Source organism: Sphaerodactylus townsendi, linkage group LG01, assembly GCF_021028975.2.
Source record: "Sphaerodactylus townsendi isolate TG3544 linkage group LG01, MPM_Stown_v2.3, whole genome shotgun sequence".
NCBI classification, from domain to species: domain Eukaryota; kingdom Metazoa; phylum Chordata; class Lepidosauria; order Squamata; family Sphaerodactylidae; genus Sphaerodactylus; species Sphaerodactylus townsendi.
This window is the reverse complement of record NC_059425.1, coordinates 134,891,288-134,963,376: the sequence shown is the minus strand read 5'-3', so window position 1 is coordinate 134,963,376 and position 72,089 is coordinate 134,891,288. Positions and strand designations below refer to the sequence as shown.

At 41.9% G+C, this 72,089-nt stretch overlaps 1 protein-coding gene across 2 annotated transcripts; it reads right to left on the bottom strand.

Moving 5' to 3' along the window:
- Positions 1 to 23,276: 23,276 nt before the first annotated feature.
- Positions 23,277 to 44,984, bottom strand: CNR1 (cannabinoid receptor 1). Of its 2 annotated transcripts, none has more exons than XM_048494672.1 (2): positions 44,394 to 44,984; positions 23,277 to 25,934 (listed from the first exon to the last, which is right to left on the bottom strand). In XM_048494672.1, the coding sequence occupies exon 2, from the start codon at positions 25,881 to 25,883 to the stop codon at positions 24,468 to 24,470; it is 1,416 nt and encodes a 471-aa protein (XP_048350629.1). In that variant the 5' UTR covers positions 25,884 to 25,934; positions 44,394 to 44,984; the 3' UTR covers positions 23,277 to 24,467. The 2 variants fall into 2 exon arrangements, with proteins under 2 accessions (XP_048350629.1, XP_048350639.1); XM_048494682.1 differs by lacking the exon at positions 44,394 to 44,984 and adding an exon at positions 43,561 to 43,678.
- Positions 44,985 to 72,089: the final 27,105 nt, after the last annotated feature.

Genomic DNA, 72,089 nt, shown 5'->3' with positions numbered 1-72,089 from the left:
CTGGAGGAAGGAAAGGGAGACTTGATGTTAGGGATGGCCGGAGGGGGAGGAACCGCTATTGTTTGTGATCAGGTGACAGCTAAAATCCCAGCTGGGAAGGAGGAGGGAAGTAAGAACGGTGCGTGGGACAATGTCTCGTGTGAGAAGTGTTCCCCTCCCCGGGGAGGCTGAAGACAGCGCATCCTAGCCAGTTTGTTGCTCTCTACCCAGGGAAAAGAAATGGACTGTAGAAAGAGAACCTGAGAGAAAATGTTAGAAATCGGCCCAACGTAATTGACTTTGGCAGAACTATTTTGGCCAGTGAATTATGGAACAGTGGCAGCTAGATTCTTGTGATCCGACCAAAGCTTGGAGAAAGGGTGCTTGGCTCCTTCTAGCCAATGGCGCCAAACCCTCAAAGAAACAGCTCTTGATAGTCAGCGGTCTCCCTTTATCCCCACAGTCCAAGTTCAGTTCCAGCCCCAGAAAACTTTTTTTGAACCCAAGTAAGCACCCAACTGGGCACCAATTTGTTATCTTTATTTTTTTCTGCAAAGAGGGCAGCAGCCTAGCGGCTTTATCTGAAACATCCACATGCCACGATGAAGAGGGAAGATCTGGGTTTGAGGTGACTTAAAATTGGATTCTGTGAAGTAAAAGCTGTTTTTAGCTGCTGGAATGCTGACTGGCATTCCTGAGACCAGAGGAGGGGAGCTCAGAGGTTTAGAAGCCTGCAAGTCTTTGCCGCTTTGGTACGTAGGAAGGAGGAGATCTGTGAGCTGATAAGGTGATCTCAGCAAATCGGGGAATAAAAGATCCACGATAAAGAAATTAGCAAAGCCTAGAAAGGAGTTGTAGTTCCTTCCTGTTGGTGGGGGCAGGCCATTCAATTCTGGCTGGCCCGGCCTATTTTAACTGGGTCCATTTCCAAACCCTCATGAGAGATCCGATACCCCAGATAATCTATGGAGAAGCGATGGAAACAACATTTTGACAACAACAAAGTTATGGGAGTTATCTGAAGTAGGCGCTTGTAAGACTTCTGCGTACTAGTTTCTCATGCTCCTCAATGTTTTGTGAATGAAAGATTAAAACATCTCATCTAAAATATACGACCACCCCTTTGCTATGAACAAGATCTTGTAAAGAACTTCGATTTGATAAGAGCCATGTGAGAAGTCCCTGGGGCTCCAGCTAATCCGAGATGGCATTTCATTAAATATTACTGTATTGTCCCAAACGTTGTATTAAAAGCTGGCAAGTGGTCATAGCCTTCCGCATATCTCTGAGGACTCTGTAATAAGCCTCTCTTAAGTCCAATTTAGTAAAGATCCGCCCTTTGCCCAAAGCATCCAAGAGGTCTTTAATTAAGGGCAAAGGATATTTGTTGGATACAGACACAGCATTCAATCCGCGATAATCAGTACAAAGTCTTAACGAACCATCCTTCTTTTTAACAAATAGAACAGGGGCGGCATGGGTATGTTTTGTGGCTCTTCGTATAAATCCACGAGCCAGGTTTTTATCTAAGAAAGCGCTGGAGCTCCTTCTCTTCGGTGGGACTCATGCGATAGATTCTACCTTTGGATAACTGAGCTCCGGGTTGCAGTAAAATTTTACAGTCAGTATCCCTATGGGGGGGCAATTGGTCGCACTCCTGTTCTTGAAACATTCTGGACAAGTCTCGATACGCCTGCGGGATTTCCGCAGGACCAGAGGCAGACAATACATTTAAAGCTTTGGGACTCATGAGCTCGTTCTCAGTGGGAGTTGGGTTTTCCCCCCCCCCGTTCATGTGATCCCCACAGGGAGGATCTGTGAATTGGAGGATCCGTTCTTTCCATATGATGGTTGGTTCGTGTAGGAGCAACCAAGGCATGCCTAACACAATAGAGTGTTTAGCAACAGGAGCAAGGATGAAACTTATTTTTTCCCAATGGTCGGCACAACGAAGAAATACTGGCTGGGTTTTAAAACGTGCCGGACCTTCGCCACCTAGAGGGCTACCATCCATTTGGGTGAAGGGAATGGGTTTCACCAAGGGGACTTGGTCTAAACCGAGTTCGTCAGCCACTTGTGGTCTCATGAGACAGTGGGAGCAGCCCGAGTCCACAAGTGCGGAGGCCAGAATGCGCGTATGTTTACTTGGGTTGGCTAGCGCAGTCAAAATGGTAATGTCGAGGAGCACTGCCTTCACTCAACGCATCCGGAGTAGGGTTAATATCTTCAGGTGCTGCTGACAGGCAGAGCGCTCCTTCTCCATCCTCGAAATCTTCCTCGATAGTAGCTTTAGACGACCCCTGAGGCGGCGGACCTGATTTCCGTGGAGGCTTGGCCGCCACGGTGCGTGTAGTCAGAGGTTGAGGTTTTTGCTTCTTTGGGCAGTTGGCAGCCAGGTGGCCAGGGCCCCCGCAGTAAAGGCACAATTCCAAGCGGCGGCGACGTTCCGATGTGGTTTCAGTTGCGACGGCAGGAGTTGACTTGCGAGTACTTGGTGCTGGTGTTGCGGCTGGTTTTGGGCGTGGACGGCCATCTGCGTGAAGCAGCGCGAAGACGAAAGCAGCGACTTGTGATCCCAGTTCGATCCATTCAGCTACTGTCCGCGGAATCCGGATGAGGATAACCGTTTCTCGCAGTTTGATGTCCATGCCTTCGAAAAAGTACTCACATTTCATGCGTTCCGGCCAGTCTGGAGGAAGTTTACTGGCCGCTGCACGAAATTCCCGGGCATATTCAGCGAAAGAGCGGTTACCTTGCTGGATGGTTTTTACTGTACGTATGGCAATGTTTTCTGCATCAGGATCCTGGAAACGAAGACGCAACGCCTGGAGGAACCCACTGTGCGAGTGTCGTCAGCCTGCAATTCGTAGAGAGTAACGAACCATTCAGCCGCTATGCCATCCAGCACTGATCCAATGTCTCGGACTTTTTCACGTTCAGAACGATATAGGTCATCATACTCTTGCATATGGGCATCGAGTTGTAGGATGAAGTAGGGAAGTTTCGATGCAGTCCTGTCAAAACGAGCCGGGATGGGCGGTCTGTAAAATCCTCTTTCAACAGCTCGAGGTGTGTGTTGAGGTTGTTGCTGCAAGGGGTAAGGTGGCGGGACTGGCGGAACCGGGAGTGGCTGAGGCGCCCCGGGTTGGGGAGCCACTGGAATCGGACCTCGAATTACCGTGCCTCCGGAGAGGAGAGGAGCTGTAGGTGCCCGGGAGACTCTATCTGGAGCCCTCGTCAGTGTAGCCCGCTGTCTTCGCAAATCCTGTTCCAGGTCGGCCAATTCTCTTTCTTTGCGCGTGTTAGAAGGCGTCCAGCGCATGCAAGGCCGCCCTTTCACGATCCAATTTGGCTCGTTCATCTCGTTGTATTGCTGTAGTCAGTTCATGCCGTGTTTGGATAGCCCTGATGCCTTCTCGCTGGCGTTGTAAATCCATTTTCGATTGATCCAGTACTTTGTCATGGATTGTCAGATTCTGCTGGAACTGTCGACGCAACGCTTCTCTTTCGCGATCCAACTCCATTTGGATTTCTGCGCGTTGCTTCTCACGGTCTCGTTGCAGAGTTTCGCGCTCCTCTTCCCAGAGTTCGCGTTAGCGCTCCCAGGCGAGTTTGGCTTCACGCAGCAGGGCCACTTCATCGTCCCAACTTTCCTTCGAGGGCATTGGGAACGGGTCAGGGTCGGGATTAAGTTCCACCTCAGACGGACTTTTTTCAATTCCTCCGACCGCTCCACGGAGCTCTTCCATCCGTTCACTTGCCCCCGGCTCTGGAGCCGGGGTTTTAGTGTGGAACCCTCTACCGATCATCGATCCGACGCGCGTCATTGTTGCAGCCTCAGCCGTAGTTTTGGGACGCGCCCCGGTTCTGTGCCACTGCTGCTCCTTGGGAATATCATCAAAGTACTTGTCTAGGAATCTTTCCATGGATTCCTGGGTGTCAGCATGGATGGTTGTCAGTCCCAGTTCCTCAGGGACTGGTTGCATTTGGGGTTTGTAATCCACTCGTTGTCGGAGGGAAACGAACCGATCGACAGGAGCCCGATCCATGGATAATGCACCAAACGTTTCGTGCATCTCCACGTAATCGGACCCACCTTGTTCATCCCAATGAAACAAGGGCAAACTTGTACTGTCTCTAGGTCTGGAGAGAGTCACCAGAGAAATCAGCCCATCTCCATCTCCTAGATCCTCGGAATCTGGAAGGGAAGGCTCGAAACCCTCTATGGGGGCTATCATGCCTTCCACATGGTCAAGAGTACTCAATCTCTGCATGTCGGAACACCAGAGATCCACTTCGATGTAACAGTAAAGGTTAAAATGTGATTCCTGTCATAATGTAAGGAATTCCAAAGAGCAGAAATAAAAGGCTTTTGAATATAAGTCCGTTTATTCAGACATCTTAGAAAGCACACACACACGATATGACAGGAATGAGACCTCCCGCCCAAACTACAGGTTATAACGTACCCGAGTCCTCCCCCCCTCCCTGGGCCATCCGGGCCCATCTCATGAGAACGGAATGCTCATCCTGGACAGCAAGATAAGCCGTCCACCAAGGTTGTTGCTGCCGAATCTGGCCTGTCGCCCGGCTGGAGGCATTCCGTCAGCTGGCTGGGAGAGAACCAGGCAGAATTGCCATCCTTACAATTCTACTGTCATCTTTCAGTGGAAAATAGTTTAGTCAGCTTGAGTTCCCATGCACCATTCAGTCTGAAAAGGAGAGATTTGTATGACATAACTGAAAACAGTTGATGCCATTGTTTGACACTTTTAACCAGAGCCTTCTTAAAAAAAAGATTTAAGGGCAGAAAATCACCCAGACAGAGATAGGCAAACTTTTTTGGCCAGGAAATACAGTGGGAACTGGGATGAGAGATGAGGTTGCATTTGGCCAGATACATCTGGGCAAGCCAAGCTCCTGTTGCACTGACAGAATCTCACAGATCTGCTTTGGACTTGGTTTGTGGTTGTACGGGTTTGGGAGGTGATTACAGGCATAAGCCGTGCCTCTTAGCTTCTCCTGCACTGCTGACCCTACTTGGGAAGCTAGTGGCTTAGTTGCTTTGGTAAAGATCTGGCCCTGGATGCCAAGCAAAACGGTTTGGTGTGCAAATTCTGTTCCACAGCATGACAGCTACCAGCACCATAACATCAGTCCTGGGCTTCAGATCAATGTGGGCATGTCCAGCCACAGACACTCCCTCAAAAATATAGAAAGGTAAACAATTGAGGAAAATATGAAAAATAATGAAGGTTAGAGCAGAAAAAAATATTGCATAATGGTACAGTTCCTGCTTTATGACAGGTTGTTTTTGCCATGTGGAAGATGTTCAGCTCACCTGAAAGAACAGCAGCCTGTATTCGTTTCCCATCAGAAAAACATATTAAATTGTTGGGACAAAGGAGGGGCAGAAAAACAATCTCGGGTTAATTGGGGAGAAAGAAGAAATGGGGGATTAAAAGATTATTGGTAATTGTTGGAAAAAAAGAAACTGACAGGCACTGATGGTAGTTGGGAAGAGGGATGAGATGAAGAACAGGAGGGAGAAGAGGTCAGTATTTGTATTTGTGTGTGCTTGTCTGCTTAATTTCACAGATCTTTACCTATACCTCCATATAAACTGTTTGGTATAAAAGCTTTTTCCCCTCTTGGTCTTGTAATCTTTCCTTTCCAGCGCTTTACTATTACAGTATATCTTCCATCACCATTAAATTTAATATAATCCATCAAGGAGCCCCACTGGGGATCTCCTTCATTCTGGATTTATTTGCTAATAGACTTGTGACAGCCGATGATGGCTCTCTATTTTGGCGAGATTCTTAATTGTTAATGCAGTTTTATCGCTACAATCACAGAGTTGCCAAACATGCATTCACTTCTTTTGAAAATTTTGAGTTTAAATTATGGCTTCATCATCCAAGTTTCTGTGGGAGTTGACAGTGCCAATATAATCTATGGGAAATAATTGAATGGAATACATTTAAGTATTGTGTCTCTCCTTGCTGAATGACTTCTAGCTCTTCATTTGACTCTATTCTCTTCTGAAAATTTACATTTTCATTCTTCTCCTTAGATTTATGCAGAACTAGGAGGAAGTTCTGACAGCGAATTCTTTCCTTAAATACAAAAGCCTGAGATCCATTAATAGAATGATCTAACTGGAGGATAGGATTCACCCCATGGTTCCTTTAGCTACAGGGAACTGTCCAGTGGAGATTTCTGATATCCCTGCCCCAAATGCAATTTGATGTACTGGCACCTAACTCCAAAGATTTTGTTTCCATATAAATGCTTTAGGACAGATATGTAAAATTTCTACACATGCATACTGCATATGGGTGGGAAGTGTGGAGAGCTGTGACCTTGCTGCTATAATGATGAAATTGTGGTTGTGGGTGTGACATGAAAGGGCAGCCTTTTGTTCATGACACTGTCCTTCATTTGTCAACAGTGTGAGTAGAGTTCCCAAACTCAGAACAGCTCAGTCTGTATCTCCCCAATCAGGGTTCCTTAAAAAAATCATCCTAAAATATATTTATCATAGATTTTATTGCAGTTGAATTGGTTTATAATGCCACTTATTTTAATTGGATAATTGACCATACATTTAATTTAAGTACATAAACAGCCCCACTGGGAATGATAAAAAAGTGTCTTATGGCTGACAAGGAGATTCTTCAAATTATCAGTACATACAGTTAACTTTCTTCTCATTTTCTTCACTCCTGAGTCCAACCCAGCTTTTCTTCTGTGCACTTCTTCAAGAATAAACACTGTCTTATTGCATGTAGATGGACCACTGTCAAATGGTTCCCCTCCTTTTTCCATTAAAAAGTCTCCATGCATGCATCCAAGGATAGCATTTGTGTTTTGCAACTGCATCCTACTGGCTGTTCACAGTAATTCTGTAAGCAATTGTGGTCTCACACTTCATTTGTCTTCTGTGGTTTCCAACTGATAAACACCCAACTAATACCACAACTGTTTATTATTCATTAGGAGCACAAATATACATTTCTTGCTACTAACATTTCATTCTGCTTCTATTATATTCTTAGAACTTGAAGAGGTCAGGAAAACTCCCACTCTTCTGGTTTTCTGCAAACTTCGCAAACTGAATTATTCAAGAGAGCTTTTTCTGCACAGGTAATACAAAATGGTTCACAAACTTACTTAGATAAACTATTATACTGCTAGGTCAAGCTCATTATAATTAGGATCCTGTCATGTAATTTCTGTACCACAATGTGTCAAGTGAATACTCTTGCTGTGCTTTAGTTCTTTCTGGTGGTTTCAGCCTTCTAAAATCCTAATGCATCGTTTACTGAATATCCCATTTTGTTGATGGTACTGACTCACTATGAGTAATCTGCCTTGGGTCCCTGTGAGAAAGTTGAACTCGAAATAAAGCAAATAAATAAATAAATGTTCTTTATCACGATAGCCTAACTAATCAGTTGATTAACTAACAGGCTGTCTTTCCCATTGTTGAAGTTTGTTTATATAAAATAATCGCAAAATGGCTAAAATCACTACAGCAGTAACATTCACACAAAATCAAAAAGATCCATATTTCAATAACATTTTGATATCTTCGGAAATTTCTCAAAGCTACTGACAAATTATTGTGGTTAATGGCTCAACGAGGGGGGGGGATCCTTTTGCAGAGGTGGTATGGAGCTGGGGCAATGCATTTGCCCACTCTTCTGCCACAAGGGGCACCCACTCCGATGGACGGGGCAGAGGCACAGTGGCTGACCACCTCTCAGCTCCATGGTGGCAAAAGCTGAAAGTCTGGGATGCCATGGAGCTGCGCTGGCATCCCAATCGAATACTTGAATGGGAGGGAACCGAGATGTTCCTGGGGGGGTGGGGTTGTGACTAGTTGTGCTGCAGCCTGGGTCCTGGATTTGCCCTATGGTGCGATGGGGTTTTTATTTTTATTTTTTGCTTTTTCTGCCTTCCCACGTCACCATAAAGTCCTCTAGAGGCTGCAGCATCACCATCCCTGGCTACAAGGGGCTGTGAATTGGGTTGTAAGTTGGCCAAAATAAAAGATCAATTGGTTGTAGTGGGTTTCCAGGCTGTGTGGCCGTGGTCTGGTGGATAGGAACAAGATCCACCAGACCATGGCCACACAGCCCGGAAAACCCACTACAACCAATTGAATCTGGCTGTGAAAGCCTTTGACAAAAAAGATCAATTGCTTATTTCTGATCAATTGGAAAATGGTATTTTTTCTGTCTTTGGTCTTCTCCTTTCTTGGAGACAGGTTACAGCTCTGTGAAAGAACACCAATGTTAAACATAGAAGGTCCTATAGGTTCAGTTTCTGCCATCTTCTGTATTGCAAATCCTGTGTTGAATCAGTTATTCTAATCAGAATGACTTATATGTGAATTCTTCACTTATACACATTTATATTGTTATATGCTAAACAGCACTGAACATGGAGATTCATTTAACATTGGAGGTGGTGGCTGAAAAACTACAAATATGCAGTTTTATGTATTTTATTCGTTCATGTCCTTTATATTTAGCAAAGCTAGCCCAGGGATTACTGTCACTCATTAGAGGTTGCCAGATGCTGCCACTAGATCTATTGTATATCCATCTGTGATGAACATCGATTTCACTGTGGTATAAGTTAAAAATGGACCACTCCAAGAGAATTAATTATGAGTTCAGTTCTTTGTATGGTGAATTTCTTTCCTTAGAGATAGGTAACTCTGGAAGAAAAAAGGTTGTCTATCATTAATCACAAATACCATATGCTTTTATAATGCACAGGCCAATTTTTCTTAACAAATCTTAAAGAAAAACAAAATGCTACACTAGTAGCTAAAGGAAAAAAGTGACCCATTGATTTCAGTGGATTAAAAAATGTATAATTATGCTTGAGATTCCAATGTGCAGTTTAAATAGCCTGTGTGTTTTGGCGCTGGAGCAGGAAGGAAAGGCCACAAAACCAAAAGAATAATCATCCCTACCCTCACCATTGCAGCCTTGGACGACTCCTGCAAGTGTTCTGTGTTTTAAAAAATAAATAAATATGGGGGTGCAAATGTCATCACTGGAAGAAGTATAAAGTTTTCAGGTCTTAGCATGGAGATGAGAGTATTTTTGTTAATGTTCCCAGAAATCAAGACAAACTATTGTGCCTCTTGTCCTATTCCTTCAGCAACGCCTGCACCCATCTTCCTTCTCTGCTTGTTCTGGGTCCAAGCAAGAGAGAAGGATGTAGGGCAGCAGCAGAAAAGGGGAAGAACAGAAAAGGAAGCACAGAGCTGCTTCAGTGCCCTAAAATGTTTCAGCTGATTTAAAATACGTTTATTCAGCAGCAGGTTCCTCTAATTTCTGTGGGACTTATTCAAAGTGAATCTGAATAGAATGTGCAATCTTATAGAGATAGGCATCACCTTTGATAAAGATCTGGCAACCAATGCAAGTTGTAAGCAAACTGAGGACTCTGTCTAAGTTTTGTTGATCAGAGCTGCCTGTTATATTTATATTCACATGGAACAATAATAATTTGTTGTGTAGCCAGTCCCTTATTACTGTGATCACTGCAGCACTTCTATGGCACTTTGTCATCTACAGAAAGTTGTACGGTTTCCATAATTGTTTGTCTGTTTCTGAGCGGCTGTTCAGGGAATTTTAGCAATACATGTCTTTATGCTAAGAATGTTTTGCTGGATGCTCAGTTATTATTATGGCTTTGGGCAGATGGAGTACTTCCTCCCGTTTCCGGGCCCGAGTTCCTAAGTCCTCCTACTCTAAAAGGTATCAGATTGTTTCATCAATAATATTAAAACACGCCATTAAAAGTTTCAGAAACACTTTGAGATAAAGGCAGCGGGGTCACAAAAAGGTGAAGCATTTAACCAATAGATAGGATGTCTGGCTATTTCTGAGTGTCTGTGAAGTCAATATCAAAACTGACTGTTGTACTTCAGCTATAGAAAGAATGATACACAGAGAAGCAAATGGAAAAAGAAGGGGGTAGGGAAAATTAGTGGGTATGGTCTGTCACTGGGAGACACAAGTTCTAGTACTAAACACAGTGGTCAGGGGTCAGTCCAAGGTGGGTTTATTTTGACATACATAACGCCCCATGTGGGCTCGCAGCTTCACTGATCTGTACATTCCCACTTCTATTTCTATTTTGCTGTTTTCTTGTGGTCCCGCTGGAGCAGATAAATTCTGTAGATTAATGTTTTTAAAGCAGTCCAGGGATATATACAAAATATATTTCTGACCAGTTAAATTCATATTCAATAATAAACAGCAAATTTTAGACAAAGGCCAGCTGATTTAGAGTCTAAGATTAGATATCACAAGTAACTATTTTAAAACCTCTCATGATCAGCAAGATGTGGACAGATTGGGAATTCGGCATGTGAAAACTGGCTTTGCCTCTCCTTTCACAGTATAAATCAGAGATTTAGCTTTTTTTTTCTGCACCAAGAAGGATGCTAGCCTGCTCGGTTGTTAGAGGAAGCTCTACAAAACTTAACATATGGTAATAGATAAAGGGCTTCCATCTGTGAAATGCTGATAGTTTGTACCTTCAGTTTCTGCTGAGAGGAACATAATCTTGAAGAATGAAAATTCTTGGAGCAAGTCAGTATGAAAACAACTTACCTCTCTTGCATCAGTAGTCACTAAGGAGGACAAGGGGTGGGTGGGACGATGTGACCTCTTCAATCTGTCCTCCTTTCCTTTCTTTTGTTGTCTTCTACTGGAAGAAATGGCCCCACCAATATATTCCATTTCTTCTACTGTTCTGAAGAGGGCAAACCAACTCTTTTTGCCCATTTGTTTCACCTTTCTCTATGGGACACTTGTTCGTCTGATTCTTAATTAGATTCCTAATTTTCTTTCAGGCACCGGCTTTTTACAGATGTCATTGCCCTGTGCTGGCATGCTGATTCTGAGAACCACTTATACTCTGTCTCACCAAAAGAAAAAAACCAAAATTGTAACTTCATTCACCACATGCCACATGCCAGACAGTCTGTGTTTTAGAATACTCCATTTGGGCCCTATTGCATACCGTGTTTCCCCAAAAATAAGACAGGGTCTTGTATTTATTTTTGCTCCAAAAGACGCATTAGGGCTTATTTTCAGGGGATGTCTTATATTTTGCTCCCCCAACATGACCAGACCAGATGCCGGGGAATCTGTAACAAGGGCTTATTTTTGGAGGAGGGCTTATATTTCAAGCATCCTCCAAAAATGCCGAAAAATCATGCTAGGGCTTAATTTCGGGGTAGGTGACTAGGTCTTATTTTCAGGGAAACAGGGTACCTAGTTCTGTTACGTAGGTACTAGGACCCAAACAAAGACAGTCTAGCATGTGGCAAATGAAGTCACAATGTTGTTGGGTTTTTTTTCTTTTGGTAAGATTAAATTGAATTAAATTAAATCTTTGGGCAGGGGAGGGGGAGAAGAGCAAGATCAGCTCAAAAGGGCTGCCCTCACACCTACAAGTCCTTGCAAGGAATCTTTAAAATAAAACACTTCCCGTTCTGAATGCTGTCTTCTCCCTTGAGGAAAAGTGGCAAGAAAGGCATTGTTCTTTCCAAGAAATAAATGGTAAATAGTACCCATGCTTAAGAAAATTATAATTTCAGCAAGCTAACTTCAGGTGATAAATACAATGAAGGCCAAGTATTGAGATTCTCGTGCACTGGCTGCACTTCATACTTTATGTGTTTAGTCCTGTGAATCTGTTGACTTTTGTGCCAAATCACATGTGAAAACAACTGTGATGGATCTCAGGAAAATAGTGTATAAAAACTATCTGTATAGTGCTACTTCAAAGCTAGGAGCATGCAGAGACAGGAAAAAAACTGGACTTTGAGGGTTAACTTCTCACAGACACTATGTGTGCGAGTGACAGGCTGGGAGTGGGTGGAGTTTAGAACTCAGTCAGAGCTGCTGATAGGAATATTGGGGGGATTCTTGGAACTGGATGGTTCAGATGTGATTAGATGTTGGCAGAGAAGGAGTTTTCGGGGAAAAGGACCGTATTCTAGCCAAAGAGGGGAATGAAGAATTCCTAGTCCAGGTTATAAAAACAGATCTAAGCAAGTTCATCTCCTGAACTGTTTCTGTAGAACAGAAGGAGTTGGCTGTGTGCAGTGGCACAGCGTCAAGGGGGCGGGGGGTGCGCGCTGGTGCGGGGGCATGATGGGGGCGTTCCAGGGCGGGTGGGGACATGGCAGGACCACAGGGCGCATGAATGTCTCGGGTGCAGTTCCCCCTTGCTCTGCCCCTGGCTGAGTGGCTGGGCTGTGGCACTTCTGCCCTCTCAGCTAGTGGGGTATCCCTTGCTATCCTCATTTTTAGCTTGAAAATAGGCAGTTTTCAGAGCCCCACTTTTAACTGTTCTTAAGCAGAAAGGATATTTTCATTAGTACTACCGCATACTGTTTATATGTTTCACAACATTTACAGTCCAATCCAGTTCCCAGAGGTGGCTGGGGACAGTGCTGCTGTTGCACTGCCACACCATCTCCAGAAAGCTCCCAGGCAGTACGTGGAGGCAGCTTGATGGCGGGAAAAAAGCCCTGCTACCTGGAAATTCTATATAGGGCTTAATGGAGCTACACCACCCAAATGGGTGGTGTAACTCCAAGTCCCGGGCTGCAGTGTTCATGGCCCAGGTGGAGGCTGACTAAAGTCAGCTTCACCTCCTGGAACACCCCAGCTCCCCCCCCCGCCCCAGCCAGTGTTAGAGAGGATGTTGGTGTTGCTCCACAGTGGCCCAGACTTCTGAGTTCTGCCAGCAGGAAGCTGAGGGGTGGCTGGGCTCCGGCACCTCTGCCTCCTCTTCTTGCGGAGTGCCTTTTAACCAATGATGAGGGCAAATATGTCATTGTGGCTCTCTGCCACTCCCTGTGACCATTCACACCCACACCCAAATCTGGACTGCACTGCCCATATACCAGTTTCTTTTCAGAGGTCAATATTTTTCCAACCTTCTCCATCCTTCTAGGGCAGTGTTTTCCAACCTTTTCAACGTCACGGTACCCTTGACCTCACTCTTCATATCTCACAGTACCCCCACCATCCTCCCCCCACCTTCCCCTCCCAGTTCCCCTGGCACCCCCACCTTCCCCTCTCAGGGTGAAGGAAAGCAGGGGGTGGGAAGTGGCTGCTGACCTTGTGGCAGGCCCTGCCCCGTGGGCCAGCTCCATATCCTTGCTGGTGCTGGTGGGAGACACCACAAAAATGATGGGGAGGGGGCGGTAGCATTGCCGCTGTACCCCTGGGACATGTTCACCATGGAACCCTGGTTGGGAATCGCTGTTCTAGGGGGTCTTTGTAAGAATAGTGTCAGAATAGTCTTTGTAAGAATAGTGTCAGTATGTAGTGATCTTATTACTTTTTTCTATGTACTATGTCTAGCAACATAACCTTTCAAGAAGTGTATTTACAAATACACTTAACTATTCAGTGGTGACATTTTGGAGGCAAACTGAAAAATTGGTTGCTCTAGAAACCATCTGCAACACTGTTAAGGGGAAATATTATTGTACTATCAGTATCAAAGAAGCCAGAAGTGCATTGTTTCTAAGGTACATCGAACACAAACATTTGCACATATACAAGAATATACTATCAGAACAGAAGAATGCATGAAGTACATATGTCTGAGAAATTATTTGGCTCAGTTTCTTCTTACATAATATTTTATTTGTGACATTTCCTGCATCTGCCAGCTCACGTTTTCTGCCACTTGGAGAGGCTCAGTTCTACAGCTTGTAAAAGTAATTTTCTTCATATGATTGACCAGTGAATTATAAAAATGTTGCTTTAATGTGGCAGTTCAGAATCTTGTTTCAACTCATGTGAGTACCAAGGTTCAGTTCCGCTATAATATTTAACACTCAAGGATAGCTCTTGTGTTCCAGCTACGCAAATTGCACAAAACTGGTCATGTTAAATGAAGTCAGCTGTTCAGGTCAGGGAACTGCCTTTCAGCAAATTACTCAACTGGCTCATCTTGCATTTTATCATGAGTCATGGCAACAATAATATAAAGATTACGTACTAGTGGATTTTGAGAGTCAAACAAATCATTAAGATGTAGGAATACTGTCCTGACCTTTTTTTAAAACTGAAAAGCAGCCATGGGCAAGCTCTGGTTTAAAACCAAGAGAAAGGGTGGGGCAAGATCAATCTTTAGGCCTTGGTTGGGAAGTCTTCCCTGTATGTATCTTATATAGTATGCTTTGTTGATTTTAGTGGGCCCACACATTAACTGATATCAAGTTGCACCCTCATTATTCTGGGAAGAAGCCACAATGGATGCCATGCAGCTGATTCACCACCCCCTTCTTCCTTCTAAAACACCCAGACTGATTAAGAGTTCTGGAGAACTGAGAATACTGTACAATGTTTTGTGCTAGTTGAGCAGTAAAAGCTGTTATCATTGTTAACCAATTACCATAGCTTCCCCACAATAAGAAAAAAAAATGTAGTGCAATGAAGCCAAATGCACAGAATGGTGAAGCAAAAACAAGCTGGCTGGCAATTGCACTGGGAACTATTTTAAAAACCATATACAGTTGCAAGCAAGGCAGGAAATAAGGAGCTATGAAGAACTTTAATGAGAATAGATGGTTAGCAGTGCAGTTGATTTTTAATTTGAATAGAAAACAGGTTGAGCACTACTTAGAACAGACAGATGCACAGCAGCTTGCCTATCTCTGTGAGCAGTTCAGTCGGGTTTTCATTCCTTTAAATGTAGAGCAATGTACATTGAAGCTAGTGGCCAAACTAACGTGTGAAATGATAGTTTAGAGAATCCAACTCTTGTGCAAATTATGTAACGGCTTTTGCAGACAAAGACCCTGCACGTGCAATGTCATTTTCAAGCAAGTTGAAAATATCTGAAACAAGAGCATAAGAGCCTACTGGATCACATCAGTAACTAGCTGCTCTGGAGGATGAATTAAACAGGGCATAGAGGCCAAGAACCTAGTGCTGCCTCCTAGTACTGAAATTCAGAAGTTTGTTTGCATATGGAGATATCCTAGTAGCCATTGATGGACCTCTATATATTGATGGATCTAAATAACAAAGAAACGTCCATAGATCCCAAAAACTAAGGTCGGCATTGTATACCAGTAGAATGTTCATTGTTGATTATTATGTTGCTTTCTGGAATTCATAATACTGAATATTTCCCATTCCCTTAAAGAAATGACAGTAGAATGAAAATTCAGAAAGGTTGGTAAAATTTTTAAAATATTCATTCTAAAGCAGAAAAATTAGATATGACATCTAAGAACAGGTGATTTATCAGGACCATTATGTGGCAATTTCCTAATGGTTGCACATCGAATCAAACAGAACACTGATATTTTGAATAAATAACAGTTTAATTACATTGGAGAAATAAAATATGGTATGGTAGCAATGCATTGGTAATATTACAGAAGTACTATTTCGCTATAGGTAGTTCAATGCAGAAGCTACTTTTAATGACAGACTTACTGATACTTTTGTACAAAGTAATATACAAGTTGCCAACAGAAACATATTGCAGCAGTTGCAAGGATATTACCAGCTCAAACAAACATCTAACGATAGTATACTTCAAAGAGAAAGTAATAATGTTAGATTTACAGACATTAAAAGAGATAGTCTCTTCACTTGGAAACAATGGAAATAAAAGCTACAGAAATTCAATTTTGCTATTTCATATTATCACAAGGAAAGACTTTCCTTTCTCTGACACTGCATCCCTTAAACCATTTCAGATGTCACAGCAACCTAATTGTTCTGTTCTACAATTACAGACTAATTTTAGGCCACTGCTTGTATAGCTGACATTTTAAACGCTTTTAAATTGTATTTACATACATTCAATCCTATATCACAACATGAGAGGTTTTGTTTATCATACAAGAGGCATTTTAATCAGTGCAAGAAAAAAAAGAAATCTATAGTGATTGCACAACACTGAGGAGGCAATATACAAATATACATTAAGACTGCTGAGAATCTAATTTTCACATAATACAGATGGTCTCTCATACTATACACGACATTTAAAGTTAATATATATACAGAACTGGTAACCACAGAGTTACTTGTTTTATGAGAGTGGGTGGATGGGTATGAAGCAGTATGTGAATAAGCTGCTAGGCTATTACCAAGGGAACATGGACAAATGGAAACAGCGTTATCTAAAGGAAGAGTTGTCATAGTAAGCCTACCAAAGTGAAGAAAATCACTTGCTGTTACTGCATGAGAACTGCCTTCATGAATCACATCAAAATCAGTTTAGCCGAATGCTCTCTCACCAGTTGACATTTGTTAAAAATGCAAGGTACTGGACTAGCTGCTCTGATTTCTGGCACACACTGGTCAGAGGGGAGCTCATGCTTCCCTTTTAGCAGAACTTTTAAAGGCTTTCTAAGGGTTTTTCCATAGTGTCTAGCTAGTTGCCTCTGGGCATCAAGCTGGTAATTACTTGTCCTCAGAATCTGATCACCAGAGGTGTAGAGATCATCCATTTAGAAAGCAGCAGCTGGTAAGTTAAGCAGTAAATTGTACAATCACAAGAGGGAAGAGTTCCCATCTGAGCTGCCTCTGACAGACTTTTTTTGCCATTAAGTCACAACCAACATGGTAACCCATAGAGTTTTCACGGCAAGAGGCCTCAAGAGATGTTCAGAGATATCCAGAGATGGTTTGCCATTGCTTGCAAACATACATGCTGGTAACATTTCTGAGTTCCCTACATGTACATAGCAGATTCATACATCACAGAGTACATAGGTTGAGTCTGGGTTTCCAACCCTGTATAACAATCAGAATTGTGAACTGCAGGTTCTCTTCTGTTTCCAAGAATTCTGTGACATATTTGGACTAGAAATGCATCATGTGAATAGATTTCAACTTCCCTCCACTTCAATTTCACTTTGCATCCAAGGATGTAAGGAATAACATACATATTTTAAATAATTAATTAAACCTGCAACTCATGTTTCACTGTTACAACAGGTATGGGCTCCAAACCCAACCTAAGTACTGTAACATGTGAAAAAAAATCATCAGCAGTTGTCACTGACTATTTTCATCTGCACTTCACTCATTATCACTGATAACCTGCTAAATGGGAGCTTCATACACAGACATTATACCTCTCAATGAAGACAAACATATTCCAGATGTCTTAGTTCAGCCATTCTTTGTGAGTGAGGGTGCCTCTGTGGAGCAAACGATGTCAAAATTGTATATACTTGGAGCAGCATCCTTCTTTTACTGGAACAAGAGAATTCTGTTTGCATAGGAGGTTTGTGTAGCGACTACCATTCATGAAGCTCTGGTTTGAGGCAGGCAATTTATCAGGCAATGCCTCTTGTCTCTCTTAGCCCAGAAAAGAGCAAGTACACAGATCATGGAATAAAAAGAGCATGTAGAGCACAGCGTGACTTAAGGCCCCAAAAATCAGAGGCAGAAAACTATGTTTACTTTAAAAACATGCAACACATAAAGAAAGGGGTGCCCCAGAAGTCCCTGGCATTGACAGCAAAAGCATATTTTAGGCACTATAGTTTATTGGTTGGCAATGGATGATTTCTAGCATCCTTTAGGATGGATCAGAAAGGAGCTAGAGCCTCCCTTCAGCAGAACTGCACATGTCTTTCTTCTAAGTGCTGTCATAGATTTGAGAACAACTGCTCTAAAGTATGGGTTTAAGTATAGTTGATGTAGCATAGCGTTTAAGAGTTTAGAATACATTTGTAGGGACTTCATAGCCAGCTTGGTTGCAAAATGGAGTTAGGACAACAAGCACAGTTAAAAGAGTTTTTAAAAAAAACTTGCATATGTAAATGAAATATATTGATGAATATACAATACTGTTTCACAGGACATTATTATATCAATAAGCACCATATTTAGTGCCAAGACAGCCCCATTGTCCCATAGTTTTTTCTATAAATTACATAAAACTGACTACATAAATAGAAACCTATACAATATGCATTAAAATCACAAAAAGACAATTTCATAAATGGCTCTTGAAAACCTTTCTGCTGTACTTTGAATTTTCTTTGCTCCAGAACTAGTTCAGGATCATATCAAATATTGTTAGAAGAAGTGTTAAATTGAATAAGATGAAACTCACTATGCGTACAATGTGCACAGAAGGTGCTCCAATAGGGCAAAGCGTAGCTTTATTTCTACTCCCATACTTCTTTGTGTGAGCACTAGAACTCAGCAGCTGACCCATGGTCACTGGGAAGAAGACAAGGAAGATGCACTCAGACCTCATCTTTGTTGTAGCATGGCACACTGGGTGCTTGCAAATGGAAGCTAAAGGGGAGGAGGCTCTGTTAGGTCTTAAGGGTCTTCCTCCATACTGTTTCCCCAAAAATAAGACCTACCCTGAAAATAAGCCCTAGCATGATTTTTCGGGATTTTTGGAGGATACTTGAAATATAAGCCCTACTCCAAAAATAAGTCCTAGTTACAAATTCTCCAGTGCAGCCAATCTGGTCACAGGGGGGGGGGGGGGGCAAAATCACGGGGTGGGGGTGGGGAGCCATCCCCTGAAAATAAGCCCTAACACATCTTTGGGAGCAAAAATTAATGTAAGACCCTGTCTTATTTTCTGGGAAACATGGTATATGGGTACTGTACATACAGTGGGATGGACCAAGGTCATAATATTCAGTAAATGTCTTCTGGAAACATCTAAATAGGAATTGGATTTAATAGGAAAAATTATAAAGGGCTTTCCATGCTTATTGAAGGGAATATACCTACAAGAGCTAGCAATCTGTTTCAGCTATGCATGTGTGTGTGTGGGGGGGGGGGATGCCTTTATTCATACAGAGGTAGCTTGCTTGCAAGGACCTCAATTCCCCACATCTGTATTTACATATGCAAAGTTGCTCTCTCAACTGAAGTCACAGGAAGGTCCTGTTGTGCTGGATTTAGGACAACAAACTGGTTCTTTCAGTTTCATCACCATGATCTTCCATGCTTATGATAAAATGACACCTCTTCCAATCTTGTCAAAAAGCTGCACGGATTATTGAAATTAATAACCAGCTAGGTAGTGAGAAGGCATGTCCATTTCCATCATTCGTGTTTATTCTTAGCAAAGTAAGCAGTGTGAGCAGAATAAACTCACTACAATTTTAGTCAGGGATGACAACCTTTTAGTCAAGGATGACATCGACTTTGCTGGATCTTACTTACTAACAGAATGTATGACACACATCCCCAAGAAAGAAGCAGCAAAATCAAAATAAATCACTCATCTGTCCTACACTTTTTTCTTTTTTGGAAGCTTCCCAGGATCATTAAACAAAATTAATGTTCAAAAACATCATACTGATATTTAAGATATATGTGAAGAGATTTTTATTTTAAATCCAATCTCCAAAGAGCACAGTTTGTGAGACTTATTCATTAGTTATCCCTTCCGTATCACTGGGGTTAGGGGCTCAATGCCCCACTCCCAACCTCGATCTGGAAATCCACAAAAAAAATTTGGCCCTCCCTCTGTACCAGAGAAAAAGTCTGAATCTTTTCTTTTTCTTTAGAAAATAAATAATGATGTTTTATGGCATTAAAAAATAAAATATGCTGATATTATACAATACTATACATATATTTTATGCATTTCTAAGTTTCTGAGTTTCTAAACTTTTTCGGTGTCGTTTGCTGGCCTTTGTGTATGGTCTGTGGCTTCTGAAAACTCCTCCCAAAATCCCATTTAGTTTCTTATACCAACCCATGATATATCAAAACTGCATTGGGGAAAGTCGCAATGTAGCAGGGATAACTGTATTCTTCTCCCTCCCATTTTCCAATCGGAAGCAACCCTGTGAGGTAGGAAAGACTGAAAAACAGAGTGACTGACTGAATGTTTCCTGTACATGACCTGAATGAAGATTTGGACATGGGCCTCCTCAGTCTTAGTCTGACACTTTAATCATTACATCACAATGGTGTTCCAGACTGACTTTTGTGACAGACATTTCCCAGCCCCATGGAATTGCATTCGGAAATAATATTTTTCAACTGCAGATTGAGGGACAACATTGTGTCTTCTTATAGAATTAGTCTTTGATTAAATTATTCAAAGAAACAAACACTGTTGAACCTACTATGCCTAGTTCCAACCAAAAAGTCGCCTTTCCTCTCTCCAGCTCTAAAGACTCATCAGTTCCTCGCCCCCTATCCCTTGTTCTGTGTTAGGTGCCACTCTAACTCTGTTTTTTATAGTGGAGTGTTGATACTGTATGCTGTTGTGATGCCTGGGCTCTGTTGGTGGGTTTTCAGTCAGGTCTGTGGAGAGGTGTATAGGAATGGCACTTTTGATGAGTCCATTTGGACTAAACTATTGATGAGACTCTGAATGGCTGCTGTAACTATCTGTCTTTTATGGACAATTGTTTTATTGTATTTATTGTTTTATCGTATTTATTGTATTTTGGAATGCCAATAAAGGCTATCATGACCTCATGACTCATCTGTAGCAGGGGCTGGTGGAAATTGTGGTCCATGAACATCTGAAGCGCCAGAGTTGGACACCTCTGTTCTAAACACACAGAGCTGCCCTAAAATCTTCTTTTTCACCTAGTTATAGCAATTCAGGAATGTCAGTTCTCAGTGTGCTACACTGCATTTACACCTTAGCTGGGCTGGATCCAGGGGGTGAAGGGGGCAGCAGCAGGAGGTGGAGGGCAGAAGACATGGCTGGCTTTGTAGTGAACATGTTCTTGTTCCCAAGATTAGGCTGCTGCTAGGAAGTGGGAAAGGCTCAATTGCCCAGCAGAGATGGTTCACCTGCAGTGTTTACAGTCAGTTCCCTCCAATCAGGCTGCTGCTAGGAAGTAGGGGAGCCACAGAGTAGTAAGGTGGTACAGAGTAGTAAGGTGGTACAGAGTAGTAAGGTGGTACAGAGCAGTAAGATGCAGTCCTGCAGCCCCAGCTCTGACCCAAGCTTGAGTTCAGTCCTGACGGAAGTCAGTTTCACCTTGAGCCAGCTCAAGGTTGACTCAGCCTTTCATCCTTGTGAGGTTGGAAAAACAAGTACCCAGCTCAATTGCCCAGCAGAGAAGACTCATTCGGCATCATGTGTGCCCTGCTCCCTCAATTAGGCTGCTGCTAGGAGGTGGGGAAAGGCTTCAGAAGGGAATCACAGCCCTGGGTAAGGCAGAAGCTGCAGACTGTTAGTTGAGCGAGACTATGATGGGTGAAGAGGAGGGGGAGATAAAAAGATTCCTGAGAAGATATTTAAAGTTATTTGAAGTGGGTGACTCAGACCTCCAGGTAACCTTCCTTAGATTCACTAATCTCCCACCTTCCCCCAGCTGTGGCACTCTCACTCTCCCACCTGCAGGACTGTCCAACAGATGGAAGAGGAGAGGTTGTTCTCATGTCCCCCATCGCTTAACTGCATGATGCTTCAATTTGCCAAAGGTCACAAGTAGACCTGTCCTCTTATCTGATAGGCCTGGCTTTCCCCAAAGAACTTGATTTTACACTCTGGGAAAGCAGTGAGATAAGAACAGAGGGCCTGTTCTTGTGCGTCATGTGCCATCAAGTTGTTTCTGACTCATTAATCAATGACCTCCAAAACATCCTTTCATTAACAGTCTTGCTCAGGTCATGCAAACTGCGGGGTGTGACTCCCTTTATAGAGTCAATCCATCTCATCGTGGGTCATCCTCTTTTACAACTGCCTTCAATATTTCCTAGCATTATTGTTTTTTCTAGTGAGTCATTTACAGTGACTAAAGTACAGTAGCTTTAGTGCAGAAAGTACAGCATAACTGCCAAATAAAGCTTTTCTTGGGCTGTACTTTTATTAGGCTGTGAAGGAGTATGAGGTTGGTGTTTCCCCATGTCAAAATTTTGTGTGCTGTATTAAAAAAAATATCCTGGAAAAGGATAGGCTGAAAAGCTTTCTCCTTGGATTGGGTTTTTGTGTGTGCAGAGTGGGCTGAGGGAAAATTCAAACATTATAAACAGATTAAATAATATAAAAAGATATTGCCTTCGACAATACATAAAAAGGTAACTTATTCATTAAGAGTTCATAGAGGTCAACATACTTTATCCTATCATTTAAAAGAGTTGTTGATTATATATGTTGAGTACATATATTATAAAGAAAAAATGTATATAATATATGGGGGACATCATTTTGTACTTTCACCTCCCTTAAAAAATGTAGATCTGGCTCTGTACCTTTGTCATGCTTTAAATTCTTCTACAACAATTAGTCACTTTTCTCAGTTTATGACAGATCCAGTTTCCATTTATGTATTGTCGGTCTAACCCACAGTTTACTCAAACATGACATTGAGGTGCCCTGCATATATGCTGCTGAATATGAGGATCTGTGTGCATATGCCTGCTTTCATCCTCCACACCAGACAAACTACCTGTCTAATTGAGATTGTGCAGAGGACTCCAACCACATAAACAGTTCTGGCATAAATTTTTTTCACTGACTTTTAGGTGAAGAAGCCAATTTATTATTATTAATATTCTGGAAATAGGCTAAAGAAGGGTAGATATATACCCAAGATAAAGGCTAATAGATAGATTAAGGAGAACGCTATTAGCTTTTTATGATAATTCATGTTTATTATGACACATCTGTTTTGTTTTGTTTACTATGTATTCATACTAATTGTAATTATACGGATTGTTGATTGTAAATGTATCATTCAAAATTTAATAAAAAATTAATTATTCAATAAAAACAGTTCTGGGCACAGGATGCAAGGATCCAGAAACTGAAATGGGCCACACACGCCAGTTTTCTTGTACATACCAATAATCTTTCCTAGACCAGGGGTGACTTTGCTTTAACTCTGAAAGCTCTGCTTTCAGAAAGAAAACTCATACTTTTTCCAGTTTCTTCATTTGTACATTCTGATGGAGAGTTTTGGGACAGTTTTTCATTGAGAGGCTTCGCCTGTCTGGCGCTTATAGCAGCTCACTCCTAACACTTATGGATGTCTCATGCTGAAACCATCATTCACTTGTCTATACTATTCACATATAAAGCCGAGCCTTGGGATGCTACAGTAATAGTAGAATGTGTGTGCAGGAGAGGGGAACTAGTCTCCACTTGTTTTAGGAGCATAGAACAATGAGCTCAGTTTTATAAAATTCATCTATATATAAGCAGTCCTGATTTTCATTTTTGACTGGTTGGAATGACTCACTTTTAAAAATGGAATTCATGTGCAAAATGTGCAACATGGAATATAAGGAAAAATAATTCAGTCACAAGTGTTAATCTTAGCAATATTAATACAACCCACACTTATTTAGGATACATACACAGCATAGACAAAATACACAGACATTATTTAACTATATACACACTCATACATTTTTTAAAGTATAGCACTAATTCTTTATCCTCTTGTTACTGAAGTCTGATATTTGACATCTCAGGCTTGAAATCTATTTGAACCTAGGATTTAGAAATGCAACACATTTCAAATATACATCACAGTGATAACGTACTGTACACTGAATTGACATATTCTGTCTTCAGAAATCCAGTAAAAATAGTTACCAGTTAAAGAAGTCACTACCTGATGCCTTCCTTTGGGGGTAGTGTTTGCATTCAAACAAGATCCCATAAAAAGCCAACCTGCTGTAATATAACAGAATGGTCTCTAAAATACAGCCTTTTGTTGGTCATAACCAGTGTATTACTTTCTTTTGCAATGATATTCTTTTGTTGCTGTTATTCCCATGTTTACATGAATTCAAACTTAATAGGGATTTCAAATGTTAGCAGAAGAAATACAAAGTCTTTCCTTTTCAATTCACTAAAAATCACTAAGAATGTAATATTTTCAAAATACCTTATAGGAGTCTTCAAAATATGGGAAGTGTTTTCATGGTGAGGGAAGGGTATTACATTATCACATACTTTACATTACTTCCACGCAAGTCTATCTAATCACTTTGGTTAGACAAATATCAGTAACATACAGTAAAACATTTCACAAGACATGATACAAAACATCTACAATCCAGTACTGCCGCATGAGGGGGATTCAAACCTCTATTAAATTACAGACAATACATTTCACACTGGAAATCAAACTAAGATTATAATTTTTAATTTTGATTTGATTACACATTTCAAATTTTCAGAAAGTTTACCTGTGTGTGTAGGTTTTTCTCACTGATTTATGTATTGTTTTGTACATAATAGGATCAAGTCATTATTATTCAATTAGAATTTTCCCAATGGAAAACCTGTGCTTTTTTTTGGGAAAAAAACCACAGTTTGGATTCTTATTTGCAGAACTTGGAGAAAGGCTGCTGTGTAATCACAACAACAATTACTTTTTCAAACAATGACAAGATACTTAAAAATACATTTGAGGAAACACATACTTTTGAAGTCATCAATTCATCTTCTTTTCTCTTAATTTTTTCTCTTTATGCTGAGAGGTCTTTGTTTTACAATGCCTCTGCAGTAGTGTCTGAGGAAACAGACATGGTCACTTTGGCAATCTTAACTGTATTTTTAATACACCTTTCAGCAGCCTTATGAACATTACCTGGGTTGTTAGCATGTCTTTGCTGGCAGTCAGATTCCAAACTGTTATCAAGAGGTTGTGCTGTCCCTTCACAAGTTGGGAACATGCTTCTGAAAGCATGTCTCAAGTCCTTGCTCCTGAGAGCATAGATAATGGGATTCACTGTGGAATTCAGCAGACAGAGCATGCTGCAGAAGGCAAAGATGGTCTTGATAAGCTTGTTCATCTTCCCAAAAACATCATAGAGCATAATTGCAAGAAGAGGACCCCAGCAGATAATCAAAACCACAAGGATGAGGACCAAGGTTTTGGCTAACCTGATGTCCATCCGTGTTTGTTCAGGCCTAGTTATTTGATGCACTTTACCATCTCCTGAAGTATGAATTATTATGCTCTTCTGAGTGCCACGTTGAAGCATTCTAACAGCATGGCTATGAGCCTTCCACAGTATATACATATAGGCATACACAATAAAAAGCAAGAGGACAGTGGTCACCCCAATCCAGAACAACAGATAGTTCTCATCAATTAGAGGAAATATATCTGAACACACTGAATTGAGTTTTTTGCAGTTCCAACCAAGCAGGGGAAGAACAGCTATCACTATAGCTATGGTCCACATCACACAGAATGCTACAACAGCCTTGGACCTGGTAACAATTCTTTTGTAGGACAGGGGCCTGTGTATAGATATGTACCTGTCTATTGCAGTAAGAAAAAGGCTACCAACCGAGGCAGTGAAGGAGGCTGTAACTCCGCCCAGTTTGAAGAGGAATACATTCGGACTATCTTTCCGATGAAAAACATGGAAGTCAACAAAACTGTAGACAAAGATTACACTACCCAGCAGATCAGCCACTGCTAGGCTGCTGATGAAATGGTAGGAAGGTCTGCAACGCAGGCTTCGGGAGTGCAAGATGACAACCAAGACCAGAAGGTTTTCCAGAACAGTGAAGGTACCCAGAGTAAGGGACAGTACGGCAATGGCCAGCTGCTGGCTACGGTTCAAAATCATAAAGCACTCCATGTCCATGAAGTTTTCCCCACATTGTATATTCTCATCATTCTCCTTGAACATAGTTTTATTGTAAAAATCTGTAAGATTGATTTGATCCGATGGATGGGCACTCAAAACAGCATTATCTCCAGCAGTCATTTTTGGTCGGAAATCACTTCGGAAAGAAGAAAAAGGAAATTTCTGTGGGTAGTATCCTAATTTGGAGGCCATGTCGTTTTTAAAATTTTCGTACTGGATGTCGTTAGAACCCATGTAAGAAAGATCGGTTGTAATTGTTCTGAAGGTCGTATCTGCGAGGCCATCCAGGATTGACTTCATAACCCCAGATTTCAATTATGCAGGGTTTGGGGGAAAGTGTATGAAGCAATTCTGGTAGAGAGAAGAGAAAAATCAAGGTTAATTAAATTTAAGCAAGGTTGAAAGAAAAGACAAAAAGGAGAAAGAAATCTACCAACTTAGCTGAGCAATATTAGTAATGTCCCTTTCTCCTCTGACCAAATGTTGCATCATTTTTACCTATGCACAGCAGATGAACAATCATTCAGCAATAGAATGTCTGAAATATAATACATGGCTATTTAATAAAATATACATTGCCTAAACTGGACTTTTTACAGCAATGAGATTGAGGTTATATTCCTTGATGAAGTTGGTCAACTTCTTCATACAGTCAGGCACTGGACAATATCCATTCTGGGCCATTAGACATACTTAGTGTCTCGTTTGATATAATAGTTAGGAGTCATGAAGTCACTTTGTCAAGCAGTGTAGCTGAAGAGAGCAAACGTTTTGAAAAGGTATATGGAAATTGCTCCCATGTTCATGTAACTCTTTCTAGGAATGAATCAGGAGAAGGTAGGTGAGGAGGTTTCACTTTTGTAGCTGCCTTTTTAAAACTTTCCTGCTGGTTTCTAACAGACCAGTGCTTCCTGAGACAAGGTTTTTCTCACTAAAAATGAGCAATGGAGCTGTGTGGGGGAGGGGGAGGGTTCTTCTCATGTAGCCTCACATCTTCAGCAGTGCTGTTTCCTGTCCCCCTCCTTCACTTCATTAGCACTGCAGTTGGAGGTTTTTAACCCCCCCCCCTTTTAATTAGAGGTTTAAGAATTTTCTGCAAACCTGGGTTTTTTGAAAATGTTGAAAAAGTCCTGTCATTTTTTCTTACTATACATTTTTATTGAGAAAAACTGTTCTTAAGAATCATTTCATTCCAAAGGAAAATATAGTTTACAGGGGGTTTTGTCCCAATTTTTCCACTGGGCAAACTGAAAAAGTCCTCATACTTCCATGCTATATATTTTTAGTGAGAAAAACCTTGTCTAACAAAGAATTTCCAAAAGAGAAGATGGTTTAATTGCTCCCACAAATTATCTAATTTTCTGTTAGAAAAACTGAAAACAGATTTTTTTTCATAGCGTCATTTTGATAAAACGTATTCAGAAGCATTCCACTCATTCTCAAAGAGAAAGCAGTTTACATGAAATTTGCTGTGTGTGTGTTTCCCCAGAACTGGGAAAAGTCCTCAGAATAATTGTTTTTCTGGGGGTTTGTTGGCCCTCACACTCCTAACCATAATTATATGGCACATACTTTGGTAGCCAAATGCAATTGTCATAGTAGTGGCAATAGAACTTTGAATATTTACAGAATATTTAGAGGGAATAACTCTGTGGTATTACATTTCTGCTGAGATCCCTCCTCTCCCCAAACTCAGTCCTCCCTAACATCCACCCCCAAATCTCCAGCAATTTCTCTAATCAGATTTGGCAACCTCATGGCTACCCAATATAAATATGTCAAATTCAGGCCTGCACGTCTACTTCAGAATGACTTGCCTCAGTTTATGGCCTGCTCTGTTTTGACAAGATACTTTGTCAAAGCTGCTAAAAGGCATTCCTGGTCAAAACTGCCAGCTTCTTATCCAGCAGCAGGCCTGGGGCCAAGAGCACTCCCATTCTACAGATCTGTAGCATCAATGGCAGTGCACTCCATCCGGAATGAGTAACACCTTACATCAGAACAGTAGCCCTTCTGTCTTGTTGGGATTAAGCTTCATTAGCTTCCTGGCACTGGTTCAGGGTTTCTACAGCCTCCCAGGGAAAGCTGGAAGTGTAAAACAGATCAATTACCCCAAAATCATTCTAACAGCTATGGCCAGTAATGTATTAATCACAGCTCCAGAAATAGTGTATGCATTCAAAGTTAGTGTTTGTCTTATAAATTGTAAAGTGCTACATTTGTGGATGAGATTTCTGTGATTAAACAAGACTTTTTCAAAGATAAATGAGAGCAAGCCCTGTTCATTCAGTGGTGTATTCCTTTATTTGAATACTAGAACCCAAACTTTCAGTCACAGACAGTTTTAACAGCCCAATCTCGAGCTATCCGATGAGGGTGGACAGCGACACTTTGGTGCTGCTCTGCCCACTCCAAAGGGTTTTCCTGTAGCGCAGGAAATCTGAAAATGTAGAAAAGAACAAAAACAAAAATAGGGGCTTATTGGGCTCTGGAGGTTGACTAAGGTCAGTCCTGACTCCAGAACACCCTTAGCTGGGGGCAGAGTAGGAGCACTGATGTGAGGCTGGGTGCCGTAGCAACTGGTCACCAGTGTAGTCCCCCCCCCCCAGGATAAGAAGAAGAAGAAGAAGAAGAAGAGTTTGGATTTATATCCTCCCTTTCTCTCCTGTAGGAGACTCAAAGGGGCTTACAATCTCCTTTCCCTTCCCCCCTCACAACAAACACCCTGTGAGGTAGGTGGGGCTGAGAGAGCTCCGAAAAGCTGTGACTAGCCCAAGGTCACCCAGCTGGTGCATGATAAGTGCCCCAAGGAGGGCATTTCTGTTGGTGTAAGCTTGCACCACCTCCAGTGGAGGATTTTCCCCCTCTGACTGGACGGTAAAATGTGTTAAATTGGATATAAGTTGCCGAACAATTTCTTTTTTTGTTTTCTTAAAGATTCTCAACCTTGAACTTTCTAATTTTATGTCTTTGTTCGGTTACGTTGTTAAACTTTTGAATTTTTGTAATAATATTATTAAAAGAATAGAAGAGCCTTGCTGGATCAGACCAATAGTTCGTCTGTCGTAGCATCTTGTCTCCCACAGGGCCAACCGGTTACTCTGGAGGGCCTACAACAGGGCATGGAGGCTGAAAGATTGTAACCTACATTTGAGTTGAGTAGGTTATAGTGAATTTGTTAAACTGCTACAATAAGAATCTAAGGCTGATTCCGCATGGGCCAAAAACAGCAGTGTGAAAACAGTGTGAAAATGGTGTAAAAGGGTTTAAAACGGTGTAAAAGGGTTTATACTGTTTTCACACCGTTTTCACACCGCTGTTTTTGGCCCATGAGGAATCAGCCTAAGAAAGCCCTGAGCCTTGGGGGGAAAGGGCGGGATACAAATAAAATAAATAAATAATATATTTTAAATAGTGTTGATTGTTATGATGAATTCCACCACTTTGATACATATATGCAAGTGTAATGATGAGCAGAAAAGGTTAATAGAGAACTCTGATTGGCTGGCTTGAACTGAAGAGAGTTCTGATAGGTGCTGTTGAAGTGAGAGGGAACTGAGGAGGAGTTCTGTTGAGTCAGAGCAGGTGATCAGATGTGTGTGAAAAAGCTCTGTTCTCTGGTAGTGATCAGTGAGGGACTGGATGGTCAAATGCGGAAAACTAAGTCCCTGGTACAAACAATACACTCACAATAAGCTGACACAGGGGTTGATAACTGAAGTTTGTGTCACAGAAATATCCACTCAGGAGAATAAGTGAAGATGCTTATTAGAGGGGTGATATTTGTATAGAGAAAAATAGATTATTTTTATTTTCTTAACAGGAGTCAAAATTAGGAGAAAAGTCCTTCTCTGGAAATCAACATGTGGGCAGGACATATCCAAGGAAAAAGGAGTGTCTGGGAGCACGTGAGAGAAAAAAAATTGTCAAGTCAAATGTATACTGAAGGGTAACTGAAAGTTCTTCTTAAGGAAAAGAAGCCAAACTGTATATTTATGGTTGAAACATTTTATATATTTAAACATCCACACAAGGATGCCTGAAATTGTATCCACAGAGAAGGGCTGAACCCCAGTGAATGAAGCACATCTGAGCTATAGCATCAACTTAACTTATATTAACTCCATACCTTACCTATTTCAGTTTTCCTGTTATATTTTTACCTTGTCAAACATGTATTGTTCTTATAAATAAATACTTCTTTTAGTTGTTCATCTTTTAAAGTACCAAAACTTTTGGTGCCTTTGGTTTTCATCAAAGTCCTCTGTCCACACTTAACAGAAGATTATCCCTGTTTCTGGGGGTTTATTATAGAGGTGGGAAAAACATATTTATGCTACTGAATTATTAAAGTCACTGGGGCAGCTGCTCAGTAAGCCCTGAAAGTGACTGTTAGAATACTGGAGGGAAAAGTTTCCTCAGGGCACTTGTGGACAGAGGGGAAAATCGTAGTAATTGTATTTAGCATTACCGTACATTACTGTACTGTACTTAATAAAATTATAAGAAAACATTCTAACATGTTTTCTTCCTTAACAGCTGGAATGTTCATGAACATTCCCATACCAACACACTTGCTCAGCCAATCTATGTCAGAGGCACAACTGCATTACATTATAGATTCATGTGATATTTAAACTCTGCTTTGTAATACAGGGTCATTGTTTTGTCTTTTCCTCTTCATCTAAATGGAAGCTGCAATAAAATCTTTATAGACCAGGTAACCTTCTTCAGGAGCAGATTCAAAATATATGAGAATGAATTTCAATTAATGCAGTAGTCATTTAAAATGTTCAGAACTGGTTTTATAACACAAAGAGACAATAAAATTAATTTCATGTTCACTAACCTATAGCCAACTTTGAGAAAAAATGCGCCAATTTTTTTTATTAAATACAGAACAAATGAAGGACACTGCAACTTTAATACCAGGGGAGCCTGATACAAGCCATTTTCAATTAAGCATTTAAAATATATAAAAGTAATGGTTTATTTAAGCTTATTCAACTTTGCTGTTTCTATAAATAGCATTCTTTTTCTATAATAGACTTTAATAGTTAAATTGTAGAGAAAGTTAAGAATATAGATTCTTAAAATTTTCATGCAAATAAGCAGTTCAACGACAAAATTGTATAATTTGCTAATTAACAGATGTTTAAGTACATATTTGTTCATCGTAGAAGGCAAAATGTTATTCAGATGGTATCTTTCATGAAGCACAAATAGAACATCCAAATTCTCTATATTTTGAGAACTTTCTATAGGGAGTTCAGAAAAAAACCCCTCTGTATGCACATAAACTTGGTTAATGGGATCACGACAAGCAATTCTCAGCCTGCATTTTCACAATTCTGGCTCCTGTATTTCTGCATTTAGATTAGTATAGTAATTTCCAAGTTATTGCATTTGCAAAGAAAAAAATGTGCTAGAGAATTCGTTAGTAATAGAATTTAGATTTGGGGGGATTTAGCTGAAAGGAATTTTGATTTATTTATTTATTTTGCAGGAAGAGCATAATTGTGAATCACTGGCTACATGTATGGATGCACCAATTAAAACAGTGGAATTTTAAAATTAAAGATAAGGAAAACAGTCATTCATTTGACAATAAAATCTTCTATACCAAGCACTCTATGTGCCCTGAAACAGTGATATCTGAAAACTGACTGATTGGACTATGTAGCACATGACTTGGGTCCCTTCCAGATAATAATAAAAAAGATTATTTTTTTTATAGTGCTATGTTCATGCTGGCTTGACCTAATACCAGTAGTGCTATATCATATTTCCAAATTGGATGATGAATGGAACATGGAAAAAAGCCAGAATCTTGATTGTTGCTTTAAAATAAATCAGGAGAGAAGTGTACGCCTGTACAGGAGAGAGAGCATGAGAAGCCTTTGAAGAATTAAATTAACCAAGAACTTTAAAAAATGGTGAGGCACTGATATATGTAGTGGGGCAGGATTTTTTTTTAAAAGGCTGGATGCTCTTTTCTGAGTGTGAATGGTTCAGTAGCAGAGCATACAAAAACAAAAAAGATTGAAAAAATAAACTTTAAAATGAAAATGCACTGTGTGTGTGGAGAGGCAAAGGCATACAGTACAGGGTCAGAGAGACAGAGACAACAACACAAACCAGTACAGTTCCCCTTCTGTGTCCACATATGCATTGGAGCATCCCATAGTTATACTTCAATGCTAGAAGTGAGAGTGAAAGATGTTTCTTTATGTGGATTTCAGTCTTGTTCTTATGTGTAATGAACCAGCAAGGACTGCAAGTGGACATAAGAGGGACTGTAGTCTGATTGAGCATCTAATGACACAGAACCTCTTCAAAGTCAGAAATATTAAGGGGAAAAGGATATGGGTGCAAAGTCAATGACAGAAAGACCTCAGGGAAGGCCAAACACATGAGAAACACAGGACTTTCCTCCACTGCTTTTGCCACAACCAGGTTCTTGAAGAGCTACAGATAATAAATAGGCATAGTAAAGATAGATCACAAAGGCCAGTTATGTACGCCGACCCAACCCCCATCGTGGCCGTGCGGAAGCGACTAGTGGGAGGATGGGGGCATGGTTTACTGTTTTGATCCAACTGCACTCAATGGAAATCTTTGCAGGGCTCCGTGGGAGGCCATTTTTCAGGGTAGAGGCACCAAATTTGCAATATAACTGCTAGCAATGCTCCTCAGAAGAATGTTCATGTTTGGTGAAGTTTGGGTCAAAAAGCTTCATTCTATGAGCACCCAAAGGGAAGAAAAACAGAATTCCCATAGAATTGGACACCCCACCCCCATCCTTCATTTTACTTGGTGGTTTTTCTGAGCAGAGTCACCAGCAGCTGTGCTGTAAATTTGACACCCCTACCCGGAGGCGTAGCAAGGAGGAAAAGCGCCCAGTGCGCCGGTGTGTCCTCCGCTCCTGCCCCACCCTGGAATACCCCCACTATGCCCCCAGTACGCCCCCAGAACGCCCCCGGAATGCCCTCACCACACCCCCACAGGGGCATGCACCCGGTGTGTCGTGCACCCCCCGTTCCCTTGGAGCTACGCCTCTGCCCCTACCTTGAAAACAGCCCCTCAGAGCCTTGCAAAGATCTTCTACTGGATACAATTGCAGCAAAACTGTTACCCAGGCCCTCCCATTGAAGTCACTGGTGGTAACTTTGCCTATGAGATGCTCAGCTGTCATACTGGCTCATTCAAATCCATGGAGATTTTTGGAGGCTCTGGGGGGCTGTTTTTCAAGGTAGAGAGACCAAATATGCAGCATAGTTGCAGGTGACACTCCTCAGAGAAGCCCCCAATGAAGCTTGAGTCTGGGGGGCAATTTTATGGTGCCTGCATCTTAAATTAGAAACAACTGAAAACTCATAAAATTGAACTCCCTTGGGGGTTCTTTTAAGGAGATTAATCTGCAGCTATGCTGTAAATTTTGTCCCTCTACCTTGAAAATCAGCCTCTGCCCCTCTAACAGCCTTGCTCAGATCTTGCAAACTGACTGCCATGCTAATTATACAAGGAACCAAAAAGCAACAAAAGCCCATTTATTTCTTTTTTTCATTCTGTTTGTTGTAGTCTTCCAGTGATTTACAAGTTTGCTAAATGTATTGTAAATTAAAGGTGAATTAGAGAAATCACATGTATGTTTAATATTCATGTAAATATTTTAATTATAAGCTGCCTTGAAGCATGAGGAAAGGCAGGATATAAACGTTTTAACAGTGGCAGAGTTACAAGGGGGTGGGGGCATGCGTTGCACTAGGCACGTACCTGGGGGTGCAAAAATTACCCCTGCCCTGCCTTGCCCCACCACCCTGGCCCCTTTTCAGCTGGCAGAAAGCTGTTTCTGCGGGTGTCCGCAGCTGCGGGTGTCCACAGGAGGAGGGGCTGGGGGCATGAGGGGACGCAGGAAACGCAGAGTATGCCCTGGGCGCACTCCTGCCCAGCTACACTTCTGCATTTTAATAAATAAAAAGTCAATATTTCCAATGTTCTCCATCTCCTTTTAACATTTTAGCTGTAAGTGTTGTTGCTCTGTAGACCTAAAATATGATAATGAAGAGATTATTGAAAAAGCTAGTGCTTTGGTAACTTCTGGTTCCAAATCAGCAAAGAGTTAAGCATGCTTAAACTCAGATTTTCAATGGCTTGGATTCAAAGAGGCCTGTCATATGCATGAAAGATACTTCCACTCATCTAGAGGGGTGCACCATTTCTATGAATTTCCCATCAAGGTTAAGTCTCCTGTGCCATGTCCTCCACAGCAAGCTTTCCAGGAGTTCAGTGGACTTCAGAACAAGCTTTCCAGGAGTTCCAGGGCAAGCTTTCCAGGAGTTCAGTGGACTTCAGGATAGAGTTGCCAGGACCCTCCTGGCCACTAGCAGGGGATGGGAGTAGAGTGCTAGATCATTGTTGAGAAACTCCTGGAGATTTGTGGATGGAGCCTGGCATGGACAGGACCTTAGTGGGGTACAATACCATAGACTTCACTCTCCAAAGTATCCATTTTCTCCAGTGGAAATGATCTCCACAGTCTGGACATGAGCTATAATGGTGGAGATCCCCAAATCCCCCCTGAAGGCTGACATCCCTACTAGTGGAGAAAGAAAAGGAGACAGGAGTGACATATTCCATGGGAAGAACTCCATTTGCAGTTTTTTAAAACCAACCTGATAGGATAGTTTAATGTTGGTTTGTAGTCTCTTCATCAATTAATATAGATGTCCAAAGTATCTCTGGAAGAGTACCATGGGCCACACCTTGGGTTGTTTGGCTATCTATAAGAAAGTAGCCATCCCCATGAGTTTCTTCAGTCTTCAATATTCCAGTACATTGACCGATACTGCAAGGTCTGCTATTCCTGTGTTAATTATCTTAGCTCAGTTATTAAATACACAGTCTTACTTAATCCTCCTAACAAGCTTCTTGTTTAGACACATTTCACTTAGTATGAAACTTCTTTCTTCTTGAGGGCAACCTGTACGCTTTTATCACATTTGCTGCTATTAAATGTGTCCTCGTAACATCAGTTGAAAGTAGTGCTAAATTTATTTTTCATTTAAAACACACAAAGCAATTACTCAGCTACATCAGCTATGTGTACCCATAAAACACTGACTGTGCAGTTGTATCCATACTGTTCACTGCAACACCCACATAACACTCAGCTGAAGTTAATGGTAGGGCCATGTGAGTGCAAAGAACCACTCACACACAATTATAAACATGTTCACAAGGAATGCTACAGAATTATCAAAATTCCAACCATTCATGATTACTGAAAACAAACTTTTTCAAAAAACCCAGTGCCAATGTCCAGATACAAGGTCAAGCCTTAGCTACCTTGGCATTATCAATGACTAAGTATGGCTCCCACTGACAAAAGTTATTATTATTATCTCCAGGTAGAAAAATATGAATAAAGAAATCATGTGAAGCAGGTTAGGCTGAGAGTGACTGACAGAAGTCATGCAGGAACTGTCATGACAGAACGGGGTTGTGAACTTGTGCAGACTTGTTTAATAGTGGCCACACCACAGCATATTTCAAAATTGGGGTCACCTCCCCATCTCTCAAGGAGGCATTAATAATCTCTGACACCCAGTCAGCCAGTACCCCTTCCTGGCAGATTTAAGCAACCAGGAAGGTCAAGAGTCAGGTGGTAGGCCTTAGACCCCCAAGGACTTTGTTTATATCCTTAAAACAGTATAAACTGAAAAGCATCCCAAACAGGTGGGCAAGTCAGCACTCTGGCAGAGAGGATAAAATGGAAAATTGAGAATGATAGAAGACATTTTGATTCCTCATTGGATAGAAAGGTGTGATATAAATATCTACGTAATTCACCTTTCTCACTAGGACTAAAGGTAGATTACATGGTGTAAAGCAATGAATATACATGAGACATCCTCAAAAAACTGTAATAGAACTGAGATTACAGAAATTAGAAATTGCACCTTCAGAAGGCTTTGTTCAGATGAGTGAAGCTGTTGTGGTTGAACATAGCAGAAAAAGTAATCCAGCAGATATGAAAATTCAAGATTATGAAGGGGGTTGTATGTGATCATTAGTATTTTGAATTGAACCCAATGACTAATAAGTCACCCCATATGAATGGGTGTACAGAATACATCCCATATGTACAGAATGGGTGTAATAGTCGTGCTCTGCCCAACAGTAACCAAGCTGCAACATTCTGTACCAAATAGAGCTTTTGAGTTAAATTCAAGGGTAGATACACACTGAATGCATTACAATAGTCTTAAGGTCACTGTGCCATGAGATCCATATGGCTGGACTGACTGAGTCAAGTAAGATGTCATTTTCTGGGCAGAATGATGATGGAAGAAAGCATCTTCAGCAGCTGCATTACTTTCTTTCTCCATCAATAATGCTGGATGCAGTACAATATCTTAACCAAGTACCAAGGGTCAACTGAATCCCATTAAAAGTGGTAAGGATAATATCCTTCAAGACCTCAGCTTTCCTAATTAGTATTAACTCAGTCTTGTCAAAATTCAATTTCAACTTGTTCACTCTTTGCCACCTAACTGCTGCATCACCAAGCGATATGAGTGAAGAAATATAGAGCCGGGTGTCATCAGCATATTGATGACAGCCAACTCCAAACCATGAGGGATGTCTCCTGAGGGCATTAGATAAAGACTGAATAGCACAGGTGGTAGCCTTGTGATATGCTAGGGCCAAATCCCACACTGATGACAACTTAAGCCAAACATCAACCCTCTGAGTCTGAGACATACATAACTATTTAAATCAACCCAAAGCACATTTCCTAATCCCTACTTTGGCCTTAAAATATCTCAGCAAAATGGAAAGGTCCACCATATCAAAGCCTGCTGTTAAATCCAGCAGGAACAACAAGGAAACACAACTCTGTGAATCAGTAAATATGTTTGCCTACATGGAGATCGTCAACTAAAGCTACCAATACTATTTCCATGCCATAAGTCATGAACCAGATTTAAAGAGTCAAGAGTAAATGAGTCATCCAGAAAAACCTGAAATAGTTCTGCTCTCAATCAGCTTATTCAGAAAGGCCTGATCAGAGAACAGGTGACAATTGCCACATCATTTTTCTACAGCAATGATTTATAAGTAATGTATAGATGACTGCCTTCTAGTGACCAAGGAGAGGCTCCCTGAGTAAGTGACTAATTTATGACTGACATCAAGGATGTATTAATGTGGTCCTTACATGATATCAACCAGGATGAACACCAATTCACACCACAATTAGTAGCCTTCACAGATCTCAAGATCCTGTCAACATTCATCACAGGTTCATCATCACAGATGAATGTTATGCAAACTGCAGATATAACTTTCTTGCAAAAATTAAACATGAAGTATTTCAGTAACAAAAAGAAATAGAGTTTGTTAAACGTAATCATGCACACTGGTGGAAGCAAGCCCATGTCTAGATGTTTCTTTTTGATAGATCTTTCTGTTCCTTGCAGATGTTTTGAAAGGTTTCATCCTTCAACTCAGTTAGCAAATCAACTAAAACTAGGGAGCCATGAAAAGATTATGGCAACTGCCCTATTAAAATTACATTAAAGAATAGACCCATATTTGTTCCTTACCCTTTAGTATTAGGATTCTAGTGACAATGCTCCTCTTTTAATCTCTGCAGATCTGTTCTGATCACAGAATTATTGCCACTCAGGGACTGTTAGAATGCAAGCACTGCTCCCTGGCATGAAATCTTAAAATCAAGTGGTGATTCAATGAATATGTTAAAAATACAAGTGTGCCATATGTTCTGTTCTATAATTTTGATGTTCCTGCTCAGGTTCAAGGTAACATGGAAATGGGAGATAGAGAGGTTTGAAAAATGAAGGAAAAGGATTTTTCTAAATTCACCTCCTGGCTGGGTAGATTGTAATCCAACAGTTACAGAAGTGGGTAAGAGAAGGGCAAGATCCCTGGAATGGTTTAAAGCAAACACCCAGAAGGCTTTTAAAAGGACATTTTCTAATCAGAGAGTATTGAGAACATTTGACTCTTTTTATGAATATGCCTCCTCCTCATTTATTTACTTAGATGTACCTTATCTGAAAGGCTTAAATGTGTTACAATATTTTTGCAGTTCTTAAAAAACGAACATAAAAAGAATCAGATATATTGTAAAAAGGCAAACCCCCCCCCCATAATAGGGATGGATAGTTATACATCTGACTTCACTTGCCACAGATTAGAGCTGGAGGCTTCAAAAGCCATAAACCATTGCATTTCATATGTATTATCATTCAGATACTATCATTGGGTTTGATAATAATGATGGAAATATAGGTAAGGATTTCATCACACAGGAGAAATGAGATGCTAAAGGCCTAAAGAAATGTTGATGAAAATGATGAATGGATTTATGGATCAACAGCTGTAGTAGTTATGGGAGGAAAGGGAAAATCTAAGTGAGGATGACTGTGGACAAGAAGGAGATCAGGGAAATAGGAGATGTGAATATCAACTAGAATAATATGTTGAAGAAATGTAGGTTACAAACCCTCTGCCCAGATTGAAACAAAATTAGGGTTAAAGGGATTGGATTAAAACTGTTTCTATTTTAAACTTTTTATTTATAAATTGTTTAGCAGAAAGATCAACATATTTTGTGTAAGCTAACAGCAAAACTGTTATGATTTATTACTGATTTTTCCAGCAGATTTGAGATTATCTATGTAAAAAGTGTGAGTAAAAGGTGTAAAGATTATCTGTGTAAAAGGTTTCTATTAAGGAACCAAAAGTATAAAGGCATATAAGCATGATTTAGGAATATAGAATGCAATAGAGGAACATAGGAACATAGAATGCAATAGAGGAACATAGGAACGTAGAATACAATAGAGTAAAGACGCTGGAAAATGATGGTCAAGTTTCTGAAAGGAACAGAGATTTAATTTTTTAAAATGAAGCCATTTGCTAGAGAAATTGTTAGTACTGAATGTATTTCTGGGGGTATTATTCAAACTATTAAATTAAATGTGATATCTAAAGTTTAAAAGTTATACGGTTATAGTTTAGAATTCTGGTCAGAATATTATAGAAGACACCCTGGAGGGGCGCTTTCTGAAAGGTGACTGTCCAGCATCAAAAGCTGTATCCCTTAACAGGAAGTAGTTGCCAAAGAAACCACATACACCATTTGCTTCTTTGCACTTTGCAACTGGATTTTATTGTGTGAAATGGCAAAATCCACTTGCAGACAATGGGTAAAGTGCACTAAAAGTGAATTGAAAGTGCATGCATGAAAGTGCTGAAGCTATATGGCAACTCAAGAAGTCAGATTTGGTCCAAAAACCTGCAGCTGCTGGTCCATTTTTTTTAAAGTACGGGATGTGATTTGCACAATTGTTACTTAAAGATTCTTAAAGGTACCCTGATTGGTGTGTTATCACTTTGGATACAACCTTAGGTTTTTAATGTTTCACCAAAGCTGACATCTATTATCACCACAAAGGCGGGCCCATTTTCAAGTAAATTGTATCTATCCCTTCAAAGATGAACTCAAATGTAAAAGATAGTCAGATGCAGGCCATAAGGAAAACAAATAACTGGAGCATATTAAACTACTATGCCATTCCTTCACAGTGATATGTATAAATTTACATATAGGTGACAAGTATTTAAGGGGTTTTTTTCTTCAATGAGGAAAAGTTTGCAAATGTTGCATTGGTTCCTGGAGTTAGCAAATCAAAATTCTTGATACTAAAGTGCTGATAATCAAGCTAACCAATATTTAACATGCTTCATAAACACCAAAGGTGTTTTGGTTGGAATACTGGTTGCATGTTAAACCCACATACAGCGTTGCTGAAACAGAATTATGAGAGAGGCTGGGGTGGAGGGGCTCCAATTAGATTGTGTAATATGTTCAGTTTGTTCTTGGGACCCTGTCATTTTTCCTGTAATTTCTTAGCACAGAGGATATAGCAAATATATCTCATTAGCACACTATGTTAAAAACAGGCAGACATGGCTAAAAATAATGATTCCTTTCTACAGCAGGCTAATGTCATGTAGTCATCAAGGGGAGAAAAACTTTGCAAGCTTTCCTAAAATGCAGGTGTGAAAATTTACTCCATCTGGACAAAAACAGATCTGTACAGTGTTTCTTAATCAGCATCTTCTGCTTACATCTTTCTAGTAAACATGATTAATTCAATAAGAATAAAAGCATGGCTGCTGGAGAGAAGGTTATCATTGGGTTATGCAAATCAAAATGCTATGTCTCCAGTAGATGCCTCTTTGCTCTCAAACCACTTAGCATGTTCAATCAATATATTGGACAATATAACAGAAAAGCTGTAATTTTTTATTACTATTATGTTGAGTGACCAGATGTACTCAAGGACAAGGTTCTTATATCTTCAGCTGTTGTGTAGGAAGTGGAATGTAGGTTGGTGCAGTTTCTCTCTCTCTCCCCTGTATCATTATAACACAATTATCTGCATGCCAAAGTTCCATACTGATCATCCTTGTTTCTGTTGTACTTAGATACATTGCTAATATGGCATCATATGGTTGGGTTCTAGTGACATTTGGGAACACAACACAATAAAGGCCACTTTTAGCATCCCCCCTCCCCTCAAAAAAGTGAAAATGAACTTAGCTGACTATTTCTAGATGGATTTTTGTTGTTGATGCAGAAAAAAAGGAAGCTTTAAGAAAAAAACTTATTCAGATATAAAATTCAGATTAGATGTTACCAGAATGATTTCATAGAAAGAGATGTAGTAATTTGTTGGGATAATACTATTGGTCATCTCATTTCATCTGTTCTTAGTGAACATGTCAAGAAACAAAACAATTATGATTACAAAGCTAAACACATATTTAGAGATGCATCGCTCATAGCAACTGGTCTGAAGAATAAGAAAATAAAGGGTTAAATTTTACCACATCTTATCTTCATATTGATAACACAATGCCATTCTAGGTCTGCTGTGGTACATTTGCAAGAACAAGGTTCTGGCATGGCGTACACTACAGATAGAGAAACAATAACAGTCTTGTTATGATTAAAATGGTCTATTTTTCTCCGCCTTCTGTGCCCATCTGTACAGTTGCTTTGAACCTGGCCAGATCCCAGTCTTAGGGTTGCTTGTAGTGTTTGGCTGTACTAAATCTGTTTTACCCCCCTCCCTGCCAAAAAGAAAACACAGGGAAAGTATCCAATTTTTAACTTCGGATGCATAGTTGATTACTTAGTTGTGTATAGAAACTGAATATGGGCGAATAGTACAAAAATGAATTCTTTTCCAATCTACTAAAGTCATGAACAGAAAAAAGAGGGGGGGGGGGACCTCACACCTAGGAGAAAAATGAACTTTGCAGATGCTTTGAAGTCTGAGATTGATTTGGTAGAGAAAATTCATAGAATCAGTCACTTTGAAACAGACATGAATCTTTTACATTGTTCCCCATAAGAAATTAGTGAGATGCGTGGGAGTGAGTGGATGAAATAAACCTGGACAGTCAGAAAAGAAGAGAAAAGATTTTGGGCAAAATTAAATAAGTACATATTCTGGGTTGTTGTTTTTTAAAATCACTTTACCAAGCTCTTCGGGAAACAGATGGTACACTAGTCCTCAAGGTTTCAGGATGCAAGCAACATGGACATTTCAGTTTTTTTCTCTCTCTCTGTTAGGTTTTTAAATCAAAGCTAAATCAAGACAGCAAAACTATAAAAAAAACCTTAAAAGCAATATTGTAAGAACTTTCAATTGATTTAATTAGAAAACTGAATTCACAAACAGAAAAACAAACTTTATATTGAATATGCCATGCTTTTAGTACAGAATTAGAACTCTTAAGAAAGTATTTTATGTAATTGGACCAACATAATTATCCAAAGAAGAACAACTCAGAAGATCAAATGTAACATATTCTTTATTACAAAACCCTGAAGCCTTTCCAATTTGGATTTTCCCCCAATACTTTCCAATACATTTGAGGTGTTAACTCAGTGTGAATTATACATTACCAGGGAAAAAAATTACACCTGGAAAACTCCTGTCTTCTTTTTAAATGCTTAAAAGCTCTGAAGCATAATTATTGGTTTTACTAATTACATGAGATAATTGTATTCAAATAGTGCTATCTCTTGTTAAAATATGTTTCAAAAGATAAGTCATTTTAGTTTCTGTTACAAAACTAATTTCAAATTAGTACAATTTTAAAGTACATATTGGGCTTCAGATTTATCAGCTGTTCAAGCTGTTTCTCCTGTACTTAATTCACACTTGCTGCATAATATAAGACACCACCGTGAGGGGTTTTCTTTGTTTTTGTTTCTTGAGAAGACAGTTTCTATTATGTGTAGGTTGTGAAAAAACAATTAATTATACTTAACCAATTATTGCAATGTTAACGATCTTGTTACTTCAGTGCTACTAAATGTCAAAAATGTTATTCCAGCCATATGCTTTAGACCAGACAACAATAGCAATAATATATATGGCACACAAAGGTGTTCCTTTATACCGAGAACATTCCTTTATACAGAGAAGGAACAATAACATTGGAGAACATACTAGTAGAGACAGAAAAATATAGTATGATATTTAAAAGTTAAAATACAGTATGACATTAAAAATCTCACAAATAAAAACTTTGCACAATTACTTCCAAACATGCACAGATAATTCCAAAAGAGAGATTTTTCCATATCTGACTCGTTGTCAAATATTTTCCTACATATTTTGGAATATCTACAGAATAGACAATTAAACCATAATATATGACCATGTAGTATTTTTTCATTAAACTGATACTCCCAGTGTTGTTCAAAGAAAAACAAGGATATCCTGACATCACTGATGTCAGTTCTGACCTAATTAATACTGTTGCATCTGATCTTTTCAGAAGAAATAAATCTGGATATTACAATATTATTAAAGTGGTGTCAGGGACCATTGTTCCAGCTAAGACTTTGTGCATATCTCACCCACATTTTTCATTGTTAATTAGCTTGTTTCTTTGAAAGAAACCCTCCTCCAGAAGTGTTTGCAAAACACCTGATACTTAACACTAAGGTTTGATCACTGCTTTTATGTCAGATACCAGTGTGAAAACAAAGGCCTCTGAAATATTTAGACTGTGTTAAATAATCACTTTTTCCCCTTTTGATACGTCACTTGATACCTTCCTGCATCTAAAATAACCAGTGTACAAATACATATAGTGGCTATTTTCCTCTATTAAAAACCTTAGCTGTTGGGTGTGTGGCAGGGGATGAGGATAATTCAGGAAAAATCAATAGGAATGTCTTCCATTATTAATCACCAAAAGGTTAGGATTAAAGATGAAACCCTCCATGTCAGGCAACATCCTATGCGAATCTAGTGGGTTGACTGCTCTGAGAGCTTCTACAAGGATTAAAATGAATGCATATCAACCATAAAGCAAGAACTCTTTAGTACCTGCAAAGCTCGTCTTATCTTGTATATTCCCCTTTCTACATATTCATTAATGGCAGCAATGAAAATGAGACAAAATAATTTTAATTACATCCACTCAGGTACAATACCTTGATCTCTTTGGAATAAAGCCAATGGTTTGTGGGTTTTTTTCAAAATAAAGGAAGACTACTACATAATTTGCCATATAGATGAAGAATATGCCGGCACCTGTAATGTCCTGGTATCTTTTCAAAATTCTTTGTATTTGCTGATGGCTTATTGCAGCAGATAGCTACCAGCAATGATGCTCACCCAAGCATACTAATATCAAACAGACATGATGAAGCCTCGCAAGACATCTAAAAGCCAGATAAACCTTTTTTGGTCATTTTAATGTCAAATGAGTGAACTGTGCCAGAAGTCCAGCCTTCAGTCTCACAGTCCACAAAGGGCTCTCCTTATAACCACTAATTAATGACTGTTCTTTGGAACAGTCTCCTGCCTATTTATGCTCCTGCATAATTCAAAACAGAGTATTTGTTTACCTTAACAAAGGAGCTCTGATTTAAATGCTGTTGTTGCAAAGAAACTTTCCTGGTTCATCAGGTGCAGTGGGGTTTCAGAGAAGGTCCAGTGCATCAATCTGGATTTCAGCAGCAGATAATCATTTGAGCAGATGTTTGCATTGACTCTATATAGTAAAACCGCCCAGTTTTAAACAAGGGATATTCACATGCATACTATACTTGAATTGCTTGTGGGTGTGCTTCGCAAAAGATCGGACAGTACAAGATAGACGTGTAATGTATAAGACAGTACAAGATAGACGTGTAAAAACGGCCAAGTGAGAGAACAGCATGTAAACACAAACGCAAACTCTCAGTGACACTCAGGCACAAACACACGCACATCTAGCACTCACAACACACAAGCCATCTGACTGAGCGCTCCTGAAGGAATGGATTACAAAAATCCGTCCTCTTAGGAAAATAGATCGTGCATCACCTCACAAGGCAAGCGCATTATTTGCTGGAAGTAACTTCCATTGATTAGTGCGCTTGTGATCGGAACCTAAGAGCGCAGCCCAAATGCAATGCCATCGACCAGCATTCTGCTCATTCAGTAGTATGGGGGCTGATTGACCTCTCAAGTTTCTGCGTCCGCTCAGAAGAACACGGACTCGCGCTTGATTAAAAGGCGCTCGCATCATTCACGACTATGAAGGAGGGCACTGCCCTATTGCAATCTGGGCTCTGCATCCCCAGAAGCAAAGTGGCTGGACAGAACAACCGTCAGGAGCGAGTCCCGGGCAAGCCCCGCTGACTGCCTGACCAAAGGAGAGCTGGAAGCGCGCCTCCCCAACGCGCCCCTTCCTTACCTTTCCCGACCTTCACATGGCCCCGTCCCTGGCGGCTCCTAAGCGCAAGAGAGGCAAGCGGCGGGCTTCTGCGCTTAGCTTCGCGCGCCTCGTGCTTTCTGCTCCGCAGACCCTCCCACCTGACTTGTTCCGGGAGCTGCTCAGAGGCGAACCCCCAGTGAGCGCGGAACCAGCGAGCCTCTCCGCCAGGCGGCACTGGGGGGAGGAGGAGGAAGATGTACCGGGGAGGGGGCGAGAGAAGGAGGTGCTGCCTGCAGCCGCGGAGCGAAGGTAGGACGGTAGGAAGAAAGCAGGCGGCCAGGAGGTAGAGGCGCGGTCTCCTTGTCTGTCAGCGGGCTAATGCGCGCGCCGACCTGTGCCGTCCGCGTTGCTCCTCGCCATGTGCTTCTCTCCTCTTGCCGGTCTGGGTGAAGAAAAAGCTGCGCCCACCGCTTTCAGTACACCCACCCCCCTTCGTCTTCCTCCGCGGCGGCGGCGGCGACGGCTGCTACTACTGTTGCTGTTTGCCCGGCGCCTCCCCTTCTTAACAGTCTGCCTCGTTGCAAACCGCTTCTTCCCGCCCTGGTCCCATTTATGAAGCTCAGTTGCCATCACGTGTTAATGTGCCTTTGTCCTGTCCCTGGCAGCAGCAGAGCCGCGGCAACAGCAACTGGCGCAGCGGGAGGGGAGGGGGCAAAGAAGAGCGCCAAACTTCACGCGCGCCAAGGGGTGGGATGAGGAGGGATGCGCTCCCGCTCCGGGTGTGTGTCGGGTGCGGATGGGAGTCGAACCCTTGGTATAAAAGGGAATGTCTCTGAATGGGAGAGGTTGTGGCTCTGCGTAGGGCGCTGAAAGGTCAGGAAAGGGGTGGCTTTGGGCGCTTTGAACCTGCGGGGGTAAGGAACGGCCAGCGGCCGCGCCGTCAACCCGTGTGGGCGGAGAGGCAGAGAGAGAGGGCAGACCACGCGAGCTTTGGGCTGCACCTGTTCTCTTGGGGGACAAGGCGCGCGCTGAGCACGCGCTCACACGCTTTGGAGGGGGTACACGATGTGCCCTGAGGGAGCCGGTGCGCTGCTGCACTTAATGGCTGGCACACGATGTGCGAGGGAGACCGAGTGTTGCAGGGAAAGTGGTGGATCATGAACAGCCGTAGGGGAAAGGTGCTAGCTAGTACAGAAGGAACAGTGCGTTGGGGCGCAGCAGGGCATCCATACAGGCGGGTTTCGGAGTGGGGATAATACGAGTCGAGCAATTCGGGCCACAGTGAAGGGGGTCGAAGGGAGTTACGCGGGATGCACCGGGATATTTGCCTTGGGCCATTCCGCTGCGGGGATCCGGGGGATGTTTTGTTTCTTTTCTTTTTCGAAAGGCAACCTGAGGCTGCCCGTGTTCCGTGCGAGACCTCTGCGCCTCCCCTCGCACCCCTTCCTCCTTGCCACGAGCAGCCTAGCAACGTCGCCCCCGCCCCCCGCTTCCCTTGGCAGATCCCCGGTTTGCACAGCAGAGTCTCCCCCCCGCCCCCATCCGTCTCGTTATGAGCGTTGAATTATTAATTATTACCATTGCTACCCTTGTAATCTGTGCGGTTTTCTCCCTGGGATTGCCGCTGTTTTAGTTGTTTTTCTCCCTGAGCGGCAACGAGATGACCAACTCTCTCCGGGGCCGCGCGCGCCGCACTTTCCCGCTCTTGGCCAGCCCGCTCAGTATTTTTTGGCACACGGAAGCATCGGAGCTCGGTGTGAACCTGCAAGAGCCCATATAGTTCTCCCAATTCTCTCCCCCCTCCCCCCTTTTCTTCCTAGAAGTGCGGGAGAGAACACAAGTGTGTTATGAGGCCAGCGAAGGCCACAAGGCGGGCTGTTGCACCAGCAGGTGGAATGAGAGGGGCGGGAGAGATGCTAATGAAAGCCGGTCACAATGCGGCCAGGCCTCTTTCCCTTATGCACTATCTATCCTTTCCTGGGCTCTGCATTGAGCAGGAACAAAGCCGCGTAGGGGCCTGTAACACGGAAGCTGACTAGGTTTTGTTTTCAGATTTCTCCGATTAGGGCTGTCAATTCAGTTTCGCAACAGGACTCTGGCTCCATTCCCTTATCTGTATTTTCCTACATTTGGGTGTATCCCAACTATATGAATGGTCTGAGAGTTTGTTACAAAGCTTTGCATTGTACTATACAAAACACTTCTCATATATTATTTTAGGAGCAAGGGCACTGTTAGGTAGGTCAATATGATTGCCTTCATATTTTGGGGGGAGATGGAAGAATGGTTTTCTTAAAGTCATCTTGATATTATGGCTCAGGCATCTTTCAGGCCAGCTTTCAAAATGTATGGCTCAGCTTCTTAGTTCCTACATTGCACTGCGTCTTGGTTCTGGGACACCGCTGACACTAAGCTTGTGAGAACCTGATCAATTCCTGGTTCAGTACGGGTAGGAGACCCAAGTACCCAAGCCACATTGAGCTTTCAGAAGGAAGGGTGTGGTGGAGGAACTGAAAATATTACTATACCATGGTGCCGTTCTTATGCCTGCCGTTCCCTAACCATAGTAATATTACACTGTGAACTAATGAATTATTCTAAATTATATGAGTGTAGCAGCTTTATCCCATGAACAGCCAGTGTGGACAGAGTTTTATACTAAGTCTGGGGAGACTTGAGTTCAACTTAGAAGCCCCTCCCCCTCCCTTGCATGCCACCCCTCCCTCCCTTCCGTTGCATACCTCCCCTCCTCCCTCCCGTTCCCTTGCATGCCACCCCTCCCCCTCCCTTCACTAGGGTGAATGGGTCATGTCCATATTCCGGGCCCCTCCCTTGCATGCCATCCCTCACTCCCTCCCCTCCCTCACTCCCTCCCCTCCCTCACTTAAACTTACTGGGTGGATTGGAGCTGCCTGTAGGGAGGAGGATAGAATAATACATGCAGTTATGAGCTCTTCAGGCAAAGGACAGAATGAAAATATACTCCATAGATAGATCAGTGATCTGTCAGTGAACTACCTTGCTCTGGATCATTGCTAATATAAAATGGAATTTTACAAGCACTTAGGCTCCAGATACATGTGGTGTGGGGAAGAAATGTCATCCACCGTAGCTTCTTAAAGACTTGTAACTGCCAGATGAAGGTAAGCCTGTGCAAGGGATGGTAAAAAGGGAAATGAAAGTTGGCACATTTCATCCTCTTCCCAAGCCCTGTTCTATGACCTTGCCTACAGAGGTGAAGGAAGTGTTGGACAGAGACAGTACTTTTTTGTGGTCACACCTTTTGTGCCCCTGCCCCCGAAGCTCACCTGGCACAAACTTTGTCATCCTGTAGATGCCAAACCAAAATATTTCTCTTGTAACTTATTTACTGAAAGGATTACTTCCCTCTCTCCATTTTTATTGCCTTCTTCATGCCTTTTATGGATATTTTAGGCTGCTTAATGTAGATTTTAATATAGATTTTATGTCATTTTTTCCCATCCCTTCCAAACTCTTTGATTGTTTCTATAGCTTTCTTTAATAGTGTGGAAATTAGTTTATTTTATTGTTTTTAGTTTGTTCAGGTCTCTGGAGAAGTGACATATGTCATTTTAAAATACATATAGGACTTAGTATGCAGTGTCACTCACTTCTGGCATTATGCCTTCAGTCAAAATATGTTTTGTTCTTATATGAAATAATTATGTTGCCCAAGGATATAAAGTTGAGTCTCAGTTTCATTTTGGTCATGGACTCACTGATGCTTTGTAAGTTCCTTTTTCCTGAGTTCCCCACACAAGTGGTTAGAGCAGTGGTGTCAAACTCGCGGCCCTCCAGATGTTATGGACTACAGTTCCCATCATGCTGGCAGGGGTGATGCGAACTGTAGTCCATAACATCTGGAGGGCCCCGAGTTTGACACCTGTGGGTTAGAGCGTCGGACTAGGATCTGGGATATCTAGGTTCAAATCCCCACTCTGCTGTGGACGCTTGCTTGAGTGATCTTGCCCTAACTACACATTCTCAGCTTAACCTACCTCAAAGGCTTGTTGTGAGGTTAAAATGGAGAAGAGAAGAACAATATATGCTGCTTTGGCTCCCAATATGGAAAGAGGTAGGGTATAAATGAAATGAAAAAAATGAATGGGAACACTGAAAAAAAATCCCATTTCTATTAGACTGTTGTAAAGTTGTAGAAGGAAATTGTATCCATTAAGAAGTGACACATTACTATACAAATACATTGGTAATAATCCAGTAAACAGCATTTCTTCAGAATTCAGGATTTAAAAGAAAGAACTAAGTATTTAGCTCAGATTCTTGGTTTGAACAAACAATAATGATTTGGCCCAAATCCAGGGAAAGTTAATAATCACTAATGACGCCTTTTATATCCACTTGCTTGAGAGAAAGCCCCACTGAATACAATACTACTAAGGATTGTAGGATTGGACTGCACATTCTGTTGCAACCAGTTGGATGCAATTAGACACAGCTTGAGCATTCCATTGGTTTTAATGGGATATGGAACATGGTCCTAAGCATGGTTATATAGAAGTAAACACCACTATGTTAATTGAATTTGCAGTCTTATAAATGCCTGTAAGATTGTATGATTGTAGTTGACCAGTGTTTGGAGGTGACCAAGACCATTGCCTACAAAGTCTCTTCCCTCAGTTCAGTAGATTATATGTATAGCAATTTCTGTTTCACTGTATATTTCAGTACCTTTGTCACATAAGCAGCTAGTTTGGGGAAAGGGCAAACTAAGGCAGAAAAATTATTTAAGATATAGTACCCTGAGTTCCAATTAATGGTGCAGAGTATATTATATTGAAGGCAATTAACTTCAATATTAACCTTTGTGCTAAATAGCTGCCCTTCGGACATCAAGTAAAGTTCACAAATGGTACTAAAATTATGGTACTTTATTCTTTGTGTGTATCTTTAATATTGACACAACAGTATCAGACAAGGTAATGAACTGAACTACACTTCTTAATGCTTAGTTTGACCCACTGGTCCATTACATCCTGACTTTTTGCAAAATGTTTCTTATCCACAAGCTTCACACTGATGATGGGAACACAAGTATTAAATTTGCAATGAAAAGAAAATATATTTTGGAAATAACATCATTACCTGAAGGAGGGAAAAGCTATTTCATTTGTTCCCCAAGATCACTATATGTATGTTTGCAAATTCAGAAAGGCTACTGTGCAAAAAAAGGAACGTTATTTAACACTGCAGCAAATCATAACAGATTTCTCTGGTTTTACATTTCTTATTCTCCTGAAGGGACTAGTCATTTTTATTTGATTCTTGTTCTAAAAGAGGATTGCCTGCAAGGTTTGTTGTTGTTGTTAATTTAATTTAAAACCCATCAAGCTCTCCTCGCTTCACAAGTATACCCAGGCTCACCTCTTCCCCTCCTAAGGTAAAACATGTTCAGTGAATATCAACAGACCAGAACCAGCCCACAGAGAGAGCTCAAGGGCATGCGCTATTTCAGTTTTATCCCTCCTCCATGTTCACAGCTTGTTGAAGAGCCTTAACCTGAACTGGGAAGATAGATTCCAACAAGATAATTCTTGTTTTCCTCTATCACTTTTAAATAGTGACAACACAAGGGCTTTTAACTGCAGAAATATATTATCTCACTGGTTCTTTCTTCTGTCAATCTTTTGCTATGGGGATAATCCTACATTACATTGCTGCTGTAAATACCTTTGTGGGTATTTTGAAAGGATATAGGTTATCACCTATCATGTCTATTCAAACGGGTATTTATTATCAGGCTAGGCTAATTTACATTCTGGCTTTCTATTTTCACAGGAAACACTCGAACATCTAACAATTGATTTTATACATACATACATACATACATACATACATACATACATACATACATAGATACATACAATAAAAGAGCTTGAAACAGTACAGAAAACAATAACCTTGAGACCTCAGGCAAAACAACCATTTCATTAGACAACTTCCAGAAAGAAAATCTTCAACTAATGCCAAAAAATGTGTAAAGATAATGCCAATTCTATTTCCCGAGGAAGGAGTTCTATAACTTTTTGGGCAGCAGTTTGAAAAGATCCTTCCCTACCTCCCAAGTCTTAGGAGCTGAGGGTTTCCCAGGAAAGCTTCACTCTCTGACTTCAGAACCCAGGTACAGGGGCTACGTTCCTTCAGGTACTTTGAATTCAAGCCATTTGAGACTTTAGGGTTAATTAACACCAGAATTCACACTACTACTGATGCTTTAATGGTAACAGTCATTTTGGTGTCTCTACAAAGAGCTGGTTTAGTTACAAAAGGATATTTCCAGTTCACTATACATAAAACGGAACACTGCCTCTGAAGCCAGAGATTAGCAGACATGAGCTCTGCTGAATTTAAGTGGAGATTGTCTTGCCGAATGATGAAAATGGCCAAGGATATATTTTTTTTCTTCATCAGACAATGAACTGTTAGCTTTGGTACCTGGGCTGAATACTGCAACTGTCATGGCAACAGACAGAAAAGGAGGCATTTTGTAATTTAACATATTCATTCTAGGAAGTGTACTTTTTTGTAGGGATCTGTACTTTTACATTTCTTTATCTGCTACAAACTTCAAGGATGAATTTATGCAAGTATGCTTTGCACCTCACCCCTTTTTGGGACAGGTGGGTACAGGAGAGTAGCTTGCTTCTTACAGGAAAAAAACAAAATAAAAAGACTACTACTGGCTATTCAAATGAATAGAAAATGCCCAACACCATACTGGTGATCTTTTAAACTTTCACACATTTCAGTTGTGCTTGCACCATAAAAGTTTCCAGGTAGCTGCTCAATGGGATCATGTCATCTTTGGCTGCAAATACTGTCTTCTGAATACTGTTTGTTGGATAATATGCTTTAGGGGCTGCAGTTCTAAGCATGTGTACTTGGAATCAATGTAGCATAAATAAGCTTTAGGATTAGAGGGCTGCTTTTGTTTTATAGCAGTAAATTGAGAATATTGTTGACATGCTGTTTGTTCCTTCAAGTCTTTTGTCTGTTAGCCTTTAAGCTCTTTGTCTCTCACTCCAATTTGGTATAGTATCTTGGGACTATATTCTTGGGTGATAACTTTAACTGCTGATGCAAAAGAAATAATCAGATCAACACAATACGAATGGTTTTGTTTAGAGATAATTTTACTGTCGTTTCGAAAGCATATCTACAAAATGAACTAGCAATGAAGGTGGCCTGTGAAAACCAGACTTGCTGATTAATTTAATTACATAAATTGTTGAACAATTAAGCTATTTATATTTTCTAACGTGTATTGTTATGCTGTTTCTTGTCTTTTACATGACTTTAATTTTTGTGAAAAAGGACTGAATTTACTGATTTATGTATTTACTGATTATGTAAAGGTAGGTGGGCGGGCCTAGTAGCTTTTAGTGGGAACTCTTATTTTGCTAGTTCCAATTTATTTAATTATAGTTTGTGTAAATTTATCCACTGTTGAAGACTGAAATGGAAAATGGAAAGGTCCCTAAATTTGCATATTTTGTAAATGTTAACTATTTATTGTTCTGGTTTAAACTGTTTACATTGCTTATTGTACTATGTATTATTTATAGATTATATTGATTATTATATTATTACTGTATTGATTATTGTATTATGTATTGATTATATATATTATATGTTGACTATGTGTATCCTTCCCTGAGCCTGGCCTTTGGCTGGGTTAGGGCAGGATAGAAATCCAATTAAAAATGAAGTAAATAAAGTGAAATCACCAAACCAGTGGTAAAGAGAGCCTTTTGCTTTAATCACAGTTTATCAACTCTCCCTAAACTGGGATGTAGGAGGGATGTAGTGTAGGTACACAATCCACAGAATTCTACTAGTAGTAACAAGCCTTTATTGGCATAAAATAAACATACAAAATAAGCATACAAAATTTGCCCATTATTGCTCACAATTATAGACACTGGTACTAAAATACTAAATACTAAAATATATACATGGTCCTTCTGTAACTATAGGACATTCCTTCAGCTAAGTTGACTCACTTAAACGTCCTCGGATGCTGACAGAAGCTAGAAAAATTACTGCTGGCTATATGTGGTCATAATACATAGACGTTGATTGGTATTCATCTAGAGCTTTACGTCTATTATCGATTAACCATGAAGAAATTTTGCTACATTCTCGCATACACTGTGGGATCCCATGTTGTTCAAAAAGCATAGGTATCTTAAGAGCATCGTGGTTAGATTGTTATACAGAAATGGGATAGAGGTGCAGATTAAGCGACATTCTGATTTTTTTGCAAACCTTACACAATGAAAGAGTGGTATGATCGAAAGTGTCTCCACTTCCAGCAGTCCATATTGCATGGACATAGCCTCCTCTGTTTTATCAATTTGTTTGATGATATCTGCCATAGAGCAGCATAGAAGGCGTTAGATTGAATCCTGGCCAGTGTTGAAAGCTCTTCTTAATTTAGGGTTGGTGATCCAATGTAAATAATTGGCCATGTGTCCTTGTTCAATTAAGGAATAAGCAGCGGTCAGGGAACACGTTTTCCACGCAGCTGTTATCATATCCTCGGATACTCTTTTGTTCCTGTAATAGCTTAGTTTTCAAGCAGCTATAATAGCCTTCTGATAGGGAAAGAGGGACTAACGACTCTAATGAAAAGCCAAGAGGTGTTGATTTTTCCCTCAACTAGTTTCAGCTTTCACCTAGAATTTTACGCGATAGTCGGAAAGCATGAGGTGTAGCAAACTGGAGTGATCCCTGCCAAATAGCCGTGGATGCACCGGTTAGCCAGTAATCTGACAGTTCTCCAGCCAGGCCATCGAAATTGGCATATGATATTTGCCCGGAAGTTCTAAACATAGGGCTGCATATGAGCACAATTTGGTAAGCCCATAATTCTTTTAAAGGAAGAAGCGGGGACTGGGCTGTGTTTATATTTTTATTTATAGCTCCGATCCAAATTGGTGCTCCCATAGAGGAGCTTGAAAGTCGCATTTAGCATTGAACACGCCTTCAATGCTTGGGATGGTATTCACTACTGGTGGCCCACGTGGAAAAAAGAAACGGCTTGAATTGCATAGGGCACTGTTGTTTAGCTGCAGCGAGTGCTAATTTCCTATGTACTGCCCAATTAAGGTTGCTGGTAAGAGTTATGCCCAAATATTTGAACTGGTTGACTTGTTCTATGGGTCTGTTATTGATGGTCCATGTATGACTAGGGGGTCTTCTAGCGAAGACCATTATTTTGGTTTTTTCATAGTTAATTACCAGTTCGTTCCTCTTACAATATTCAGCACAGCAATTTAAGAGACGAGTGAGACCAACTTTAGTGTGGGAAAGAAGAATTCTACTAGCATTCAAATCATATTCATTTCAGTAAAACTGGTACAGAAGCTATAGTTGATGTACTGCCTTCACTTCTCATGTGGCAGTACTACCACTGCCACAAAAGTACCAATTAGGCTGGTGACTTTTTTTTTGTAATGCAAATGTCAACTTATTAGGACAAAGGCTGAAATGTAAAATCATAGGGAAAAGGATAGCTATCATATGTTAATGATTTCCTGCTGCTACTGACCTGAAACAAATTAAAACCATTGATGCAAGCATTAAAGTCTCTTTCCCATCGTTAACTATACCCTGAAGGTATCCCATCGCCCCAATATTCTGCCTTCTCTTTCTGCTTTGTTCTTTTAAATTGGGCCTGAAAGCCATTTTTGCCACCCTTCTTAGTAATTTCAGTTGTCCTTTGACTGAAATCACGAAGATAAGCGAGACATGAAATATAGTTAAGGGGTTCTCTTATTCTTTTTTAAAGAAAAATTCAATTTGTTCTTGGCAGTATTGTTAATAGGTAGGCTGGTCTGAATTGCTTGAGAGTAATCAACTGTTTCACTATTAAACTACTGGTTACTAAAACAGATTTTTAACTGTTTTGATGAAACTTTTTTTCTTCTGCTATTATTTTTTCGCTTTTTGTAAGACAAAGTGATTCTCTTGGTAAATGGATGAGTTTGTAATAAGATAAGTCCCTCTTTTTTATAACAACAAAAAAAGATTACCTCTTGGAAATTTTTAACTAGTCTGTCACAAGCTGCTTAATACAGAGAAAACCTTTTGGGGTTATCGAATGTTCTATGGGGTCCTCATCTGTGCTCTTCTAATTTCTTATTCCCTTTCTGAGCCATACATCTCCAGTCACATGCACTGAAAAGAAAGTATAAAATTATGTCATTGCTGGCCAAAATTAGATTTTCAGTGCAAAAATTGCCATTTTGGAAGATAATAGCTGCAAAATTCCTCACTTTTCACTTGCATACATTTTTCATATTTGCACCCATTGTTTCTCCTAACTTTTCATAGCATGGTCTCAAAACTGAACAATGCACATACAGAGAACACAGTGACATAATGGTGCCATATAACCAATCCTATTTGGCTACTTGATTACAGCCAACTGGATCAATGTTTCCGGTTTTGCATGCTCACATTCTGAATTCAGTCACTACAGAAGTCAGTTTCAGACATAGCCTCCTCAAGGTTGACTTAGCCTTCTGTCTTTCTGAAGTTGGTATAATGAGAATCCAGCTTGCTGGGAGTAAAATGTAGATAGTGGGGGTGGACAATGGCAAACTACCCAATAAATATAGTCTGCCTGTAAACATTGTGATGTGATGTCACCCTCTCTGGGGCCCTTCCGCACATGCAAAATAATGCGTTTCAAACCACTTTCATAACTGTTTGCAAGTGGATTTTGCTATTCTGCACAGCTTCAAAGAGCACTGAAAACAGTTTGAAAGTGCATTATTCTGCATGTGCGGAATGAGCCTCGGTCAATAATGGCATACCGCTTGCCTAGAAGACTACCATTACTAAACTAATAATCAGTATAGCACTTTAATCTAGTTGTAGTCACACATGACTATACCCTTTTCATCATGAATAACTATACCCTTTTCAGCATAAAGAACTAAGGAGATTTGTGGCTAAATCTGCCTCATCTTCCTCATCTTCCTTTCTGTTCAAATACTCCACCGGTCCTAGTGCCTGCCTCCTCCTCCTTTTTTGATTCTCTTGCAGCATTTTAAAATGTTATTTCAGTGCCGCTTTTGACTAAGCCATTATTATCTGCACTGTTAAACTTAACACTTTGATAAAATAGCATGCATATCGCCCTGGACGACTGTTAGCAAGACTTGACTTTTTTTATAAAGTTCCACCCGCCATTTTATTTCCCGTGATTTCTGCTAAAGAGTGCAGGAACTCACTTATGCTGAAAGAGGTTTAGATGTAGCATGATGTGGCTGGTTAAGTGCACCCTGCTGAAATTAACAGAGTGTGAATATATGGTATTTGGGTGAGCAAGTAGCTATGCATGCCATGAATTGGTTATGCATTAGTTTTCAATAAACATACATTTGAATGAATATTCCCATATCAGTTGTATACTAGGAAGGAGGAATAAATAACCTAGCAACAGAGGAACTAGTGAGACCAAGGCTTCAAAACCCAGTGGGAACTGAGGGCTGTAAAGAAGAAGAAAAGAAGAAGAGTTTGGATTTATATCCCCCCTTTCTCACCTGTAAGGAGACTCAAAGGGGCTTACAATCTCCTTTCCCTTCCCCCCTGTGAGGTAAGTGGGGTTGAGAGAGCTCCAAAGAACCGTGACTAGCCCAAGGTCACCCAGCTGTATTGGAGTGCACAAGCTAATCTAGTTTACCACAGCTCAAGTGGCAGAGCGGGGAATCAAACCCGGTTCCCCAGATTAGAGTGCACCCGCTCTTAACCACTACACTACACTAGCAAATGTCAGTTGAATTTTGCTACTTGAGTTTTGACAGTTGGAAATTGTGATGTGGATGTGGTTTGTTGGAAATTGTGATGTGAATATGAGAGTCACTGAGTGACTGAGTGGAGTTCTATCCCTAAAACTTCATTTCCCCATGGGATGTCCAGTGTTTTGGCAGACGGAAAGTGGCAAAACCTGGGATGGTATCAAACAGAAATTTAGAAACAGATCTCTTCACTGAAAAGATTACACTAACAACTACACATGACTGCAATGGGATAAAGGCCAAACTGCCTCAGCAATGGGCTTTCTAAATCCAACAATATTCACACTGTTACACAAAATATTTTGTAAGGATCATTTGTGAAAAGTTTCATGAAGTACTGTTCCTGTTTATGCATAGCACTGATGATGACATCAGGAAGGAAATCCATTTTTCAGCATTCAGCAGTTCTAATTGGCTTTCTACTATGAAAGAAGCCTTTGGTATTGTGCACTTAAAACAGTGTCTGGATAACAATTAACCTTTTATCCTAAATCTAAGGGCAAATGACAGCTGTGGGTGCACAAGCTGAAAGCTTGCCAAATTGGAGTAATTCCTTACTCAGGAACATGAGAGGTGTAACTCCCCTTTCACTTGACTGCTAGTAAGAGCAGACTTTTGGGGAAGAAATGGCACAATATGTAAAACTAGTTGTCTGGAAGTCATGATGAAGTGATTGAGACAGGGATGGATGAAACTAAATCCACTAAAGATGGAGGTCCTGTGGCTGGGCTAGGGAGACCTGGGATTGGTGTGCCAGTTCATTCTTGACTGCGTGCAATTGACCCCAACCTCATGCATCAAGAGCTTGGGGGTAACTCTGGATGCCTCTTTATCAATGGAGGCATAGGCCACCAATGTAGCAAGTGATATTTTTCCACCTTCAGCAGATCCGGATGACCAGCCAGCCCCCTCCCTATCTTGCCCTGACCTATTCACTGTGATCCATATAAAGGTCACCTTCAGGTAAAACTACTGTAGCTCACTTTATGCAGTAGCCTTGAGACTGCTCTGGAGACTCCAACTGATCCGGAATGCGATGGTGCAGTTCCTTATGAAGATCCCATGGAGGGCACACATCCAACCAGTGTTTTGCCAGTTGCATTGGCTGTGTGGAGTAGTGAAACAGGTTTGAGGTTTGGGTGCTAACTTTTTAAGCTCAACTGTCTGGGATCCTCATAACTGCGAGACCATCTCTCTCTATATTCCCCTCCCAAAGAGCATTTCACTGATCAAGAAACAACTTACTGGTGGTCTCAGGCCCCAAAAACATCTGACTATCTTTCACCAGGGCCAGAGCCTTCCCTCTGACTCTGGCCTGGTGGAATTCTTTTTCAAGTGAGGCCCGGGCTCTGCAGGACCGGATTCAGTTCCTCAGGATCTCCAAAACAGCTACAGTTTTCATCTTGCTAGCCTCCCTTCCCCCTTCCCTTCCTTTCTCCTATTATCTATTGTTATATTATTATGTTTTTCACTTTATCAGAATTTTCATTGATCTGCCTTTTTCCTTCTGACTAGCTCTCCTTGTTCCATTAATATTTATTCTATTAATATTTATAATAAAGTTCCATTAATATTTATTAATTGAGGTTTAATGTTATGTATATATTTTAATTGTTATGAATTTTTATTGGAAGCTGCCCTGAATTGTCAGGAAAGGGTGAGATAAAACCAGACAGACAGACAGACAGACAGACAGACAGATAGACAGATAGACAGATAGATAGATAGATAGATAGATAGATAGATAGATAGATAGATAGATAGATAGATAGATAGATAGATAGATAGATAGATAGATAGATAGATAGATAGATAGATAGATAGATAGATAGATAGATATGAGGCAGTGAAGGGACTGTGGTGCACAGAGTGGGCATCTATGACCTTGGAAGTGCTGGTTTCAGATCTAATTTGTGCATACTTCTAATACAAAGGAAGTTGGTATAACACCTATGTGATCACTCAATGCAGAAGAACACCCTCATTAGTTTTTTTTCACCTTCTCACCTGCTTTCATTAAGGCACACTCTTTACAGTCCCAGTTGAACAGCGGGGAACATTATGAGCTGGCTGAGAAGCATTTCTCTTTGTTATTTTCCCCCCATCATTTAATACAGGAATTGTAATGGATGTATATCATCTGTTCATCATGAATTTGTACATCAAAACAGCTTCTTTAAAAATGTTGTTTTAAAAAATAAATACGAACCTAAGACGTGACAAAAATAAGGTGGCAAAGCTGTTTCCAGAAAGTATATAAACTATGTATAGAAGCATCAAAGGCAGAAAATTCTCCAACTGATTCTGAAAGCAGTGAATACTTCATTTTCAAAAGCAAGAAAAAGACTGCACCTCACGTATCAACTGATATATAGAAATATAGATCACCCAACAACACTGAAAAAATAAAAATACTCTCTTGCAAAGAAGATACTAATACATTGATTTTTAAAGAAATTCATATATTTGTTTTCTTTCTGTTGATTATTCTTTACATTTACTCCCTTCCCCCGCTTGCTATGCATAAAAAGAACAATATTTTCAAGTAGGAATAATATATATCCATCTCTTTCTTGCATATCTCTGCTAAAGTTGCAAATGGAACTGTTGCAGTTTGGATTAAGATTACCTGGTTTATGTCAAGCGCAAGTGACATAAATACATTAATTCAGAGCCAGACTGACTCCTTGATTATATTATTATAGATTATAATATTATTGTAAGTTATTAATGTCACTGCCATAATCAGTGACTTAAAAGAGTAAATAAAGAAAAAGTAGACACTAAACAAATGGTTCAGAAGTAGACAATTAGACAATAGAACTAGTACACGTTTCGTGTACCCACTGTATACATTATGTCAATTGAAGGACAATTGTTCACAAATGAATTCTAATGCATGTCCAGAAATACATGTATTGGATTTTTTTATTGGGTTGATCTCTAATTCGTAACCCAGTATTATTGCCTTGTCTGCTGTTTGTATTACACTGTTTTTAAAGCTTTTTAAAAATGCTGTAATCTACCTGGTGTCTCAGCAGTAAATGAAATAAACAAATAAATAAAAATGGCTCCTTCAGTTTTATACAGGAAGAAAAGATATAAAAGAAAGAAAGAAATAGCAAAAGTCAATGAGCCAAAAGGCAGTTGCATGCTGCTTCAACTCAGGCGCGGGAAAAGGCACCCTTACTCTGTAAGCTACAGCAAATTGAGTGGGAATACCACTTGCTGTTAATGCCACCCCACCTCTTCCCCTTTCTTCCCATCATGTCCCAGGTAAGTACTTGTATTCCACAGATAAAGCCAAGTGTTTGTCTTTAGTCAATTTATGAAGGTGTGTGGCAGGACAGGTTCCACAAGCATCTGCATTCTGTGAAGAATAGAGCTTACCCAAGTGGCCCAGGTCTCTATCCACTTGACTATTGTGAGTAATTCACCTGTCTAACTTTATTGTCCCTTACTCAATTAAAATAATAATCTTCAATCACTGCCATCAGTGGAGGCAAGTAAAGATCTATTCTTTACAGTTCTGGTAGTTGAAAATATCTTTTGATGGTAGAACGTGCTATCAAGTCACAGCCAATTTATAGCAGTCCTGTATTGTTTTCAAGGGAAGAGATGAAAGTGTTTTGCTATTGGTTGTCTCAGCATAGCAACCCTGGATTTCTTTTCCATCCATGTACTAACCAAGGCTGACCCTACTTACCTTCTGAGCTCTGATAAGATCAGGCTAGTCTGGGCCATCCAGGTCTGGGCAAAAGTATCCCTTACAGTGGATGGAAGTTGTGGTGAGCTGGTTCCTTCCCTTAAAGCACGCCCACTTCATTGTGGGGAGTGACGGGAAAGGCCAGGGTCACTTTTGCCTCCCAAATTCATCCCCTTTAATCTGGGATTGTGTTAGAATACAATCTTGGGCCCTGGGGTGAGTTTATTTGTGTTGTTAAAAGCAACACAAAGAAGAAGTCGATTTTTATTTATTTGATTTTTCCAAACAAGTGAAACAATGCTACAACTAAGGGCCACTCCCCACTCACCATAAGCCGCGGGGTCACCTCTTTAAAAGACACGAGGAGGATGGACGTTCCCCACGTCACCAGCGCCCACTGCGCAGCTGCCCTTAATTTGCCGCTCTCCCACCTCCTTGTCGCGCGGCAAATTAGGTCCTCTGCAAAGAGCAACATTTTCAAAAACTCCGCAGCTGCTGCTGGGGGGTGGGGAGATTTCAGCTGTTTGCAGCGTGGCTGATTAAGCTCTGGCGTGCGCAGCTTCCGGTAATCAGGGAAACAGGAACCACCATTTTTTGTTTAGAGATTGTCCCTGTCAGAAAGCGCTCGGAAATTGAGACGTGTGCACAACAAGACGTGCCAACATTGCTCTTTTTTGCTCTTTTTTGCTCGAGCTCCACGGTTTTGCAGCTTGGCAAAGTGCCGCTGAGCACAGAAGTTGTTGGCGGTGTAAACCAAAGCCGATTTTTGCTTTAGTTTTTCTGCCCAAGCAATTTTACAGCGAGGTAGTGACGTCAGCATGTGCAGACGTCTCAAAACAATGCGTTCAGCTTATCCAAACCAACTTTTGGGGTCAGCCAATCAAAATGGAGCCCCGCCTTCGGCTGGCTGCAACTCCCACATGTAAATGACGCACACGCGTGCCAGCCAATCAGAACGCTCGATTGCCTCTTTGACTCTTGATATGGAACCCCGCGCTATTTCCTGAATGGAAAATGAGTGGGGAACAAATGTCTCCGTGGTCAAAAGCCACGGAGGCTTTTCTACGAGGGGTCGCTGCGGGGTTGCACTCAGAAGAGGTAAGTGGGGAGTGGCCCTAACTGGTCTTTTATTCTGTGAAGGTCCAGAATGAGAAATGAAAGTAGTAAAAACATTCCTGGAAATTTCTTTCTAGAATTAAAGGATTTCAGCCCAGAAGAAAATGAAGCCCCTGGGAGTGCTATGGAGCCACAGCATGTAAAAAGACAAACTGAGGCAAAAATTTTACTGGCCAAGGCAAGTGATTAGTGAGAATAATAAGTGACAACTGTCTATTCTATATTACAGCTGGCAACCTTGCCTAGAGGATTCTCTGTTGAATAAGCCTAGCAATAGGAAGTGGCTATTTCATTTTCCAATCCTACCTCTCATCTGCAAATAAAATGAGAAGTTCATATACCAGTAATCCTGAGCTCCTGAAAGAGGGAAAGATGAACAGAGAGACCAAAGAGGAAGAAGATTATTGCTACAGATCTGGGAGTTAGAGATGGGGGAGGAGTATTTTGTTTTCATACTAAAAAGTGTGGCTGCTGCAGGATCTACTAGTAGGACACTCCTAATCTCTTAGCGGGGTGTCAACTTGGCTGTTCAGGAAAGGGCATGAGGAAAGGCTGCAGCAGCACAGGAGCAGCAGGAGAGCGGGAGAGAGACACCTGGGATGACGTAAAACTGAATGAGGCAGCCGGTGAAGAGCAGGAGCTGCTGGCAGTGGCAGCTGTTAAATCAGGACCAAGTAGCTCTGCAGTGAGCCAGCCTGGAGATCCCAAAAAGCTGAAGTCAAGTGACCTCAGTGCTGCAGGCAAGGCAGAGCTGGGCCTGAGTCAGAGGTGGCAGGTTGAGGTCGACACAACAAACCCATAGCAGACACAACTAGGCTCATTCAGCAGAGGCCAAGGTTGGACTTTGTGCTGAGGAACTCTGAGGGAGCAGTACTGAAGGGGAGAGACGCCAGGAAAGTATAGGAACAGAAGGGCTAAGGTGGAATTGTTGGGACCTAAGCCTGTGAGCGGTCTGAAGACCTGGAAATTGTCACAAGTGGAAGTTTGTCCAGGATCAGGCCTGGGCTGAGTAAGCATGTTAAACCCAGGGCCTAGGGCGCCAGACTTGTCACAGTCTGGGGAGTGGCTAGTCTACACCAGCAGAACTTGTAGGGTGGCTGATGGACAAACTACAGGCTGCTCAAGACTGGTGGGTACCAGTGGCTTAATAAAACCCTTGAGGATATATTATGAAAGTGAACTGGAGAAAGACCACAAGAGTGAGGCCATCTAATAGAATCCTGAATGTTAGCCAGACCTTCATCCAACACTGGGTCAAAACTCCATCACAATATTTCACTTTGTTAGTTACTCCCTTGCATAGACGTGCCTTCACGATGGCCAGATTTAATATTTTTCTCTCCCATGTTACCATGGGGAGATATCAAAAGATTCCCTTCTAGCAATGGTTACCGTATATACTCGCATATAAGCTGAGTTTTTCAGCCCCGTTTTAAGGCTGAAAAATGCCCCCTCGGCTTATACACGAGTCCTGCTTACCAGCTGGCTCTTCAGGCCTTTGCCGAGGCTGGGAGCGTGGCCGGGAAGACCTCCCTGTGGCTGCACAAACCACTTGTTGCTGCCCTCCTGGGAGGGTGAAGGAGAACCCTGGCTGGCTGGGCTTCCTCAAACCCTGGAGGCAGAGGGAGCTCCTTATTTGGACAGTGACTCCCCCTGATGTCATTGCCCAAATAAGGAGCTCCCTCCACCACCGGGCTGGGTTTGAGGAAGCCCAGGCAGCCAGGAGGTGGAGGGAGGTCCTTATTTGGGCAATGACATCAGGGGAGTCACTGCCCAAATAAGGAGCTCACTCCACCTCCCAGCAGGCTGGGCTTCCTCAAACCCAGCTGGAGGTAGAGGGAGCTCCTTATTTGGGCAGTGACATCAGGGGGAGTCACTGCCCAAATAAGAAGCTCCCTCTGCCTCCCGGCTTCCCACCTTAGGCTTATACGCGAGTCAATACGTTTCCCCAGGTTTTGGTAGTAAAATTAGATTATAGAGGAAGCTTATACACGAGTCAGCTTATACACGAGTTTATACAGTATGTTACTTTGGTTGTGACACTCCAGACTCTCTTACGCACCTCTTACTAAACTGTAACCATTTTACTTACCAACGTGCTCCACTAACAGAGTATTTACAAAAGTCGGGTCTTAACAAGTATAATGAAGATATTCAAACTAAGGCCCTCTTGGCTGATAAGAACTTCAATGCAACTGACATAGTAGCAAGATATTTTGGCAGCTATTTATCTACACCTTATAGGGAAATGCAAAAAAAATTAAATTTTATTTTGTGAGTTTTATTTATGTATATTGTGCCATGCCAATAAAGGTTTGACCAACTGACTGATTTATTAAGAATGTAAAATATATTAAATTCATAAATCAACTTTTTGTTTTTACTGCTATTAACCTTTCTCATGTCTTTTTAATAAACTATTTGGCTGTTTTCTTGCTGGTTCTCCAAATCAGCTTACATTTACCCCTGATTCTCTCTTTTCACTGTTTTTAAGTGATAGGAAAAAGTTGATAGTCTTGGTATTTGGAAATTTGATCTTAAGAAGGCAGAAGATGCCCAAGAGTTTTTTCTGATTGTTGTGGGCATGCACTCATAAGTCTGGCTTGCAAAGGCGCAGCATTATATGAATATTTTGTACTGTCCACCATGGAAACAGAGCTGCAAGGGGGGAGAGGTATATTTTTCTAAATGCCTAAACTGTGGGAGGACCTGAACTGTAAGGGATGAGGGAGTGGAGTTTATAGCTTGCCCTCCATAATTTAAATGCTACTTTGTTCTCTTTAAAAACACTTATAATTAAATACTTTTTCTGGCCAACTGATGAGGGTGAAATCTGTGTCTGCTCTGGGGCTTTCATCCCACCCCCATTTCCCATCCTGGCCTCTGCTGTGCTGGCTGAAGGAAGCCTTCTTCTCTGGCTTCCTGTGAGAAGCCCTCTTCTTTGGCTTCCCCTCATCTGTCACCTCCCTCCACCCTCAGCCAGTCTCCAACACCAGCTCTGCAGCATCCTCATGAACTCTAGTCCTGTACACTTAAGCACTTAAGTCCCGGGGTGTCGATGGACTGTGCTCCCCAGGAGCGGCATTTCACCACCCGTCAACATGTGGATTACAAACCGGTGATGCGAACGGTGAGGGAGGAAATCAGGGCCCATCACGACCATCCGTAGGGATACCGGGAATCCCCTGGAAAGATTTCACCGGACCAGTACCTCGAGGACCCTCCTCCCGAAGACCACTGGCAGAGCACCGGAGCGCGCCCGAAAGGCTCGCATCCTCCACCACCCCGGGACTCTGGGGAGGATGTTTCGGATTTACCTAAAGGTTCCAGAGTCAGACTTACCTTCGTGGAAGATGCCCGCGCCCGCGACCCTCCGGACTTAAGAGAACTCGAGGGGGCGACTGCCATGCCTATTGAGGGTGCCCGCACCCGGGATTCTCCAGACCTGCATGAACTTGAGGGGGTGACTGCCCTGCCTACCCTGGATGTGTGGCGCCCCCCCCATTTTGGAGCCGGACCTTTGGGAACAGCTTGAATCCCTTGAGAGGGCCAAACGTGACTGGGAACAGGAACGGGAAGCCCTCGAAAGAGAGCACGAAGCCCTAGAACTGGAACGGGAGCAGGAGCGAGAAGCCCTCGAAAGTGAGCGACTAGCTTTTGAACTGGAACGTGAACAGCAGCGCCGAGCCATGGAAGCGGAGTTGTCCTGTGAGAAGGGTGTTTTTAGGGACCAATTTCTCAAAGACCTCACTTCCCGTGATCATGTTTTGGAACACTCCAGGCAGAGCTCAAGCGTCAGCATAAGTGCCACAAAGCAATGGAGAAAATCAAGGAGGAGTCGAGAGGCGACAATTACTAGCGGGGAGCGCCGATAGACTGCAAGCATTGACGGGGAAGCTCTCCTGCGGCTGGGAGAGAGAGTTGGTGACAAGAGAAGCGTTGGTCCGGAGGGATGTTGGAGTGCCTCAGGTGACCCTACCCAGCACCGGTGGCGCAGCTCGCCCGCACTCGCCCATTGCCCCTATTCGCACCGTTCCGTGAATGGAGGCTCCCTTGCAGCAACGTAGAGTCCTACTCCCGGTGCAACCTCCGCCGCCTATGGCACAACCACCGCCTGGACAGGTCCCTGCCCCGGCTCCACGAGTGGCACCGATAGCCGGTGGGGGCTATCCTCGCCCTCACATCCCCACGCAATTTGATGGAACTGCTTCCAGGTTGCCATATTTTATCCTACAACTGGACGCACACATGCTCGAATTCCGGGTGATGATCTCTATCGATCCGAAGCCGAGAAAGTTAAGTTATCGGATCCATGTTGGATGGAGATGCCTGCCGGAGATGGTTTGTGGAATTGCATGACCTAGGAGGGGCCCCTGGGCTTCGACGCGTGGTGGCCTTACTCCAAGGTCTTCGACTGCGCTTTCAGGATCCGGAGGAGGTGAACAAGGCCATTAAGACTATCAAAACCCTCAAGCAAGGTAACAAAACCTTTGCAGAATTTGCTCGAGAATTCCGTTTAGCCGCGAGCAAACTCCCAGACCCCAGCGAGCAGCATGAAGTGCGAATACTTCCACGATGCTATCGACCCGGAAATCTGCACCTGGGCAGATATGGTGCGTGAACCACAAACCATTGTGGAGTGGATTACAACTGGCAACCTTATCGCGGCCCGACTTACCCGTTCCAAGATGGGGAAAACCGCCGCCAGCAAACCTCCTGCCAAGCCTGCAGTGGCTGCCGCCGCCCCACCGAAGAAGGCGGGTGCAGGACCTCCTGCAGCCGAGTCCACCTCCGATCGTCGCCGCCGCCTCGGATTATGCTTATATTGCGGGGGTCCGGGCCACATGGCGGCCAATTGCCCGAAAAAACAAAAGGCGCCCGTTCCCGCTCCTCGCAAATCGACGGCACGAACCCCACGCAAACCAGGACCTAGGGGACCCCAAGGAGCTGCACAAGCCGCCTGTGAGGATGAGCCCGGAGATGTCGATGACACCGAACATGAAGGGGTGAGCCTTTTGTCTGGCCCCGCGGAAGAGATCCCAGCGCCAGATCGCGGTGAGTGAAGAGGCCCCATAACTATTATGACCACTTTGACCAATAAGTTAAAGCACACTTTCGTATTCTGCCACGAGCACTTTCGTGGATTCAAGGTTAACTCCACTGCCTTATGAGGCCTCAGGTAGCAGAGCAATTAGGGCTTGAATGTATAGTATTGGCCAAACCCATCCCCTTCACCCAAATGGATGGCAGCCCATTAGGCACTTCAACGGCCCGGCCGTTTCAAAACCCAACCAGTGCTCCCTACGATCGCGCTGAACACTGGGAAGCCCGGCGTAGCTTCATCCCTGGCTCCAGTTGCCAAACCATCCCATAGTGTTGGGGATGCCCTGGCTTCTCTCCATGGACCCACCATCTTCTGGGGACGCGCGCCAGTCCGGCTTCACCGATCCTCCTTGTGGGGATCCACATGTACGAGAGAGCCAGTGAGTCAAAAGAAAACCCGATGAACCCCAGCCAATGGCCCTCAACATCACCCCAGGCACGGAGTTGGCCAGAGTTCCCAAACAGTACTGGGGATTTAGCCAAAGGTCTTTGAAAGAAGAACAAGAGTGCGATCAACTCCCCCGAATAGGGAGCACAGACTGTAAGATCCTCTTTGGTCCCAGAGGCGCAACTTCCTAGGGTAGGAGAATATACCGGATGAGCCCCACCGAGGAGAGAGGAGCTTCGTGCCTTTCTTGATAAGAACCTGGCTCAGCGAGGTTTATTGGCCGGGCCACCAAGAACGCCTCATGTAGCAACCCCGTTCTGTTTGTGAAAAAAAGAAGGAGATGGGACCCTGCTGGAGCTTTGCGCACTGATTATCGAGGTTTTAGCAGCTGTTTCTCTTTTCGAATAAGTACCCCTTGCCCTGATCAAGGACCTGCACCGATGCGTTAGGGGAAGGCGCGTTATCTTCACAAAGCTGGATCTGCGAGAAGCTTATTACCGAGTGCGGATAAGCTGAAGGGCTCGAACACTTAAAACAAATAAAAGAATGGGATAAGAAGACCTTGCTCGATCACAGGGAAAATCAAAGCATTAAAAATGTGTATAATGCCGATAATGTTCTATTTATTTTCGAACTCTTCCATTGGATATTAATCGCCAGCAATTTGAGGAATGGGATAGAAAGCTGAAAGCTTGGGTATTTTATAATAAAAAACCAAGAATCATGAATAAGATTATATATATGTCAAAAAATTCTCTAGGTTGGGGGATCCCAAAAATGCAAGAATACTATGAGGCATTCCAGATTAAGAGTCTGATGAGTATAAACGAGGATAATGAAAAAAAAAATGGATTAGGATTTTGAAAATAAAATAAATGAAGGATTTACTTACATGGTATCTTCAATATAGAGTTGAAGAAAGGAAATCAAAAAGCAATAGGACCAAGAAAGGTCTTACTAGATATATGGGAAAAATGGAGAGGTAAATGGATGCCTGGCACCCTGGATGTGCCAACTTTGCTTTGGGGAATTAATGGTTGGCAAAGAAGGAAAAAAAAGTTATAAAAATATTGAAAAGAAAAGGAATTCAAACTGTGGCAAATTTAATCAGGGAAGGAGGAGAAATTATAACACTACAAAATTTTTATAGAGCTAGGGGGAAATGAGAGGGAACTGGTTGGTTTTGAGAGGCATTTGGGAAAGGATTAAGGCTTCCGCGGATAAAAAAGGAGAATGTATAATGTCGAAATGTTTGGAATTATATGGAAAATATAAAGGGAAAATTTTTGAGGACACATATATACGAAATCATATGGTAGATGATAAGGATTACATGATAAGAACACTGAAACAAAAATGGGAGAAGGAAGGATCTCTAGATACTGGAAATATTGAAAAAATTAATAGACAGTTGGAAAAATATAAAGATTGAGAAATATATGGAGTTAGAAAGAAAAGTGATATTAAAATGGTATAGAACACCAAAACAACTAGCCTACATGATAAAAGGACTTAGTTCAAAATGCTGGCACTGTGGAGACCAAAGGGCATATTATAGCCATATGTGGATAGAATGTTCAGAAGTAAAAAAATTTTGGACAACTGTATTAATATATATCGAGAAACTGGTGAAGATAAAGATTGATTTAAATAATGACTTAATGTTTATGGGAGTAATGGAAGACAGAAGGGTGGAAAAACAATATAGTTATATATATATACAAAATAATGATTAAAGCAGCCAATGCAACAAAAGCCTTGGGCGGGAAAGAAAAGAAAAAATGGACAATTCAGAAATGGTTAGAATATGTTTGGGAACAAAGTGACATTGGATATTTTTCGATATACTAACCAAAAATAAGGCGTGTAGAACAAAACAGAATGAAATTTTGAAAATATGGATAATATACGTGGACTGGATGAAAGAAGTTCGAGTCATCGAAGAAAAATGTAAGGAGAAGCTACAAAGAATGAACTTACTGCTGTTTGTGTGAAAAAACTAAGAAGAAGCAATGGGGGGGTGGGAGAAAAGGGGGAAAATGTATTGTTTGAAAATGTATGAAGAAAGAAATTATTATCATAAATTGTAAAATTCAAATGATACAATAAAAAATTAAAAAAAAAAGGGCTCGAACACTTAACAGCGTTCAATACGAAGTTTGGTCAATATGAATACTGTGTAATGCCCTTCGGGTTATCCGGAGCCCCAGGGGCTTTCATGTCGCTTATCAATGACGTCCTGCAGGATTTTCTATTCAAAGGGGTGGTGGTGTATTTAGACGACGTCCTTATTTATTCCCAAACAGTGGAAGAGCATGAGCGACTGGTCAGGGCAGTTTTGCAACGTCTGCTCGACAATTCCCTGTTTGTAAAACTGTCCAAATGTGCCTTCCATCAGACCTCCCTGGACTACCTGGGCTATCGGATCTCTCCAGAGGGCCTGGAGATGGATCCTGCAAAAGTGGCGGTTGTAAATTGGCCTGTCCCCACAACCAGCAAGGATCTCCAATCCTTTTTAGGTTTTGCCAATTTCTATCGAGATTTCATCCCTCAGTTTTCCAAAATTGCCCTACCGATTACACATGTCCTGCGCACCAAGTGGAACTGACGTCAGCCATCTAATCGCGGGCCTTCCCTCTCCTGGTCCCCAGTTTGTCAGTAATCGTTTCAAGCTCTAAAACTGCCTTCACTACAGAGCCCACATCTTGAAACACCGGATCCATGCCTTGCCCTTCGCCATTACATGTCGGCGCTTGGACAAGGCCTTAGGAGCAGCTCTTGCAGAAAAAATAAAAATAATAAACTTGTGCGTGTGCTTATTTATCGAGAAAAAAAACTATCGGGTCCTGAACTTAACTGGACTGTTGGTGATAAAGAAGCGGCTGCCATCAAGGAGGCTACCTTAGTGCGTGGTGACATTGGCTGGAAGGTGCCGCCCGCCCTTCCAAGTTTGGATTTGGACCATAAGAACCACCAGGCGGCTTTGTCTACCCTGCTCAAAATGTCGGCCAAACAGTTGAGATGGGCCTGATTTCTTCTCAGGTTCAACTTCACAGTCCATTTTTCCCCTGGTAATAGCAACAAGCTGGCTGATGCCTTGTCCCGCCTGCCTAAGGGGGTGGATACCTCCTTACGCGCCATGACTCGCACCATCCTATCGCCCTCCCAATTGGGATTGGCGGTAACCCGATCCCAGACAGCTGCATCCCCGGCACCCCCCCTAACGAATATACCGGACGTTGTATCACCATTTCTACGCCACTTGGAGGAGGCGGGACGACAGGAAGTTCGAAGGAGGAATCCGACCCCCCTCCTGCAACTGCAAGGGGGAGATCTGGAAGCGGGGTGACTGTTGGCATGTCCCACCGACCCTCGTAAAGCAGGTTCTCCTGTGGCGGAAGGCCATGGCAGCTTCGCCAAGTGGGACATTTCGGATTTTAAAAAACGCTTCATTTGCTCAGGCGGCAGTTTTGGTGGCGCACCAATCGCTTTCCAGGAGCGTTAGGCGATACGCTTAAAGGAGTGCCGATGATGTCCAAGGCTAAAGGCCATCTGGTAAGCCTCGCGGTTATTACACCCCATTCCCCCGGCTGCCAAACCCTGGCAAGTGATATCCATGGATTTCATCACAGATCTCCCCGAGAGCCACGGGAATACAGTTTTGTGGGTGGTGGTGGACCTTTTTTCCAAACAGGCGCATTTTGTTCCGTGCCCCACCATCCCCTCGGCGCCCAAATTAGCCAAATTGTTCATCCAACATGTCTACCGTTTGCACTCGTCGCCGGAAAGAGTGATCTCCGACCGTGGCCCCCAGTTCATATCTAAGTTTTGGAAAGCATTCCTGGAGATTTTGGGAACCGCCTCGGCACCAGCCGGCTGCTCCGTTACCATGTGTGCAAAGTGGCAGACCAGACCGAGCGGACCAACAGAGCAGCTAGAGCAGTACCTACGTTGTTACACCAACTATCATCAGGATAACTGGGTTGAACTTCTCCCCTTAAGCTGAATGCGCCCTATAACAGCAGCGGTCCATTAGTAGCACCAACAAAACACCATTTGAGGTGGTGTCGAGGCCGGATTCGTTTCCCCATTACCCCAACTCCCCGATCATGGCGGCTCCAACCCTGACTTTGGTGACTGGATCCGGTCTCTGGCTGAAGGCTGGAAAACCGTTTCCTCCTCGCTTTCACAAGCGCAGGAAGCTCAGAAAAACCAAGCGGACAAACGTAGAATGGATTTTCCTCTGCAAGTGGGGGCATGGGTTTATTTGTCCACCAGAAACCTTAGGGATGTACACAAATATTCCAAGCTAGGCAAGAAATTCATAGGTCCGTTTCGGATCACCCAGGTGATCAATGGTGTGACTGCTAGTTTAGAGTTGCCCAATTCGCTCAGTAACATTCACCCTGTATTTCATTCTAGCTTACTCAAGCGGGCTCCAGATTCAGATGCCTGTACGCGACCGCAGCGGAGAGTTCCCCATACGGTGATTCGTTGATGGCCACAAACACTACGAAATCGATGCTATCCTGGACTCTCGTTATATTCGCAACCGTTTGCAATATTTGGTTTCCTGGGTGGGATATCCCTCGGGCCATAATCAATGGGTGTATGTAGAAAATGTTGGGCCCCCCCCCTTTGATTTCTGCTATTCATAAGGCTTTTCCTCATAAGCCGGGCGGGGAGGGGGCTTTCGTGGAGGAGGCGGAGTGTAAGGATGTGGGTTAGTTTCTGCGCCTTCCTCCTGTCCTTGGCACATTCCATGTTTTGGGCTATGTGCCCGGGATGGTTACTGCCTTTAACCTTGCTGCGCTTATCTTATGTGTTTGAAGCTTGTTTTCGCTCTGCCGTGGGAATTGTGCTTGGGAGTTCGGGGAGGGGCTGGATTGTCCGTAAAAGCGACACCTTGAGCCCGGGAAAGTCAGAATCCGCATTGCGTGTAGTGTGATCGTTGAAGTTTATGAAATAAAAGAACTGAACTCAGTTGCTATATTTTGAGTCCTTTGAGGTTCCTTACACTCTCTTGGGGTAAGTGAGGCCAGGAGCACCTGGACCCCTCCCAGTCCTGGACACTTAGGAGCAGTATTTCAGGGAACATTAGGGGCTCCAGTATGAGAGGGGAGCAAAAAATTCACAGTCCATTGACTGAAATCACAGTAAACTTCTGATTCAGTCATGCATAGGAGCAAAAATGTGTAAACATTCTTGGGCAAAAGTCTATGTTCAAAAGAGACAGGCAGAATAATTTAAGTTAAAAAAATTAAAGGTAGACCCCTGTGCAAGTACTGGGTCATTACTGACCCATGGGGGTGATGTCACATTACAATGCTTATTAGGTAGACTTTGTTCATAGGGTGGTTTGCTATTGCCTCCCCCAGTCACCTGGCTACCCCCAGCAACCTGGCTACTCATTTTACAGATCTTGAAAGAACAGAAGGCTGAATCAGCCTTGAGCTGGCTACCTGAAACTGACTTCTGTTGGGATCAAACTCAGGTTGTGAGCAGAGATTTGACTGCAGTGCTGCAGCTTACCACCTTGCACCACAGGGCTCCTATAGAATAATGTCAATGCT

What these genes read in the sequence shown, in the direction of transcription:
- CNR1 (XM_048494672.1), bottom strand. Translation starts at nt 25,883, where the DNA reads ATGAAGTCAATCCTGGATGGCCTCGCAGATACGACCTTCAGAACAATT.